At 41.2% G+C, this 70,705-nt stretch overlaps 5 protein-coding genes and 1 long non-coding RNA gene across 10 annotated transcripts; 3 read left to right on the top strand and 3 right to left on the bottom strand.

Annotated features, from left to right (window-relative positions):
- The first annotated feature begins 27,327 nt into the window (after positions 1–27,327).
- Positions 27,328–30,779, top strand: LOC141604953 (uncharacterized). Of its 2 annotated transcripts, XR_012526249.1 has the most exons (3): positions 27,420–27,672; positions 28,289–28,947; positions 30,470–30,779. It is a non-coding gene; the product is annotated as an uncharacterized LOC141604953 (long non-coding RNA). The 2 variants fall into 2 exon arrangements; XR_012526248.1 differs by having other exon boundaries at positions 27,328–28,947.
- Positions 30,780–32,430: 1,651 nt separating this feature from the next.
- Positions 32,431–32,992, top strand: LOC141604952 (calcium-binding protein KIC-like). The gene has a single exon (XM_074423547.1). It carries the CDS (start codon positions 32,508–32,510, stop codon positions 32,874–32,876), a length of 369 nt encoding a protein of 122 aa, XP_074279648.1. The 5' UTR covers positions 32,431–32,507; the 3' UTR covers positions 32,877–32,992.
- Positions 32,993–33,662: 670 nt separating this feature from the next.
- On the bottom strand, positions 33,663–39,115 carry LOC141604950 (serine/arginine-rich splicing factor RS31). Of its 2 annotated transcripts, none has more exons than XM_074423546.1 (6): positions 39,017–39,115; positions 38,429–38,552; positions 35,804–35,916; positions 34,686–34,912; positions 34,267–34,578; positions 33,663–33,982 (listed from the first exon to the last, which is right to left on the bottom strand). In XM_074423546.1, the coding sequence occupies exons 2-6, from the start codon at positions 38,532–38,534 to the stop codon at positions 33,961–33,963; spliced, it is 780 nt and encodes a 259-aa protein (XP_074279647.1). In that variant the 5' UTR covers positions 38,535–38,552; positions 39,017–39,115; the 3' UTR covers positions 33,663–33,960. The 2 variants fall into 2 exon arrangements, with proteins under 2 accessions (XP_074279647.1, XP_074279646.1); XM_074423545.1 differs by having other exon boundaries at positions 38,429–38,544; positions 39,017–39,089.
- Positions 39,116–53,050: 13,935 nt separating this feature from the next.
- Positions 53,051–59,903, top strand: LOC141604948 (calcium-transporting ATPase, endoplasmic reticulum-type). 2 transcript variants are annotated; one of them, XM_074423542.1, is made up of 9 exons: positions 53,051–53,421; positions 53,582–53,627; positions 54,306–55,854; positions 55,949–56,070; positions 56,622–56,900; positions 57,104–57,487; positions 57,926–58,035; positions 58,129–58,357; positions 59,082–59,903. In XM_074423542.1, the coding sequence occupies exons 3-9, from the start codon at positions 54,366–54,368 to the stop codon at positions 59,643–59,645; spliced, it is 3,177 nt and encodes a 1,058-aa protein (XP_074279643.1). In that variant the 5' UTR covers positions 53,051–53,421; positions 53,582–53,627; positions 54,306–54,365; the 3' UTR covers positions 59,646–59,903. The 2 variants fall into 2 exon arrangements, with proteins under 2 accessions (XP_074279643.1, XP_074279644.1); XM_074423543.1 differs by having other exon boundaries at positions 53,078–53,096; positions 59,082–59,901.
- Positions 59,904–60,170: 267 nt separating this feature from the next.
- On the bottom strand, positions 60,171–62,233 carry LOC141604949 (ras-related protein RABA3-like). Of its 2 annotated transcripts, XR_012526247.1 has the most exons (3): positions 61,836–62,233; positions 60,479–61,049; positions 60,171–60,284 (listed from the first exon to the last, which is right to left on the bottom strand). XR_012526247.1 is itself a non-coding variant. In XM_074423544.1 (2 exons), exons 1-2 carry the CDS (start codon positions 62,081–62,083, stop codon positions 60,590–60,592), a joined length of 708 nt encoding a protein of 235 aa, XP_074279645.1. In that variant the 5' UTR covers positions 62,084–62,233; the 3' UTR covers positions 60,377–60,589. The 2 variants fall into 2 exon arrangements, 1 of the variants encoding a protein (XP_074279645.1); XM_074423544.1 differs by lacking the exon at positions 60,171–60,284 and having other exon boundaries at positions 60,377–61,049.
- Positions 62,234–67,976: 5,743 nt separating this feature from the next.
- LOC141604947 (AAA-ATPase At2g46620-like) lies at positions 67,977–70,620 on the bottom strand. Its single transcript, XM_074423541.1, has 2 exons — positions 69,371–70,620; positions 67,977–68,873 (listed from the first exon to the last, which is right to left on the bottom strand). The coding sequence occupies exons 1-2, from the start codon at positions 70,392–70,394 to the stop codon at positions 68,440–68,442; spliced, it is 1,458 nt and encodes a 485-aa protein (XP_074279642.1). The 5' UTR covers positions 70,395–70,620; the 3' UTR covers positions 67,977–68,439.
- Between the last annotated feature and the right edge of the window lie 85 nt (positions 70,621–70,705).

Here is a 70,705-nt window from a genome sequence, read left to right as displayed (position 1 = left end):
GTCTTCCGTTGGTGCTCAAACTTTGCGTGGCCGCTTTATCTGACACGATGAACTTTCTATATGATTTCCGGAGAATTTTGTTCCGGGACCCCGAAATCCTGAAAAACCGTGTATTATACACTTCAATTTCAGCCGTTCGGAAGGTCGTACCGGACCCTGTTTCTTTTTCTCCCTGTTTTTCAATCACGCGTCCAAGCTCATTTCAGGAGTCAACCTATTCGATTTAAGGAATCAAGCTGTTCGATTTCAGCCTCAAATAACGAGCTTTATCACATTTTTCACGATAATCCGAGTTTCGGGGAATGCTGGTTTGTGGCACACCGGCACCCCCAAATGTCTTCCGTTGGTGCTCAAACTTTGCGTGGCCGCTTTTTCTGACCCAATGAACTTTCTATGTGATTTCCGGAGAATTTTGTTCCGGAATCCCGAATAACCGTGTATTATACACTTAAATTTCAGCCGTTCTGAAGGTCGTACCGGACCCTGTTTCTTTTTCTCCCTGTTTCTCAATCACGCATCCGAGCTCATTTCAGGAGTCAACCTATTCGATTTCAGGAATCAACCTGTTCGATTTCAGCCTCAAATAACGAGCTTTAACACATTTTTCACGATAATTCGAGTTTCGTGAATCTTTGGTTTCAGGCACACCAAGCACCTCCAAATGTCTTCCGTTGGTGCTCAAACTTTGCGTGGCCGCTTTATCTCACCCGATGAACTTTCTATGTGATTTCCGGAGAATTTTATTCGGGACCCCGGAATCCCGAAAAACCGTGTATTATACACTTCAATTTCACTGTTCGGAAGGTAAACGGACCCTGTTTCTTTTTCTCCCTGTTTTTCAATCACGCGTCCGAGCTCATTTTAGGAATCAACCTCTTCAATTTCAGGAATCAAATTGTTCGATTTCAGCCTCAAATAACGAGCTTTAACACATTTTTCACGATAATCCGAGTTTCGGCGAATGCTGGTTTGTGGCACACCGGCACCCCCAAATGTCTTCCGTCGGTGCTCAAAATTTGTGTGGCCGCTTTATCGGACCCGATGAACTTTCTATGAAATTTCCGGAGAATTTTGTTCCGGGACCCCGGAATCCCGAAAAACCGTGTATTATACACTTCAATTTCAGCCGTTCGGAAGGTCGTACCGGACCCTGTTTCTTTTTCTCCTTGTTTTTCAATCACGCGTCCGAGCTCATTTCAGGAGTCAGCCTATTCGATTTCAGGAATCAACCTGTTCTATTTCAGACTCAAATAATGAGGTTTAACACATTTTTCACGATAATCTGAGTTTCGGCGAATGCTGGTTTGTGGCACACCGGCACCCCAAAATGTCTTCCGTTTGTGCTCAAACTTTCCGTGGCCGCTTTATCTGACCCGAGGAAGATACTATGTGATTTCCGGAGAATTTTGTTCCGGGATCCCGGAATCCCGAAAAACCGTGTATTATACACTTCAATTTCAGCCGTTCGGAAGGTCGTACAGGACCCTGTTTCTTTTTCTCCCTGTTTTTCAATCACGCGTCCGAGCTCAATTCAGGAATCAACCTGTTCGATTTCAGGATTCAACTTGTTCGATTTCAGCCTCAAATAACGAGCTTTAACACATTTTTCACGATAATCCGAGTTTGGCGAATCTTTGGTTTTGTGGCACACCGGCACCCCCAAATGTCTTCCGTTGGTGCTCAAACTTTGCATGGCCGCTTTATCTGACCCGATGAACTTTCTATGTCATTTCCGGAGAATTTTATTCCGGGACCCCGGAATCCCCAAAAACCGTGTATTATACACTTCAATTTCAAACTGTTCGGAAGGTAAACAGGACCTGTTTCTTTTTCTCCCTGTTTTTCAATCACGCGTCCGATCTCATTTTAGGAATCAACCTGTTCGATTTCAGGAATCAACTTGTTCGATTTCAGCCTCAAATAACGAGCTTTAACACATTTTTCACGATAATCCGAGTTTCGGCGAATGCTGGTTTGTGGCACACCGGCACCCCCAAATGTTTTCTGTTGGTGCTCAAGCTTTGCGTGGCCGCTTTATCTGACCCAATGAACTTTCTATGTGATTTCCATAGAATTTTGTTCCGGGACCCCGGAATCCCGAAAAACCGTGTATTATACACTTCAATTTCAGCCGTTCGAAAGGTCGTACCGGACCCTGTTTCTTTTTCTCCCTGTTTTTCAATCACGCGTCCGAGCTCATTTCAGGAATCAACCTGTTCGATTTCAGGAATCAACCAGTTCGATTTCAGTCTCAAATAACGAGCTTTAACACATTTTTCACGATAATCCGAGTTTCGGCGAATGCTGGTTTGTGGCACACCGGCAACCCCAAATGTCTTCCGTTGGTGCTCAAACTTTGCGTGGCCGCTTTATCTGACACGATGAACTTTCTATTCGATTTCCGGAGAATTTTGTTAGGGACCCGAAATCTGAAAAACCGTGTATTATACACTTCAATTTCGGTAGTTCGGAAGGTAAATCAGGACCCTGTTTCTTTTTCTCCCTGTTTTTCAATCACGCGTCCGAGCTCATTTCAGGAGTCAACCTATTCGATTTAAGGAATCAAGCTGTTCGATTTCAGCCTCAAATAACGAGCTTTATCACATTTTTCACGATAATCCGAGTTTGGCCAATCTTTGGTTTGTGGCACACCGGCACCCCAAATGTCTTCCGTTTTGTTGCTCAAACTTTGCGTGGCCGCTTTTTTCCGACCCAATGAACTTTCTATGTGATTTCCGGAGAATTTTGTTCCGGAATCCCGAATAACCGTGTATTATACACTTCAATTTCAGCCGTTCTGAAGGTCGTACCGGACCCTGTTTCTTTTTCTCCCTGTTTCTCAATCACGCATCCGAGCTCATTTCAGGAGTCAACCTATTCGATTTCAGGAATCAACCTGTTCGATTTCAGCCTCAAATAACGAGCTTTAACACATTTTTCACGATAATTCGAGTTTCGTGAATGAATCTTTGGTTTGTCAGGCACACCGGCACCTCCAAATGTCTTCCGTTGGTGCTCAAACTTTGCGTGGCCGCTTTATCTGACCCGATGAACTTTCTATGTGATTTCCGGAGAATTTTATTCCGGGACCCTGGAATCCCCAAAAACCGTGTATTATACACTTCAATTTCAGCCGTTCGGAAGGTCGTACCGGACCCTGTTTCTTTTTCTCCCTGTTTTTCAATCACGCGTCCGAGCTCATTTTAGGAATCAACCTCTTCAATTTCAGGAATCAAATTGTTCGATTTCAGCCTCAAATAACGAGCTTTAACACATTTTTCACGATAATCCGAGTTTCGGCGAATGCTGGTTTGTGGCACACCGGCACCCCCAAATGTCTTCCGTCGGTGCTCAAAATTTGTGTGGCCGCTTTATCGGACCCGATGAACTTTCTATGAAATTTCCGGAGAATTTTGTTCCGGGACCCCGGAATCCCGAAAAACCGTGTATTATACACTTCAATTTCAGCCGTTCGGAAGGTAAATCAGGACCTGTTTCTTTTTCTCCTTGTTTTTCAATCACGCGTCCAAGCTCATTTCAGAGTCACCTATTCGATTTCAGGAATCAACCTGTTCTATTTCGGACTCAAATAATGAGGTTTAACACATTTTTCACGATAAACGAGTTTCGGCGAATCTTTGGTTTGTGGCACACCGGCACCCCAAAATGTCTTCCGTTTGTGCTCAAACTTTGCGTGGCATTTATCCGACCCGAGGAAGATACTATGTCATTTCCGGAGAATTTTGTTCCGGGATCCGGAATCCCGAAAAACCGTGTATTATACACTTCAATTTCAAACGTTCGGAAGGTCGTACAGACCTGTTTCTTTTTCTCCTGTTTTTCAATCACGCGTCCGAGCTCATTTCAGGAATCAACCTGTTCGATTTCGTGGATTCAACTTGTTCGATTTCACCTCAAATAACGAGCTTTAACACATTTTTCACGATAATCCGAGTTTCGGCGAATCTTTGGTTTTGGCACACCGGCACCCCCAAATGTCTTCCGTTGGTGCTCAAACTTTGCATGGCCGCTTTATCTGACTCGATGAACTTTCTATGTCATTTCCGGAGAATTTTATTCCGGGACCCCGGAATCCCCAAAAACCGTGTATTATACACTTCAATTTCAAATTGTTCGGAAGGTAAATCAGGACCTGTTTCTTTTTCTCCCTGTTTTTCAATCACGTGTCCGGTCTCATTTTAGGAATCAACCTGTTCGATTTCAGGAATCAACTTGTTCGATTTCAGCCTCAAATAACGAGCTTTAACACATTTTTCACGATAATCCGAGTTCCGGCGAATGTTGGTTTGTGGCACACCGGCACCCCCAAATGTCTTCCGTTGGTTCTCAAACTTCGCGTGGCCGCTTTATCTGACCCGATGAACTTTCTATATGATTTCTGGAGAATTTTGTTCCGGGACCCCGGAATCCCGAAAAACCGTGTATTATACACTTTAATTTCAGCCGTTCGGAAGGTCGTACCGGACCCTGTTTCTTTTTCTCCCTGTTTTTCAATCACGCATCCGAGCTCATTTCAGGAATCAACTTGTTCGATTTCAGGAATCAACTTGTTCGATTTCAATCTCAAATAACGAGCTTTAACACATTTTTCACGATAATCCGAGTTTTGGCGAATGCTGGTTTGTGGCACACCGGCACTCCCAAATGTCTTCCGTTGGTGCTCAAACTTTGCGTGGCCGCTTTTTCTGACCCGATGAACTTTCTATGTGATTTCCGGAGAATTTTGTTCCGGAATACCGAATAACCGTGTATTATACACTTCAATTTCAGCCATTCGGAAGGTCGTACCGGACCCTGTTTCTTTTTCTCCCTGTTTTTCAATCACGCATCCGAGCTCATTTCAGGAGTCAACCTATTCGATTTCAGGAATCAACCTGTTCGATTTCAGCCTCAAATAACGAGCTTTAACACATTTTTCACGATAATTCGAGTTTGTGCGAATGTTGGTTTGTGGCACACCGGCACCCCCAAATGTCTTCCGTTGGTTCTCAAACTTCGCGTGGCCGCTTTATCTGACCCGATGAACTTTCTATATGATTTCTGGAGAATTTTATTCCGGGACCCTGGAATCCCCAAAAACCGTGTATTATACACTTCAATTTCAGCCGTTCGGAAGGTCGTACTGGACCCTGTTTCTTTTTCTCCCTGTTTTTCAATCACGCGTCCGAGCTCATTTTATGAATCAACCTCTTCAATTTCAGGAATCAAATTGTTCAATTTCAGCCTCAAATAACGAGCTTTAACACATTTTTCACGATAATCCGAGTTTCGTCGAATGCTGGTTTGTGGCACACCGGCACCCCCAAATGTCTTCCGTCGGTGCTCAAAAATTGTGTGGCCGCTTTATCGGACCCGATGAACTTTCTATGAAATTTCCGGAGAATTTTGTTCCGGGACCCCGGAATCCCGAAAAACCGTGTATCTCAATTTCAGCCGTTCGGAAGGTCGTAACGGACCCTGTTTGTTTTTCTCCTTGTTTTTCAATCACGCTTCCGAGCTCATTTCAGGAGTCAGCCTATTCGATTTCAGGAATCAACCTGTTCGATTTCAACCTCAAACAATGAGGTTTAACACATTTTTCAAGATAATCTCAGTTTCGGCGAATGCTGGTTTGTGGCACACCGGCACCCCAAAATGTCTTCCGTTTGTGCTCAAACTTTGCGTGGCCGCTTTATCTGACCCGAGGAAATTTCTATGTGATTTCCGGAGAATTTTGTTCCGGGATCCCGGAATCCCGAAAAACCGTGTATTATACACTTCAATTTCAGCCGTTCGGAAGGTCGTACAGACCTGTTTTTTCTCCCTGTTTTTCAATCACGCGTCCGAGCTCATTTCAGGAATCAACCTGTACGATTTCAGGATTCAACTTGTTCGATTTCAGCCTCAAATAACGGGCTTTAACACATTTTTCACGATAATCCGAGTTTCGGCGAATGCTGGTTTGTGGCACACCGGCACCCCCAAATGTCTTCCGTTGGTGCTCAAACTTTGCGTGGCCGCTTTATCTGACCCGATGAACTTTCTATGTCATTTCCGGAGAATTTTATTCCGGGACCCCGGAATCCCAAAAACCGTGTATTATACACTTCAATTTCAGCCGTTCGGAAGGTCGTACCGGACCCTGTTTCTTTTTCTCCCTGTTTTTCAATCACGCGTCCGATCTCATTTTAGGAATCAACCTGTTCGATTTCAGGAATCAACTTGTTCGATTTCAGCCTCAAATAACGAGCTTTAACACATTTTTCACGATAATCCGAGTTCCGGCGAATGCTGGTTTGTGGCACACCGGCACCCCCAAATGTCTTCCGTTGGTTCTCAAACTTCGCGTGGCCGCTTTATCTGACCTGATGAACTTTCTATGTGATTTCTGGAGAATTTTGTTCCGGAACCCCGGAATCCCGAAAAACCGTGTATTATACACTTCAATTTCAGCCGTTCGGAAGGTCGTACCGGACCCTGTTTCTTTTTCGCCCTGTTTTTTAATCACGCATCCGAGCTCATTTCAGGAATCAACTTGTTCGATTTCAGGAATCAACTTGTTCGATTTCAATCTCAAATAACGAGCTTTAACACATTTTTCACGATAATCCGTGTTTTGGCGAATGCTGGTTTGTGGCACACCGGCACCCCCAAATGTCTTCAGTTGGTGCTCAAACTTTGCATGGCCGCTTTATCTAACCCGATGAACTTTCTATGTGATTTCCGGAGAATTTTGTTCCAGGACCCCGGAATCCCGAAAAACCGTGTATTTTACAATTCAATTTCAGCCGTTCGGAAGGTCGTACCGGACCCTGTTTCTTTTTCTCATTTCAGGATTCAACCTATTCGATTTCTGGAATCAACCTGTTCGATTTCAGCCTCAAATAACGAGGTTTAACACATTTTTCACAATAATCCGATTTCGGCGAATGCTGGTTTGTGACACACCGGCACCTCTAAATGTCTTCCGTTGGTGCTCAAACTTTGCGTGGCCGCTTTATCGGACCCGATGAACTTTCTATGAAATTTCCGGAGAATTTTGTTCCGGGACCCCGGAATTCCGAAAAATCGTGTATTATACACTTCAATTTCAGCCGTTCGGAAGGTCGTACCGGACCCTGTTTCTTTTTCTCCTTGTTTTTCAATCACGCGCCCGAGCTCATTTCAGGAGTCAGCCTATTCGATTTCAGGAATCAACCTGTTCGATTTCAGCCTCAAATAATGAGGTTTAACACATTTTTCACGATAAGCCGAGTTTCGGCAAATGCTGGTTTGTGGCACACCGGCACCTCCAAATGTCTTCCGTTGGTGCTCAAACTTTGCGTGGCCGCTTTATCTGACCCGAGGAACTTTCTATGTGATTTCCGAAGAATTTTGTTCCGGGATCCCGGAATCCCGAAAAACCGTGTATTATACACTTCAATTTCAGCCGTTCGGAAGGTCGTACAGGACCCTGTTTCTTTTTCTCCCTGTTTTTCAATCACGCGTCCGAGATCATTTCAGGAATCCACCTGTTCGATTTCAGGATTCAACTTGTTCGATTTCAGCCTCAAATAACGAGCTTTAACACATTTTTCACGATAATCCGAGTTTCGGCGAATGCTGGTTTGTGGCGCACTGGCACCCCCAAATGTCTTCTGTTGGTGCTCAAACTTTGTGTGGCCGCTTTATATGATCCGAGGAACTTTCTATGTGATTTCCGGACAATTTTGTTCCAGGACCCCGGAATCCCGAAAATTCGTGTATTATACACTTCAATTTCAGCCGTTCGGAAGGTCGTACCGGACCCTGTTTCTTTTTCTCCCTGTTTTTCAATCACGCGTCCGAGCTCTTTTCTGGAATAAACCTGTTCAATTTCAGAAATCAACCTGTTCGATTTCAGCCTCAAATAACGAGCTTAAACACATTTTTCACGATAATCCGAGTTTCGGCGAATGCTTGTTTGTGGCACACCGGCACTCCCAAATGTCTTCCGTTGGTGCTCAAACTTTGCGTGGCGGCTTTATCTGACCCGAGGAACTTTCTATGTGATTTTCGGAGAATTTTGTTCCGGGACCCCGAAATCCCGAAAAACCGTGTATTATACACATCAATTTCAGCCGTTCGGAAGGACGTACAGGACCCTGTTTCTTTTTCTCCCTGTTTTTCAATCACGCGTCCGAGCTCATTTCAGGAATCAACCTGTTCGATTTCAGGACTCAACTTGTTCGATTTCAATCTCAAATAACGAGCTTTAACACATATTTCACGATAATCCGAGCTTCGGCGAATGCTGGTTTGTGGCACACCGGCACCCCCAAATGTCTTCCGTTGGTGCTCAAACTTTGCATGGCCGCTTTATCTGACCCGATGAACTTTCTATGTCATTTCCGGAGAATTTTATTCCGGGACCCCGGAATCCCCAAAAACCGTGCATTATACACTTCAATTTCAGTCGTTCGGAAGGTCGTACCGGACCGTGTTTCTTTTTCTCCCTATTTTTCAATCACGCGTCCGATCTCATTTTAGGAATCAACCTGTTCGATTTCAGAAATCAACTTGTTCGATTTCTGCCTCAAATAACGAGCTTTAACACATTTTTCACGATAATCCGAGTTCCGGCGAATGCTGGTTTGTGGCACACCGGCACCTCCAAATGTCTTCCGTTGGTTCTCAAACTTTGCGTGGCCGCTTTATCTGACCCGATGAACTTTCTATGTGATTTAAGGAGAATTTTGTTCTGGGACCCCGGAATCCCGAAAAACCGTGTATTATACACTTCAATTTCAGCCGTTCGGAAGGTCGTACCGGACCCTGTTTCTTTTTCTCCCTGTTTTTCAATCACGCATCCGAGCTCATTTCAGGAATCAACCTGTTCGATTTCAGGAATCAACTTGTTCGATTTCAATCTCAAATAACGAGCTTTAACACATTTTTCACGATAATCCGAGTTTCGGCGAATGCTGGTTTGTGGCACACCCGCACCCCCAAATGTCTTCCGTTGGTGCTCAAACTTTGCATGGCCGCTTTATCTAACCCGATGAACTTTCTATGTGATTTCCGGAGAATTTTGTTCCGGGACCCCGGAATCCCGAAAAACCGTGTATTATACACTTCAATTTCAGCCGTTCGGAAGGTCGTACCGGATCCTGTTTCTTTTTCTCATTTCAGGAGTCAACCTATTCGATTTCAGGAATCAACCTGTTCGATTTCAGCCTCAAATAACGAGGTTTAACACATTTTTCACAATAATCCGATTTCGGCGAATGCTGGTTTGTGACACACCGGCACCTCCAAATGTCTTCCGTTGGTGCTCAAACTTTGCGTGGCCGCTTTATCTGACCTGAGGAAATTTCTATGTGATTTCCGGAGAATTTTGTTCCGGGATCCCGGAATCCCGAAAAACCGTGTATTATACACTTCAATTTCAGCCGTTCGGAAGGTTGTACCGGACCCTGTTTCTTTTTCTCTTTGTTTTTCAATCACGCGTCCGAGCTCATTTCAGGAGTCAACCTATTCGATTTCAGGAATCAACCTGTTCGATTTCATCCTCAAATAAGGAGCTTTATCACATTTTTCACGATAATCCGAGTTTCGGCGAATGACGGTTTGTGGCACACCGGCACCCCCAAATGACTTCCGTTGTTGCTCAAACTTTGCTTGGCCGCTTTATCTGACCCGATGAACTTTCTATGTGATTTCCGGAGAATTTTGTTCCGGAATCCCGAATTACTATGTATTATACACTTCAATTTCAGCCGTTCAGAAGGTCGTACAGGACCCTGTTTCTTTTTCTCCCTGTTTTTCAATCACGCGTCCGACCTCATTTCAGTAGTCAACCAGTTCGATTTCAGGATTCAACTTGTTCGATTTCAGCCTCAAATAACGAGCTTTAACACATTTTTCACGATAATCCGAGTTTCGGCGAATGCTGGGTTGTGGCACACCGACACCCAAAAATGTCTTCCGTTGGTGCTCAAACTTTGCGTGGCCGCTTTATCTGACCGATGAACTTTCTATGTGATTTCCAAAGAATTTTGTTCCGGAATCCCGAATAACCGTGTATTATACACTTCCATTTCAGCCGTTCGGAAGGTCGTACCGGACCCTGTTTTTTTTTCTCCCTGTTTTTCAATCACGCGTCCGAGCTCATTTCAGGAATCAACCTGTTCGATTTCAGGATTCAACGTGTTCGATTTCAGCCTCAAATAACGAGCTTTAACACATTTTTCACGATAATCCGAGTTTCGGCGAATACTTGTTTGTGGCACACCGGCACCCCCAAATGTCTTCCGTTTGTGCTCAAACTTTGCGTGGCCGCTTTATCTGACCCGAGGAAATTTCTATGTGATTTCCGGAGAATTTTGTTCCGGGATCCCGGAATCCCGAAAAACCGAGTATTATACACTTCAATTTCAGTCGTTCAAAAGGTCGTACAGGACCCTGTTTCTTTTTCTCCCTGTTTTTCAATCACGCGTCCGAGCTCATTTCAGGAATCAACCTGTTCGATTTCAGGATTCAACTTGTTCGATTTCAGCCTCAAATAACGAACTTTAAAACATTTTTCACGATAATCCGAGTTTCGGCGAATGCTGGGTTGTTGTGACACCCTTAAATCTAGCCTTAAATAATTACGTAAATTCTACAGAAAAACTGGTAGGATATGTTTGTAAAAGCTGATAAACTAATTTACATACATAACTAAAGACGCGGAAATATAAGGATACAAACCAACATAGAAAAGGGAGACATATGTCCCTTCAAATTATATACAAAACCAAAGTAGAAAAGGTTTACTAAAAGAATAGCTAAACTAGGTCCAAGGTTCCTTGCTCACTAGCTCGTCTGTGACCCCAACTAAGCATCAACAACTTGTCAATCGCATTTTATACAAACACGAAAGCCACAATTCAGTGGGGAGTAACTTCGAGTACTCCCAGCCACGAATCGTCAAAATTAATGTAACATGTAGTAAAACATCTAAACAATATGATAAACCATGTAATTATCATGTAATCTAACCTATGACCCCTAAACTGACCAAACTAAACTATCATGTGAATCATATAATTCAAATAGTAATCCAAACTTTATCAATCAGAACGGCTTACATCTCACCTATTACAGTTCATAAAGTCACCATACAAGAAAGGGCAATATATCAAAGACAGGCATAAGTTCTTAGTACGGTCAATAGTCACTTTGTAACTCGAGTCTATACCACGAGGTAGGGAAGGTAATCGAACCGGTATCTTGGCTCAGCGGTTAATATTAATAAAACATGGCCAAGAGACAACACAACCCTAGCCTAAAATCTGCGCAGACCTAGACATGCGGATACACACCACCGCACCCAAGACCCACAACTTTTTTTAAAATAAAGTGAAGTGAGTACCCTAAGGAGTCCACCAAAGGGTTGGCTAGTACTTAAGCTGACCACTTACTATCAAAATAAGTAACTGAGGTCATGCCCCAACTTGGATAAACATCCACTAGTCAGGAACACAAAGGCTATCAAGCAGTGAACATATACTCGTCAAAGACTATAAAGACCTATCTATGATGAAGGCCGAAGTACTCACCTAGGACCTAGTCCCAGCTAGTCCCAGCTTGAATACTTTAGCCCAAACCACACAAGACTCACCACACAGGTCAAGTAAGACACCCACTTAACCATAAGAGGGCAAAAAGTCCTACTTACTAACATAAATTCTAACATTCTATCATGTGAAAGGCTATATAAATGTCTATTCAGCAAACAATCCAACAGTGTCCTCAATAAGTATTCAAAACTAAATCCCAAATGTCTTCCGTTGGTGCTCAAACTTTGCGAGTCCGCTTTATCTGACCCGAGGAACTTTCTATGTGATTTCCGGAGAATTTTGTTCCGGGACCCCGGAATCCTGAAAAACCGTGTATTATACACTTTAATTTCAGCCGTTCAGAAGGTCGTATCGGACCCTGTTTCTTTTTCTCCCTGTTTTTCAATCACACGTGTGAGCTCATATCAAGAATCAACCTGTTCGATTTCGGGAATCAACCTGTTCGATTTCAGCCTCAAATAACGAGCTTTAACACATTTTTCACGATAATTCGAGTTTCGGCGAATGCTGGTTTGTGGCACACGGGCACCCCCAAATGTCTTCCGTTGGTGCTCAAACTTTGCGTGGCTGCTTTATCTGACCCGAGGAACTTTCTATGTGATTTCCGGAGAATTTTTTTCTGGGATCCCGGAATCCCGAAAAACCGTGTATTATACACTTCAATTTCAGCCGTTCGGAATGTCGTACCGGACCCTGTTTCTTTTTCACCCTGTTTTTCAATCACGCGTCCGAGCTCATTTCAGGAATCAACCTGTTCGATTTCAGCCTCAAATAACGAGCTTTAACATATTTTTCACGATAATCCGAGTTTCAGCGAATGCTGGTTTGTGGCACACCGGCACCCCCAAATGTCTTCCGTTGGTGCTCAAACTTTGCGTGGCCGCTTTATCTGACCTGAGGAATTTTTTATGTGATTACAGGAGAATTTTGTTCTGGGACCACGGAATCCCGAAAAACCGTGTATTATACACTTCAATTTCAGCCGTTCGGATGGTCGTACCGGACCCTGTTTCTTTTTCTCCCTGTTTTTCAATCACGCATTCGAGCTTATTTCAGGAATAAAACTGTTCGATTTCAACCTCAAATAACGAGTTTTATCACATTTTTCACGATAATCCGAGTTTCGGCGAATGCTGGTTTGTGGCACACCGGCACCCCCAAATGTCTTCCGTTGGTGCTCAAACTTTGCGTGGCCGCTTTATTTGATCCGAGAAACTTTTTATGTGATTTCCGGAGAATTTTGTTCCGGGAGCCCGGAATCCCGAAAAACCGTGTATTATACACTTTAATTTCAGCCGTTCGGAAGGTCGTATCGGACCCTGTTTCTTTTTCTCCCTGTTTTTCAATCACACGTCTGAGCTCATTTCAGGAATCAACCTGTTCGATTTCAGGAATCAACCTCTTCGATTTCAGCCTCAAGTAACGAGCTTTAACACATTTTTCACGATAATCCGAGTTTCGGCAAATGCTGGTTTGTGGCACACCGGCACCCCCATATGTCTTCCGTTGGTGCTCAGACTTTGCGTGGCTGCTTTATCTGACCCTAGGACTTTCTATGTGATTTCCGGAAAAAAAATTTCCTGGATTCCGGAATCCCGAAAAACCGTGTATTATACACTTCAATTTCAGCCGTTCGGAATGTCGTACCGGACCCTGTTTCTTTTTCACCCTATTTTTGAATCACGCGTCCGAGCTCATTTCAGGAATCAACCTGTTCGATTTCAGCCTCAAATAACGAGCTTTAACATATTTTTCACTATAATCCGAGTTTCAGCGAATGCTAGTTTGTGGCACACCGGCACCCCCTAATGTCTTCCGTTGGTGCTCAAACTTTGCGTGGCCGTTTTATCTGACCCGAGGAACTTTCTATGTGATTTCCGGAGAATTTTGTTCCGGGACCCCGGAATCCCGAAAAACCGTGTATTTATACACTTCAATTTCAGCCGTTCGGATGGTCGTACCGGACCATGTTTCTTTTTCTCCCTGTTTTTCAATCATGCGTCCGAGCTTATTTTAGGAATCAACCTGTTCAATTTCAACCTCAAATAACGAGTTTTATCACATTTTTCACGATAATCCGAGTTTCGGCGAATGCTGATTTGTGGCACACCGGCACCCCCAAATGTCTTCCGTTGGTGCTCAAACTTTGCGTGGCCGCTTTATTTGACCCGAGGAACTTTCTATGTTATTTCCGGAGAATTTTGTTCCGGGACCACTGAATCCCGAAAAACCGTGTATTATACATTTCAATTTCAGCCATTCGGAAGGTCGTGCCGGACCCTTTTTCTTTTTCTCCCTATTTTTCAATCACACGTCTTAGCTCATTCAGGAATCAACGTGTTCGATTTCAGAAATCAACCTGTTCGATTTCAGAAATCAACCTGTTCGATTTCAGAAATCAACCTGTTCGATTTGAGCCTCAAATAACGAGCTTTAACACATTTTTCACGATAATCCGAGTTTCGGCGAATGCTGGTTTGTGGCACACCGGCACCCCCAAATGTTTTCCGTTGGTGCTCAAACTTTGCGAGGCCGCTTTATCTGACCCGAGGAACTTTCTATGTGATTTCCGGAGAATTTTTTTCTGGGACCCCGGAATCCCGAAAAACCGTGTATTATACACTTCAATTTCAGCCGTTCGGAATGTCGTACCGGACCCTGTTTCTTTTTCACCCTGTTTTTCAATCACGCGTCCGAGCTCATTTCAGGAATCAACCTATTCAATTTCAGCTTCAAATAACGAGCTTTAACACATTTTTCACGATAATACGAGTTTCGGCGAATGCTAGTTTGTGGCACATCGGCACCCCCAAATGTCTTCCGTTGGTGCTCAAACTTTGCGTGGCTGCTTTATCTGACCCGAGGAAATTTCTATGTAAATTCCGGAGAATTTTGTTCCGGGACCCCGGAATCCCGAAAAACCGTATATTATACACTTCAATTTTAGCCGTTCGGAAGGACGTACTGGACCCTGTTTCTTTTTTTCCCTGTTTTTCAATCACGCGTCCGAGTTCATTTCAGAAATCAACCTGTTCGATTTCAGCCTCAAATAACGAGCTTTAACACATTTTTCACGATAGTCCGAGTTTCGGCGAATGCTGGTTTGTGGCAAACCGACACCCCCAAATGTCTTCCATTGGTGCTCAAACTTTGCGAGGCCGCTTTATCTGACCCGAGGAATTTTTTATGTGATTTCCGGAAAATTTTGTTCTGGGACCCCGGAATCCCGAAAAACCGTGTATTATACACTTCAATTTCAGCCGTTCGGAAGGTCGTACCGGACCCGGTTTCTTTATCAGCCTGTTTTTCAATCACGCGTCCGAGCTCATTTCAGGAATCACCCTGTTCGATTTCAGCCTCAAATAACGAGCTTTAACACATTTTTCACGATAATCCGAGTTTCGGAGAATGTTGGTTTGTGGCACACCGGCACCCCCAAATGTCTTCCGTTGGTGCTCAAACTTTGCGTGGCCGCTTTATCTGACCCGAGGAACTTTCTATGTGATTTCCGGAGAATTTTGTTCCAGAACCCCGGAATCCCGAAAAATCGTGTATTATACACTTTAATTTCAGCCGTTCGGAAGGTCGTATCGGACCCGGTTTCTTTTTGTCCCTGTTTTTCAATCACACGTCTGAGCTCATTTCAGAAATCAACCTGTTCGATTTGAGGAATCAACCTGTTCGATTTCAGCCTCAAGTAACGAGCTTTAACATATTTTTAACGATAATCCGAGTTTCGGCGAATGCTGGTTTGTGGCACACCGGCACCACCAAATGTCATCCTTTAGTGCTCAAACTTTGCGTGGCCGCTTTATCTGATCCGAGGAACTATCTATGTGATTTTGGGAGAATTTTGTTTCGGGACCCCGGAATCCCGAAAAACCGTGTATACACTTCAATTTCAGCCGTTCGGAAGGACGTACCAGACCCTGTTTCTTTTTCTCCCTATTTTTCAATCACGTGTCCGAGCTCATTTCAGGAATCAACGTGTTCGATTTCAGGAATCAACCTGCTCGATTTCAGCCTCAAATAACGAGCTTTAACACATTTTTCACGATAATCCGAGTTTCGGAAAATGCTGGTTTGTGGCACACCGGCACCCCCAAATATCTTCCGTTAGTGTTCAAACTTTGCGTGGCCGCTTTATCTGACCCGAGGAACTTTCTATGTGATTTCCGGAGCATTTTATTCCGAGACCCCGGAATCCCGAATAACCGTGTATTATAAACTTTAATTTCAACAGTTCGGAAGGTCGTATCGGAACCTGTTTATTTTTCTCCCTGTTTTTCAATCACACGCCTGAGCTCTTTTCAGGAATCAACCTGTTCGATTTCAGGAATCAACCTTTTCGATTTCAGCCTCAAGTAACGAGCTTTAACATATTTTTCACGATAATCCGAGTTTCGCCGAATGCTGGTTTGTGGCACACCGGCACCCCAAATGTCTTCTTTTAGTGCTCAAACTTTGCGTGGCCGCTTTATCTGACCCGAGGAACTATCTATGTGATTTCGGGAGAATTTTGTTCTGGGACCCCGGAATCCCGAAAAACCGTGTATACACTTCAATTTCAGCCGTTCGCAAGGTCGTATCGGACCCTGTTTCTTTTTCTCCCTATTTTTCAATCACACGTCTGAGCTCATTTCAGGAATCAACTTGTTCGATTTCAGCCTCAAATAACGAGCTTTAACATATTTTTCACGATAATCCGAGTTTCAGTGAATGCTGGTTTGTGGCACACCGGCACCCCCAAATGTCTTCCGTTGGCGCACAAACTTTGCGTGGCCGCTTTATCTGACCCGAGTAACTTTCTATGTGATTTCCGGAGAATTTTGTTCCGGGACCCCGGATTCCCGAAAAACCGTGTATTTATACACTTCAATTTCAGCCGTTCGGATGGTCGTACCGGACCCTATTTCTTTTTCTCTCTGTTTTTCAATCACGCGTCCGAGCTTATCTCAGGAATCAACCTGTTCGATTTCAACGTCAAATAACGAGTTTTATCACATTTTTCACGATAATCCGAGTTTCGGCGAGTGCTGGTTTGTGGCACACCGGCACCCCCAAATGTCTTCCGTTGGTGCTCAAACATTGCGTGGCCGCTTTATTTGACCCGAGGAACTTTCTATGTGATTTCCGGAGAATTTTGTTCTGGGACCCCTGAATCCCGAAAAACCGTGTATTATACACTTCAATTTCAGCCGTTCGGAAGGTCGTACCGGACCCTGTTTCTTTTTCTCCCTGTTTTTCAATCACGCGTCTTAGCTCATTTCAGGAATCAACCTATTCGATTTTAGCCTCAAATAACGAGCTTTAACACATTTTTCACGATAATCCAAGTTTCGGCGAATGCTGGTTTGTGGCAAACCGGCACCCCAAAATGTCTTCCGTTGGTGCTCAAACTTTGCGAGGTCGCTTTATCTGACCTGAGGAACTTTCTATGTGATTTCCGGAGAATTTTTTTCCGGGACCCCGGAATCCCGAAAAACCGTGTATTATACACTTCAATTTGGCCGTTCGGAAGGTCGACTAGGACCTGTTTCTTTATCACCCTATTTTTCAATCACGCGTCCGAGCTCATTTCAGGAATCACCCTGTTCGATTTCAGCCTCAAATAACGAGGTTTAACATATTTTTCACGATAATTCGAGTTTGGCGAATCTTTGGTTCAGGTACACCGGCACCCCCAAATGTCTTCCGTTAGTGCTTAAACTTTGCGTGGCGCTTTATCGACTCCGAGGAACTATCTATGTGACGATTTTACGGAGAATTTTGTTCGGGACCCGGAATCCTCAAAAACCGTGTATACACTTCAATTTCAGCCGTTCGGAAGGACGTACCGGATCCTGTTTCTTTTTCTCCCTGTTTTTCAATCACGTGTCTAAGCTCATTTCAGGAATCAACCTGTTCGATTTCAGGAATCAACCTGTTCGATTTCAGCCTCAAATAACGAGCTTTAACACATTTTTCACGATAATCCGAGTTTCGGAGTATCTGGTTTGTGGTACACGCGGCACCCCCAAATGTCTTCCGTTGGTGCTCAAACTTTGTGTGGCCGCTTTATCGGACCCAAAGAACTTTCTATGTGATTTCCGGAGAATTTTGTTCCGGGACCCCGATATCCCGAAAAAACGTGTATCTTCAATTTCAGCATTTCGGAAGGTCGTACCGGACCCTATTTCTTTTTATCCCTGTTTATCAATGACGCGTCCGAGCTCATTTCAGGAATCAACCTGTTCGATTTCAGGAATCAACCTGTTCGATTTCAGCCTCAAATAACGAGCTTTAACAAATTTTTCACGATAATCCGAGTTTCGGAGAATCTGGTTTGTGGCACACCGGCACCCCCAAATGTCTTCCGTTGGTGCTCAAACTTTGCGTGGCCGCTTTATCTGACCCGAAGAACTATCTATGTGATTTCGGGAGAATTTTGTTCTGGGACCCCGGAATCCCGAAAACCCGTGTATACACTTCAATTTCAGCCGTTCGGAAGGTCGTATCGGACCCTGTTTCTTTTTCTCCCTGTTTTTCAATCACACGCCTGAGCTCATTTCAGGAATCAACTTGTTCGATTTCAGAAATCAACCTGTTCGATTTCAGCCTCAAGTAACGAGCTTTAACACATTTTTCACGATAATCCGAGTTTGGGCGAATGCTGGTTTGTGGCACACGGGCACCCCCAAATATCTTCCGCTGGTGCTCAAACTTTGCGTGGCTGCTTTATCTGACCCGAGGAACTTTCTATGTGATTTCCGGAGAATTTTTTTCGTGGATCCCGGAATCTTGAAAAACCGTGTATTATATACACTTCAATTTCAGCCGTTCAGAATGTCGTACTGGACCCTGTTTCTTTTTCACCCTGTTTTTCAATCACGCCTCCGAGCTCATTTCAGGAATCAACCTGTTTGATTTCAGCCTCAAATAACGAGCTTTTACATATTTTTCACGATAATCCGAGTTTCAGCGAATGCTGGTTTGTGGCACACCGGCACCCCCAAATGTCTTCCGTTGGCGCACAAACTTTGCATGGCCGCTTTATCTGGCCCGAGTAACTTTCTATGTGATTTCCGGAGAATTTTGTTCCGGGACCCCGGATTCCCGAAAAACCGTGTATTTATACACTTCAATTTGAGCCGTTCGGATGGTCGTACCGGACCCTGTTTCTTTTTCTCCCTGTTTTTCAATCACGCGTCCGAGCTTATCTCAGGAATCAACCTGTTCGATTTCAACGTCAAATAACGAGTTTTATCACATTTTTCACGATAATCCGAGTTTCGGCGAGTGCTGGTTTGTGGCACACCGGCACCTCCAAATGTTTTCCGTTGGTGCTCAAACATTGCGTGGCCGCTTTATTTGACCCGAGGAACTTTCTATGTGATTTCCGGAGAATTTTGTTCCGGGACCCCTAAATCCCGAAAAACCGTGCACTTCAATTTCAGCCGTTCGGAAGGTCGTACCGGACCCTGTTTCTTTTTCTCCCTGTTTTTCAATCACGCGTCTTAGCTCATTTCAGAAATCAACCTGTTCGATTTCAGCCTCAAATAACGAGCTTTAACATATGTTTCACGATAATCCGAGTTTCGGCGAATGCTGGTTTGTGGCACACCGGCATCCCCAAATGTCTTCCGTTGGTGCTCAAACTTCGCGTGGCCGCTTTATTTGACCCGAGGAACTTTCTATGTGATTTCCGGAGAATTTTGTTCCGGGACCCCTCAATCCCGAAAAACCGTGTATATAACACTTCAATTTCAGCCGTTCGGAAGGTCGTACCGGACCCTGTTTCTTTTTCTCCCTGTTTTTCAATCATGCATCTTAGCTCATTTCAGGAATCAACATGTTCGATTTCAGGAATCAACCTATTCGATTTTAGCCTCAAATAACGAGCTTTAACACATTTTTCACGATAATCCAAGTTTCGGCGAATGCTGGTTTGTGGCAAACCGGCACCCCCAAATGTCTTCCGTTGGTGCTCAAACTTTGCGAGGTCGCTTTATCTGACCCGAGGAACTTTCTATGTGATTTCCGGAGAATTTTTTTCCGGGACCCCGGAATCCCGAAAAACCGTGTATTATACACTTCAATTTCAGCCGTTCGGAAGGTCGTACCGGACCCTGTTTCTTTATCACCCTGTTTTTCAATCACGCGTCCGAGCTCATTTCAGGAATCACCCTGTTCGATTTCAGCCTCAAATAACGAGGTTTAACATATTTTTCACGATAATTCGAGTTTCGGCGAATGCTGGTTTGTGGCACACCGGCACCCCCAAATGTCTTCCGTTAGTGCTCAAACTTTGCGTGGCGCTTTATCTGACCTGAGGAACTATCTATGTGATTTCGGAGAATTTTGTTAGGGACCCGGAATCCTCAAAACCGTGTATACACTTCAATTTTTGTAGTTCGGAAGGACGTACCGGATCCTATTTCTTTTTCTCCCTGTTTTTCAATCACGTGTCTAAGCTCATTTCAGGAATCAACCTGTTCGATTTCAGGAATCAACCTGTTCGATTTCAGCCTCAAATAACGAGCTTTAACACATTTTTCACGATAATCCGAGTTTCGGAGAATCTGGTTTGTGGCACACCGGCACCCTCAAATGTCTTCCGTTGGTGCTCAAACATTGCGTGGCCGCTTTATCTGACCCGAGGAACTTTCTATGTGATTTCCGGAGAATTTTATTCCGGGACCCCGATATCCCGAAAAAACGTGTATCATCAATTTCAGCATTTCGGAAGGTCGTACCGGACCCTGTTTCTTTTTATCCCTGTTTATCAATGACGCGTCCGAGCTCATTTCAGGAATCAACCTGTTCGATTTCAGGAATCAACCTGTTCGATTTCAGCCTCAAATAACGAGCTTTAACACATTTTTCACGATAATCCGAGTTTCGGAGAATCTGGTTTGTGGCACACCGGCACCCCCAAATGTCTTCCGTTGGTGCTCAAACTTTGCGTGGCCGCTTTATCTGACCCGAGGAACTTTCTATGTGATTTCTGGAGAATTTTGTTCCGGGACCCCGATGTCTCGAAAAACCGTGTATCTTCAATTTCAGCATTTCGAAAGGTCGTACCGGAGCCTGTTTCTTTTTATCCCTGTTTATCAATGACGCATCCGAGCTCATTTCAGGAATCAACCTGTTCGATTTCAGGAATCAACCTGTTCGATTTCAGCCTCAAATAACGAGCTTTAACACATTTTTCACGATAATCCGAGTTTCGGCGAATGCTGGTTTGTGGCACAACGGCACCCCCAAATTTCTTCCGTTGGTGCTCAAACTTTGCGTGGCCGCTTTATCTGACCCGAGGAACTTTCCATTTGATTTCCGGAGAATTTTGTTCCGGGACCCCGGAATCCCGAAAAACCGTGTATTATACACTTCAATTTCAGCCGTTCGGAAGGTCGTACCGAAACCTGTTTCTTTTTCACCCTGTTTTTCAATCACGCGTCCGAGCTCATTTCAGGAATCAACCTGTTCGATTTCAGCCTCAAATAACGAGTTTTAACACATTTTTCACGATAATCCGAGTTTCGGTGAATGCTTGCGTGGCCGCTTTATCTGACCCGAGGAACTTTCTATGTAAATTCCGAAGAATTTTGTTCCGGGACCCCGGAATCCCGAAAATCCGTATATATACACTTCAATTTCAGCCGTTCGGAAGGTCGTACCGGACCCTGTTTCTTTTTCTCCCTGTTTTTTAATCACGCGTCCGAGCTCATTTCAGGAATCAACTTGTTCGATTCCAGCCTCAAATAACGAGCTTTAACACATTTTTCACGATAATCCGAGTTTCGGCGAATGCTGGTTTGTGACAAACCGACACCCCCCAAATGTCTTCCATTGGTGCTCAAACTTTGCGAGGCCGCTTTATCTGACCCGAGGAACTTTCTATGTGATTTCCGGAGAATTTTGATACGGGACCCCTGAATCCCGAAAAACCGTATATATACACTTCAATTTCAGCCGTTCGGAAGGTCGAACCGGACCCTGTTTCTTTATCACCCTGTTTTTCAATCACGCGTCCGAGCTCATTTCAGGAATCACCCTGTTCGATTTCAGCCTCAAATAACGAGGTTTAACATATTTTTCACGATAATTCGAGTTTCGGCGAGTGCTGGTTTGTGGCACACCGGCACCCCCAAATGTCTTCCGTTAGTGCTCAAACTTTGAATGGCGATTTATCTAATCTGAGGAACTATCTATGTGATTTCTGGAGAATTTTGTTCCGGGACCCCGGAATCCTCAAAAACCGTGTATACACTTCAATTTCAGCCGTTCGGAAGGACGTACCGGATCCTGTTTCTTTTTCTCCCTATTTTTCAATCACGTGTCTAAGCTCATTTCAGGAATCAACCTGTTCGATTTCAGGAATCAACCTGTTCGATTTCAGCCTCAAATAACGAGCTTTAACACATTTTTCACGATAATCCGAGTTTCGGAGAATCTGGTTTGTGGCACACCGGCACCCCCAAATGTCTTCCGTTGGTGCTCAAACTTTGCGTGGCCGCTTTATCTGACCCGAGGAACTTTCTATCTGATTTCCGGAGAATTTTGTTCCGGGACCCCGATATCCCGAAAAAACGTGTATCTTCAATTTCAGCATTTCGGAAGGTCGTACCGGACCCTGTTTCTTTTTATCCCTGTTTATCAATGACGCGTCCGAGCTCATTTCAGGAATCAACCTGCTCGATTTCAGGAATCAACCTGTTCGATTTCAGCCTCAAATAACGAGCTTTAACACATTTTTCACGATAATCCGAGTTTCGGAGAATCTGGTTTGTGGCACACCGGCACCCCCAAATGTCTTCCGTTGGTGCTCAAACTTTGCGTGGCCGCTTTATCTGACCCGAGGAACTCTCTATGTGATTTCCGGAGAATTTTGTTCCGGGACCCCGATATCCCGAAAAACCGTGTATCTTCAATTTCAGCATTTCGGAAGGTCGTACCGGACCCTGTTTCTTTTTATACCTGTTTATCAATGACGAGTCCGAGCTCATTTCAGGAATCAACCTGTTCGATTTATGGAATCAACCTGTTCGATTTCAGCTTCAAATAACGAGCTTTAACACATTTTTCACGATAATCCGAGTTTCGGCGAATGCTGGTTTGTGGCACAACGGCACCCCCAAATTTCTTCCGTTGGTGCTCAAACTTTCTGTGGCCGCTTTATCTGACCCGAGTAACTTTCCATGTGATTTCCGGAGAATTTTGTTCCGGGACCCCGGAATCCCGAAAAACCGTGTATTATACATTTCAAGTTCAGCCGTTCGAAAGGTCGTACCGAACCCTGTTTCTTTTTCACCCTGTTTTTCAATCACGCGTCCGACCTCATTTCAGGAATCAACCTGTTCGATTTCAGCCTCAAATAACGACTTTTAACACATTTTTCACGATAATCCGAATTTCGGCGAATGCTTGTTTGTGGCACACTGGCACCCCCAAATGTCTTCCGTTGGTGCTCAAACTTTGCGAGGCCGCTTTATCTGACCTGAGGAACTTTCTATGTGATTTCCGGAGAATTTTGATACGGGACCCCGGAATCCCGAAAAACCGTGTATTACACTTCAATTTCAGCCGTTCGGATGGTCGTACATTCGTACCGGACCCTGTTTCTTTTTCTCCCTGTTTTTCAATCACGCGTCCGAACTTATTTCAGGAATCAACCTGTTCTATTTCAACCTCAAATAACGAGCTTTATCACATTTTTCACGATAATCCGAGTTTCGGCGAATCCTGGTTAGTGGCAAACCGGCACCCCAAATGTCTTCCGTTGGTGCTCAAACTTTCCGAGGCCGCTTTATCTGACCCGAGGAACTTTCTATGTGATTTCCGGAGAATTTTGTTCCGGGACTCCGGAATCCCGAAAACCGTGTATTATACACTTCAATTTCAGCCGTTCAGAAGGTCGTACCGGACCCTGTTTCTTTTTCTTCCTGTTTCTCAATCACGCGTTTGAGCTCATTTCAGGAATCAACCTGTTCGATTTCAGTAATCAACCTGTTCGATTTCAGCCTCAAATAACAAGCTTTAACACACTTTTCACGATAATCCGAGTTTCGGCGAATGCTGGTTTGTGGCATACCGTCACCCCCAAATGTCTTCCGTTGGTGCTCAAACTTTGCGTGGCCGCTTTATCTGACCCGAGGAACTTTCTATGTGATTTCCAGAGAATTTTTTTTCGGGACCCCGGAATCCCGAAAAACCGTGTATTTATACACTTCAATTTCAGCCGTTCGGAAGGTCGTACCGGACCCAGTTTCTTTATCACCCTGTTTTTCAATCACGCGTCCGAGCTCATTTCAGAAATCACCCTGTTCGAATTCAGCCGCAAATAACGAGCTTTAACATACTTTTCACGATAATCTTAGTTTCGGCGAATGCTGGTTTGTGGCACACCGGCACCCCCAAATGTCTTCCGTTGATGCTCAAAATTTGCAAGGCCGCTCTATCTGACCCGAGGAACTTTGTATGTGATTTCCGGAGAATTTTTTTCCGGGACCCCGGAATCCCGAAAAACCGTGTATTATACACTTCAATTTCAGCCGTTCGGAAGGTCGTACCGGACCCTGTTTCTTTATCACCCTGTTTTTCAATCACGCGTCCGAGCTCATTTCAGGAATCACCTTGTTCGATTTCAGCCTCAAATAACGAGGTTTAACATATTTTTCACGATAATCCGAGTTTCGGCGAATGCTGGTTTGTGGCACACCGGCACCCCCAAATGTCTTCCGTTAGTGCTCAAACTTTGCGTGGCGCTTTATCTGACCTGAGAAACTATCTATGTGATTTCTGGAGAATTTTGTTCCGGGACCCCGGAATCCTGAAAAACCGTGTATACACTTCAATTTCAACTATTCGGAAGGACGTACCGGATCCTGTTTCTTTTTCTCCCTGTTTTTTAATCACGTGTCTAAGCTCATTTCAGGAATCAACCTGTTCGATTTCAAGAATCAACCTGTTCGATTTCAGCCTCAAATAACGAGCTTTAACACATTTTTCACGATAATCCGAGTTTCGGAGAATCTGGTTTGTGGCACACCGGCACCCCCAAATGTCTTCCGTTGGTGCTCAAACTTTGCGTGGTCGCTTTATCTGATCCGAGGAACTTTCTATGTGATTTCCGGAGAATTTTGTTCCGGGACCCCGATATCCCGAAAAACCGTGTATCTTCAATTTCAGCCGTTCGGAAGGTCGTACCGGACCCTGTTTCTTTTTCTCCCTGTTTTTCAATCACGCGTCTTAGCTCATTTCAGGAATCAACATGTTCGATTTCAGGAATCAACCTATTCGATTTTAGCCTCAAATAACGAGCTTTAACACATTTTTCACGATAATCCAAGTTTCGGCGAATGCTGGTTTGTGGCAAACCGGCACCCCCAAATGTCTTCCGTTGGTGCTCAAACTTTGCGAGGTCGCTTTATCTGACCCGAGGAACTTTCTATGTGATTTCCGGAGAATTTTTTTCCGGGACCCTGGAATCCCGAAAAACCGTGTATTATACACTTCAATTTCAGCCGTTCGGAAGGTCGTACCGGACCATGTTTCTTTATCACCCTGTTTTTCAATCACGCGTCCGAGCTCATTTCAGGAATCACCCTGTTCGATTTCAGCCTCAAATAACGAGGTTTAACATATTTTTCACGATAATTCGAGTTTCGGCGAATGCTGGTTTGTGGCACACCGGCACCCCCAAATGTCTTCCGTTAGTGCTCAAACTTTGTGTGGCGCTTTATCTGACCTGAGGAACTATCTATGTGATTTCTGGAGAATTTTGTTCCGGGACCCCGGAATCCTCAAAAACCGTGTATACACTTCAATTTCAGCCGTTCGGAAGGACGTACCGGATCCTGTTTCTTTTTCTCCCTGTTTTTCAATCACGTGTCTAAGCTCATTTCAGGAATCAACCTGTTCGATTTCAGGAATCAACCTGTTCGATTTCAGCCTCAAATAACGAGCTTTTACACATTTTTCACGATAATCCGAGTTTCGGAGAATCTGGTTTGTGGCACACCGGCACCCCCAAATGTCTTCCGTTGGTGCTCAAACTTTGCGTGGCCGCTTTATCTGACCCGAGTAACTTTCTATGTGATTCCGGAGAATTTTGTTAGGGACCCCTATATCCCGAAAAAACGTGTATCTTAAATTTCAAAGATTTCGGAAGGTAAATCTAGGACCCTGTTTCTTTTTATCTCTGTTTATCAATGACGCGTCCGAGCTCATTTCAGGAATCAACCTGTTCGATTTCAGGAATCAACCTGTTCGATTTCAGCCTCAAATAACGAGGTTTAACACATTTTTCACGATAATCCGAGTTTCGGAGAATCTGGTTTGTGGCACACCGACACCCCCAAATGTCTTCCGTTGGTGCTCAAACTTTGCGTGGCCGCTTTATCTGACCCGAGGAACATTCTATGTGATTTCCGGAGAATTTTGTTCCGGGACCCCGATATCCCGAAAAACCGTGTATCTTCAATTTCAGCATTTCGGAAGGTCGTACCGGACCCTGTTTCTTTTTATCCCTGTTTATCAATGACGCGTCCGAGCTCATTTCAGGAATCAACCTGTTCGATTTCAGGAATCAACCTGTTCGATTTCAGCCTCAAATAACGGCTGATATTGAAGTGTATAATACACGGTTTTTCGAGATTAGAGGGTCCCGGAACAACACTCTCCGGAAATCACACAGAAAGTTCCTCAGGTCAGATAAAGCGGCCACGCAAAATATGAGTAGCAACGGAAGACATTTGGGGGTGCCGGTATGCCATAAACCAGCATTCGCGAAACTCGGATAATTGTGAAAAATGTATTAATACTCGTTATCCGAGGCTTAAATCGAATAGGTTAACTCCTGAAATGACCTCGGACGTGTGATAGAAAAACCGGGAGAAAAAAAAACAGGGTCCGGTACGACCTCCCGAACGGCTGAAATTGATGTGTATAAGACACGGTTTTTCGGTATTCCAGGGTTCCGGAAGAAAATTCTCCGGTAATCACACTGAGAGTTCCTCGGGTAAGATTAGACCTGGCAAAACGGGTCAATGGGTCGGGTTCGGGTCGGGTCAATTCGGGTTTCTCGTTGAGTTCGGGTTAGTTCGGGTCGAGACGTGTCTTTTCTGGTTTCAGGTCTGTTTCGGGTTTAATTTCGGGTCTGTTTTGGGTCAATCGGGTCGGGTTATTTCGGATCGGGTCATTTTCGGGTCAATGAATAATAGAGAAACAGCCATTTCAAGTCTTTTCGGTTCAATAAGAGTTATATTTTGCCGGGTCATTTTCGGGTTTGGTGGTTTTGAATCGGGTCATTTTCGGGTCGGGCCAGTATGGGTCAAGAAAGCTCGGGTCATGTTCGGGTCGGGTCGGGTCAATTCGGGTTTTCGGTTCACATTCGAGTGATTTGGTTCGGGTCTCGGGTCAGCTTTTTCGGGTCGGATCAATCGGGTCGAGTTGCTTTTGTCAGGTGTAGCTGAACTGAACTGAATGAAGCTTGAGTAAATTGGAGTAAGAGATAAATTTGTAAAGAGGGCCTAAGAGCATCCGCAAAGGTGAGGCTCCCCGTATTTTCTCTTTCTTTTTCTTATTCGTCCACTTCATTCTACTAACTTTTACATTTACCCTCCACATTTCATAATTACATCTATGCAATAATGGGGTTCCCCAATTCACACACAAAAATTTGGGAATCTCCCCAAAAGTAACACAAATTGCTTACTTTTTTTTTTAGACCTTCCCTAAAAAGAGTGGAGCCTCAAATGTTGGGGAGCTTGGTGCAACAATGAGGAGCCCCATATGAGGAAAGAGAATGTATATGGAAAGCTTGATTTCCACCTTTGCGGATGCTCTAAAGTCCCATTCCAAAACAAACAAAAAACTTCCGTATCTTGATTCGAGAGAGTCTTGAGTAAAACCGTTTGACTGTGTAACAAAAAAATTACCATCGACATGTTTATTTAGGTCGTGGCTTGTGTGTCCTTTGCGCACACAACCATACATAACCCAAAACCTTGTATTTACGGTTTTACCCAATCATACCAATTTCTTGCTGCAGTTAATTCTCCAACTCGTTCAGTTCTTAGGTAAATTCTCCAACTCGTTCAGTTCTTAGGTAAATGCACATTCTCTCTTTCAAATTTCAATGTTTTCATTCACCTTGTAATTTGCATGTAATTGATGCTTAAAATGTCAAATTATCCATTAAAATCACTAGTTTATTTCCTGCAAATTAGGTCAATAACAACAAAAACATTAAAACCAGTATCAACAACAACTGAACTACTATCAAAACCAAAAACCCAGAAAAAAAAGGAAGAAATTTCTGCAGAAAAGAAGGAATCTGTGATTACCCTTTTGAAAAAACATCATTTTACTGATACCCAGATAGCTATTCTTGAAAAAAAGTGTCCTAGGATTCTTAGATGTAATGTAGAATCAAATCTTGAGCCTAAATTGAAGTTCCTTAATGAAAATGTGTTTCTGGGTAGTCTTTTACCTGATATGATTATTAAGAATACATTTATTTTACGGCGTAGTTTGGTTGATCATTTGATTCCAAATTACGAGTATTTGAGAGAATTGATGAAACTTGATCAAGCCGCGAGTGTGGTTGTTGTTAGGAGGGCTAATTGGCTATTGACTTCAGATGTTAGGAAGACTTTACAGCCTAATATAGATGTTAGGAATGCCAATGAGTAGTAATTTTTTTTTTTTTTGGTCAATCGAAGCGCGCACTTAGTCGCATTACAACAGAAGGGAAGGGAGATTCGAACCTGGGACCTATTGTTCACAATACCTCCGTCTTAACCACTAGACCAAGTCATCTTTGGTATTTTGAGTAGTATTTTGAAACTGTTAACTTCGCACCCTAGGTCATTGCTTCATCCTGTTGATAGGATTCGGTATAGGGTTTCGACTGTAAGAGAATCTGGGGTTGAGCCGAGTGATAATATGTTTATTCATGCTTTTCGGGTGATTATGTCAATGAGTGAGTCGAATTGGAAGAAGAAAGTAGGAACTTTGAAGAGTTTAGGGTGGTCTGATAAAGATATCGCGTCTACCATGGGACACCAACCACTTTGTTTGTCTCAGTCGGAGGAGAAATTGAAGAGGGTCTTTGAGTTTTTTGTTAAAACTATGGATGTTAAACCGGAGGATGTGATTAATCATCCCGTGATATGTATGTATTCGTTGGATAAAAGGACTATTCCTAGGTGTAAAGTGGTTATGGCATTGAAAGAGAAGAATTTGCTGAACGGCTTGCATTTACCTACATTACTCAGTATGAACGAAGACAGATTCACTAGAAAGTTCATACTGAAACATCCAACCCATTCTTCGAGTCTTTGGAATCTCTACCGGGGTGCTGTTCTTGTCTAATTATGGAGTAAGTCCATCTATAGTTGAATTATATTCAAGTTTTAAGTATATGTTCTACGCATTAATAGTTCAATTAATCTTTTTGAATTTACGCTCCACCTTTAACTAATTACGCAGCATATTGTTCTCAATTATTTGTTTATGGAGTTATCCACCATAACTTTAGATCTTGAACCAGGCAGCAAATATACTTGTCAGAAAAAAAAAAAAGAAAAAACGTTAGTGAATGTAGAAAAGTTTTCGGATCTTCTAGTGAATAATGTCGTGCAATTATACATATACATGAATTTTTTTGTGAATTTGTCGGTAATGAATGGTTAGGGCTCTTGAAGGCTTAGATAAGTGAGGACTTTTATTTGTGGAGTCGTGGAGGATTGAGCAATGTATCTTGGATTCTTGGGTGGCCGTTAGCGTTGGAGAGTGTGGTTGTAGAGAAGAGGGTGGCCTTTAATAGGCCCCAAGCTCTTGGATCTACTTTTCATCTCTGAGGTTGTTTGTGGTTTGTTAGTTGTTTCCGGGAAGCCAACCAAGTAGGTTATTCAACAGAACAAGGACATTTCAGAGCTACTCCATAATTATATATCGTCAGTAACAATTTCAGTTTTGAGTACTGTTAGTGTTGGTGGTTCTAACTTGTCTGAGTTGTGTTGTAGTTTCTTCACCAGTGACCGGCAATTGATTTTGCTGTGTCAATCATACAGCTTTTTGTGAATCGTAATATTCTCAAATACTTAAACGAGAGTCTCTTATAGTTCTTTTGGCGTTCTTCACGCAGTACTAATTAGTATGAGTTCAATTAATGGGTAAATGAGTCTGCCTCACACTTGTAATGTGTGAGACGAACTTCTAAGCCACTAACTTCTCCGTTCTTAGGCAACTACTATTGTTGATTGGAGTGTTTCTTAAGTATAAAGTGTCGAAGGTTAAGGAAAGCTTATCGGTCCAAATTTGGTGTTGTTTCCTGGTTAATTAACTATATTCTTTTTGTCTTCGATTTTTCTAACACATGCCCTTAGGGCAATAACACCCACGCCACCACTATCGGAGCCTTAATTTAAAAATGATTTGGGGTAGCTGACATGAATCATCCCTTAGAATCTGTCGCACACCAGTACTTGCGCACCTAAAATGTCCTTCGTAAATGAGAAAAAAGTAAGGAAGAAAAGGGAGCGAAAAAACATGAATAGGGCACACCGCACATGTAAGAAAATTCGTTTTGCTATTTGGTACTCTGTGCTTGCTAAAACACTTGAGGTTGTACTGCATAGATGATGATAATAGCTTTTAAGAAATTTAAGCCGGCGTGGTTCTAGGTGATCACGGTTCGAGACTTCCTTCTAATCAAATCTTCCTTTTGATTTTGATATAAAAAATAGATGCATGTTGTGTTATTTCACCCCTCCGGTTATGATCTTGGCTTCAATCCTAGTTGTATATGACCAAACCACATTAGAAGAAATTTACCATGTCAATATATCGGAAGAACCATCTACGCTTTCCTACACCTAACTACCATTTTCCTGTTACAGATCGACGAACTATTAGAAGGACTTGCTGGAAAAACTTGGAAGCTTTGGCGTCTTGGCCGCGTGATATAGCGTTGATTCATGGAGGATGGTAGATAGAACAAAGGATAGATAAATGGACCATGTTTCATTCATATCCTCGTAGTTGAGTTAATCGTTATAGTATTTTTAAGGAACCTCCGACACCCCCGAGGCACTGGGGTAAAGTTGTTGTATACTTGTGACTTGTGGGTCTTGAATACATGCTTTCAATTTGGTGGCAACATTCTTGAGGCTGCAATTTTTCCAATAGCTTAGTGTGGCTTCCGAGTTCCGACTATGGCATTTGTCCTTTTTAGACGATGTTTGATGGTAGTGTGGTGTTATGAGACAATGTCTATTGGTAAACTATTTAGAACTAAATGTTTTAGTCATCCAATTAATTTTTTTGTTTACTTTCATCCTTATGTTTACTCCTAACTTATTTGTTAGACTTAAAACAGACCATCTTAAAAGAGAGCAACAATTCTTAAACTCGGCAAGTCTCCCTTGTGACGGGCATATCCGACTATCCGTCACAAGTTTGTAACGGGTCAAGTACTACTCATGTGGGTAGATAAAATAAACATAAATTCTCATAGATGACGGGCACTATATGTCACAAGTTGAAGACGGATAGTGTCTCTCTCACAATATGCAAGTAACACTATCCATAGGGTGTTCCATTTCCCTCCCACTTGCTTAATTGCCTTATGGTGAGAGGGACACTATCCGTCTTCAACTTGTGACAGATAGTGTCCGTCACAAGCAAGACTTATTGTAAAACAAAACAGATTGTTACTTCCTAGACACCTTGCTTTTGTCTTATCTACTCTACATAGGTAGTATTTAACCCGTCGCTAGCTTGCGGCGGATATACTCGTCATAAATGAGAATTTGTGAAACTACTAAAGGGTCTTTATGATTTTGAACTTTTTCCTTAGATACCTACTTGCCAATTTTGTTGGTTTCTTGTTGAAAGAGATTGATACTTGTGAATTTGACAAAAACGATCAAGTAACAACTTCCAAAGTTGCAAGTACATGATTTCATTAATAGTGTATGACCAAAAGGAAGCTTCATCGAAACCTCTTGGCCGATAAAATCACGCCATTCCCATTCCATCAATACATAAGAATATGATGCTTACATACTTACATCTAATCCACTCAAAATCAAAATAATCAAAGTTATTCCCCACTCAAAACTTCCAAGTGTACTTCTTTGAACCTTCCTAGAAACTCTTTAAAACCTTTTTTTTTTCCACATTTTCCCACTAATTAATGGTTCTTATATCTTAACAGTCGACTTTATTTGTCGCATTGTTTTCCTTTTCCACATCAAAACGTTAAAAGCTTTATTGCGTTTAGGATCAAACCCTACTAGTGACGTACGAGTAGTTGTTTTTTGAACAACGGTGTTTAACAGTTGAGACGGCATAGATTTTGGACAATTGACGTTTTATATTTATAAAATATGTCAAATTTGAGATATTTAAAGCCTGTAATAACATAAATGACGACTAAATTAGATTTAACCTCAAGGTAATTCTAACTCTGTCGCTCCATCACGAATTCATATGAACCCGACTGGCGACTAGTAGTGTGAAAACATGATTTTGTTAACAAAGCGTATTGCTTGAGCTTGTGACGGATAGTATCCCTCTCACAATAAGACAAGTGGAAGGGTAAGTGGGGAGAAATGGAGCATCCCATAAATAGTGTCACTTGCATATTGTGAGAGGGACACTATCCATTTTCAGCTTGTGACCGATAGTGTCCGTTTTCAATGAGGATTTGTGTTCTGCTAATACTATCATCCAAGTGACATGATCTCCACAACACTAACTCTACCGCTAGGATCAGAACACGTGTCGCCGTATAATTGGTTTCAAGACTAATAAATAACGCAAATTCTACAACCCAAGCTATAAATACACACACTTCTTCCATTAAAACTAGTTATCCAAACAACTATACATTTCAACAACCTAAAACAAAATTATTTCATACTCCGTAATAAAATGGAAAATCAAAAGAAAAACTTCAAAGTCACAACAGAATATAAAGATTTATTACCAGTAATGGCAGAAAAACTTGATGTAGAAACATTCATGTCAGAATTATGTAAAGGGTTCAAATTATTAATTGATCCAAGCAATGGTTTGATCACAACTGAAAGTTTAATGAAAAACTCAGCCTTACTTGGGATGGACAACATGAGTAAGGATGAAGCTGAAGAAATGGTTCGAGAAGGCGATATCGATAAGGATGGTGCACTTAATGAGACTGAATTTTGTATCTTGATGATTAGGTTGAGTCCTGAGATTATGGAAGATGCTGAGTTTTGGCTTGAGAAAGCTCTTCAAGTTGAACTTAGATCTGCCTCTTAATATAAATTATAGTGTAGGCTACTCGCGTAGCCAGGCGAGGGTTAGTAGGGGCGCTCGCCACAGCTAAACTGTGAAAAATTTGAAGATTTTAATTGAAATGTTCGATTTTTTTTCTAGTTTACTCTATTACATTAGCAGTTTTTTCCAGTTGGAATTTCTCGCTCCCTCTAACAAGTAATTCTGGCTCCGTCACTACTCACTAGTGTAAGCAATAAACCGAATAAATTTGCTTGCAAACAGCTGTAATACGAATTGGCATAAACTGTTACAGTAACGCGAAACAGTCTCTTAAATTTACTGTTTTGATCTTTAATCATCGGTTTCACCCTTTTGAAAGTTGTAGTGATAACTCAAGAGAATTACACCTTCATACGGGCATTCGCCTGTATAAGCTTGAACCAAATGGTTAAAGTGAAAGGATCGTCTGTTACATCAAACCTAAACTCCGATCATGTTTGTAACACAGAGAGATCAATTTGTGCTCATTGGTTTTAAGATCAAGTTTCAAACCGAGATTAATGCCAAACCAAAACCACGACATCCAGAATGAACGCCTTCAGGAATGCCAGAATAAATTAGGTAGTAGTAAACTAGTAACCATATTTTTAGAGAAGGCATAATAATAACACTAAAATTACTAATGCCACTCATTTTTGTGAGCCATTGCATAGTAACATGCCCTTAAACATACCTTATAATGTTGTAGCATTAACAAAAAGAGCGGTGACATTATCAATCCCCTATTTTTAAGATGATGTTCCTTGTGTAAACATACACCAACCCATGTAAGTTTAATACGGAGTATCATTATGATCCATTATGATCGTCGTCAGAGTGCTACAAGACTTCCCATAAATTCGTAATATTTGCACGAAAGGATCCTTATTACAGAATAGAGGCAGCCAAGTTTAGTAGATAAATGTAACAATTTTCGCCGAGACTAAAATCATTTCCAGAGACACTAACTAGAACCTCCATTAAATCCTACACTAAGCACCGAACCCAATAACACAGTTACACAGTTGTGATAAGCCACCCGTCTTCTGTAACTCCGGCTTCTCATCTGTAACTCCAGGTTCTTATCTTATCTCCTGACAGGCGATCGACTGTAACATACCAAATAAAAGAAGTTAGGACCGTCTCATACTAATATGGCAATATAGCACGAGACCAACCCATTTAACGACAAAATCCACCATAAGCCCTTTTAATCTACCAACTTAAAATTAACCACCTTATTTTAATTCTAATATATAAGACGACTTCATCTCGTGATGATAATAGGCAAGACCGTCTCATATAAGAATTTGTGAAAGAAACACCAAACCCACCAGAAAAATCAGATCGAAAGATAATTGTTTACAGAAGGAATATATGGTAGGAAACGAACCTTCTGATTCGGTCATAAACCGGACTACGCCGCCGATCATAAACCGGACTGTGCTGTCGGTCATATGCTGGTGCTGGACCATCATATCGATCATAGACAGGGCTACGAGGGCGTCCATAGTCAGGGCTTGGCCTGCCACGAGATCCACGACCATAGTCAGGACTTGGTCTGCTATGACGATAAAGTGGACTTGGCGAACGCCTGTAAGGACTCCTGCCATAACCACCTCTTCCAAGACTACCATCTCTATCGTCTCTATCATCATCATCACGCAGAGCATATTCAACTGAGATTACCCTATCTAGCAGCTTGCTGCAAGTTTGACAACCCAGCAATGAGATAGAAGCCAAATAGAGAAAGGAGAAGATCAAAATTGCATTACAAAATTGTAGATAGAAATGCATCACTGAGTCACTGACCTCATATTGGTACACTCAAGAGCTTTAGTTGCATCTTCCACGGTCTCAAACTGTACAAATGCAAAGTTCCTTCTAACTCGGACATTGAGAACTTTTCCATAAGGGTCGAAGTGTCTCTCAATATCACGCACACGGGTTCTAATCGGATCAAAGTTTATCACAAACAAGGATTTAGTAGGTCTTTGACTTGCTCCCTTTGGTGCATCACGAGCCTTGCCCCTTTCACCCTGCACCGGAAATACAATTCTTTAGTAAGACAGCCATACAATTACCCCATTTGCATGTTTCAGCGACACATAAACACAGACAAGAGAGATGGCTCGACCAAGCTCATAGACACCGACATAATCGTGAGAAACGTACACAAATAAGTTTGACCTCCAAAACAATTATTACATTAGACTAAACCAGTTTAGTAATGGACAATTTATTTTCAATTGATGAAAGCTAACCCATTGAAGAGCAGGAGTCTTCGGAAGAGGATGACCTAGTTGCAGTGATTTGTCGTGTATGCAGACTGGGAATTTACGAGCTGTATACAACTACTATCCTTCTCAAAACGATTGGAAATTGTGGTGTATACAAATAAAAGTCACAGCCTGACAACATTACAGTGGTGACTGGTGACACCTCCTCTCCTAAACCTTCGACCGTTCGAGTCTGTTTAAATGTTCATCCTGATGAATACTTCTTTCAAATATGATAGGTATACTCGGGTTGATTTTCGACGAATCAGGCATGTGTCACGTATCATATCAGCAGGTGTCACAATAACACACGATTCACAGGCAATCCAATGTGTCGGAGCAACATAGCAATCACCCTCGGGTAGTGGGAGAGGATAATTATGCGAGGACAGAAATAAGGTAACCAAAAAACAACACAAGCAAACACCCAAGGTTCACTATGCAATCATGTCTCAAATAAGTTGAAATCAGAGATCATAAGACAAGGCTTTTAAATTTAAATGCTCCCAAAAATCTCAACTGAGCATCAAGTTACCCCAGAAAATGCCAAGTTTACGCTGAATAAATGGAAGCCATAAGCACAGAAGGCTATCTACTCCTTAAACGATGAACTGTAGATCTTCAAACAACGGAAACAAATGTAGTACATACCCTGGCCCACTCCACGGACAGCTTGCGCCGGTCATAACCAAATGGATATTTGTCAAGACAACGAACAGCATCCTCAGCATCACGCTCATCTTCGAAGTACACAAAAGCATAGCCTGCACAAAAGATAGATTTATCTTGTTGATGACACTTAAAGAGTAATTAGCACAGCATCAGCATAGGAGTTCTATTGGCCAAATGACTACATTTTCCTCGCAACAACATGAAAAAGACGGAACACCTGAACAAAAGTGAAAGGCTGATGCACTTAAGGATGTAGAACAGGCTTGACAGGAAGTCTAAATCAAGGTTGACGCACAAAATTCTAAACCCAAATTTTCAGAATTCAGATCTGTCATTGCAAAGCATGCTTCCGCCATTTATATAGCACAGTTTCAGGACAAGGGAGGGATGGCATGGCATAAATGACTGAGCCAGTAATGATGGAAGGTAGAGTACAAGGCAAGGTCAATTGATAGATCCAAGGATAACCATTCTGGTAAAAAGGACAACTCAAGCAGTGTAGAATGAAAGATGGATGATCGACTGAACATGGTGCAGTGCTTTTTCATCTGATGTATGGAAAGCAGATAAACAGGGAGGCTTCTTTCCACTTAAGATTTCAGTTGTGGAAGCCATATGAAATATCAGGTTCCTGCGTCAAAAGAAACACTTAATGTGGAGAATTCTCCGAACAAACTGCAAATTCATGGTTGCCACTGCCAGTGGCCATTGGTGATATCGTCACCAGTTTTATATTCTGTTATAGCCATAGCAATATAGCATGGCCAACATGAGAAGGAATCACAATAACATAAATGACACCATTTCTACCAACGGGGAAGTTGTTAAAGACAATTGACATGCAAAAATAAGGTTGACTTCCCAAACAGCTCTTCCCTATGATGAATGATCACAATGATGGGACACAGTAAAAAACAAAAAGAAGTAAGAAATCAGCTGAAGTAACTTCAGCAACGATAATTCCATCAACAACTTCTAAAAAGTAAAAACGATGGCAAAGCTTAGATAGGCATATTACAGAGGTAACATATACTGAAGTCAGTAACTGCATCCAACAGACTGAATACGATTTACGCCCCCGTGTTATATGGCACCAAAACTTTCAGAGTTTGAACAGTACCAGCATATAAGTTGCTTAAAAAATACTCCCTCCATTCAAGACCAAATACAACATTCCTTTTTTTACACTATTCATGAATGAATAAAATCTTTACGATTCTTTGCACTATGTAAGACAAAATATGATCTTGTGGGATCTTATTTAATTCACCTATAAAAGTACAATAAGAATATCAAATTTTAAAAAAAATTTACAATGTAAAATAAAAGATATTTACGTTGTAATTTGTGTCTCGGCAAGTGTGTAAAGGAAAATTTTGTATTTGGTCTTGAATGGAGGGAGTATATGTTAGTGGTACATATTGTACACTCACAGGCACTTTGAAACTGCTCAAAGTGAATAGGTTAGTGGTAACTTTTGCACATTCACATGCATTTCAATGTTCATCTAACATTCTAGGACACAGCATACATTATGATATAGGTCAAAACAGATACGCATGGTACCTATAAATGTATATGTTTTTTGTAAAGCAGAAGAGATCTTCTATTTTCTTACGCAAATCCCTTGAAAAAGGCACGGATCCTCAATAGCCTAAAGACTAGAGTACAGAATTATCCCTGTCCAGACTTCGATAATACTTTCCTCTCTTCATCAATAAGTCCTATACTCGTACTTGCCTCTTTCATTGAGAAGCATTTTTAACAATGATGCTAAGATAAAAGTCCGGGAACACTCCATAGATCCAACATAAATACACAATGAGCATTCAAGAAGAGTTGTACAACGTAGCTTAGTAAGAGATTGATAGACAACTCTACTCCACTTCAAGGGTGACTCTTTATGGAATGGATCATCAAGGGAAGCATGAAATATTTAATTTTAGTTTCACACAGAGATTGATGGCTCGAAGAATGCAGCTAACACTGTCCTAATGGTATTAACTATTGGTTTCGGTCACAATAGTTGTATCAACTGTGGCAGCTTAATCTCGCTAGACACGGTCAATAATGCCTCTACTGCAGTCCGTGGTGATCTTTAAAATCTTTACAAATCACATGCAGTTAAGTGTTGCGGACTCAATATAAAACCATAATTGTCCTTGCAATAGACGACAGATACCTCACTTAGCTACCGTACTCCCATTCTGATCCCCACGGTCATCACACAATACATAGTACAAACTAAGATGGTGCACAAGGCTAAAAGATGACGATAAGCTCAAAATCACGCAGACAATGCTAAGTCTGCTACTCCTTTTATAACTGATAAGCAATCGAAAGAGCTGATGAATTACAAGAACCTGAATGTCTGCTTCTTTTAAACAACATTTTCAAGAATGCAACAAATAAATGCACCTAGTCCTTAAACACATACTAACAAGGTAGCCAGACACGTGAAGCAGTCGTTCAAAGACCTATAACTCAACAAATACATGATCATGATTAAAATACTTGGATTCTTGCCCTAATTCATCAATCAACGAATTTTTGAACGAAATAAAAAAAAAATTAATCGTCAAGGCTTGAAAAACAAAAGAATACCAGTTTTGATGTCGACGCGGTCAACAGTGCCGTATTTGGAGAAGAGTCGTTCAAGCTCCCCTTGACGAGCGTCATGCCCGATATTTCCGACGAACACCGGCCTCATTACTTTGCTCCTAAATAACTACCATTGCATTTCATAAAACCTAAATTAGATGATAATCTACGCAAAAACATAACCAAATATGATCAAACTACACAAGAACATAAACACATCCAATTTTTCCAACGAACACAAGCCTAAACACTTCGCTCGTAAATTATTAACTTAATTACCTTTGTATTTCATAATAATCAAGGCAAGAACATGAACAAATCCGATTTTCCGGCGAACAGCAGTATAGTTAGTTATTAACTTAATTATGTAATAAGATGAAAATCAAAGCAGAAACCTAAACACATTGAATTAAACAAAAACATTAACAAATCCGATTTTCCGACGAACAACGGTTTCATCAATTCGCTCCTAAATTACTTACTTAAACTACAATTATTTTCATAAAATCGTGATTAAGATGATAATTAAGACAAAAACATAAACATAAATTATTGAATTAAGCGTAAAGTGAGAGGGAGAGTTCAGCTTACTTGGCGAAAAGTTCGATGAGAGAGATAGACAAAGAGTGATGAAGATTCGAGAAACCCTAGAAATTGATTTTTGAGGAGTATATTTGGGGGAATTTGTTGAATTTATACGGCCCAATCTAAAACATAGCCACAAGGCTTGTATAGCCCAATCTCTGATTGCAGATAAATGGGCTCGCCTAAAGCCCTTTTTAAGGCGTTACCGGGTCATTCCGAAACTCGGCACCACCTTCTCACAAGTCCTTGCGTACGTTCTATCAATTTAATGTAATTTATATTATCTATCATCAGGTGGCATCATCTCATTTTTCTTTTGAAGATAAATGGAAAAAAAAAAAACTTTGTTTTAAAATTTTCGGTGTAAAGGGAGATATAATGGCGATTTTGATGCTGATAAACGTAATAGGGTTCAAACTCGGGTTATAACTTATAAGTACCATTTCTTATGAATTTACCAACTAAACTACTTGACATCTGCAAAATCAATAATTTTGTCACAATTTTTGTGTATGACTTATCAAATTACTTTAGTTAATGGCATTGCGATAAACCGATTTACATTTTCGAAGGCTGTAATAATTAGATAGTCGTGTCTATATGAAATCGCCACTGTTGGGTTTTATTAAAACTGATAAAGCTGAACTTAATAAAGTTGAACTGGAGTGAAGTGAGCTGAGATGGAATGAAACAAGTTGAAATAAGCTGAAGTGAGATGAGCTAAAATGAAACGAGTTGAAATAAGCTGGAGTAAGTTGAATGAGAGGTAAAATTAAGCTAAAAATAACAGAGCTTAAGTGAGGTGATCATATTACAAAGAGGGCTAGTTATAGCATCTTCAATGGTTTGGGTTTGGGAACTTACTTGTAATTTCATAAAATTGCAAGCAAGTAGCTTAACCACTGGAGTTGACCATGTATATTAGCTTTGCTCAAATAATTTTGAGCTAGTGGCTCCATGGAGCTACTTGCTTAAATGAACCTACAAGAGGAATTAACCAATACGAAAAATAGTGCTCCATTTTTAAAGTTTATATTTTATGTTAGAATTCTGGACATTAAATAAATAAATAGAGGAATGTGTTAAATTTGTCCAATTAAACTAGTACTAAATTAACTAAACCATTTGAGTAAAGTATAGTTTGAAATTGTTGTAGCTCAATAAAATGATGTGACAATGCCACAACAGTTAGCTAATAATATCAGCTAGTTTACCATTGGAGATGCTCTAGTAAGATCATTTTTGTCTATCGATGATATTTGTTTCTTTTACTCTTAGTTATTCTTATACTTGTCTTCAACCTATGATTATTGTTTACCCTTAGTAGTAAATTTTAATTCATTGTACCTACTTAATTTCTACCATAAATGATTAGTTCTTAACCCAAAATAAATAAATTATTAGTTATACCAAAATATAATGCAATTGGACAGTGATTGCTTCTAACAAATCAAATCAAAATACTCACTACTTAACATTTTTATTTAATGTATTATCATTATTAATCTATAATGATAGGAGGCATGTAATGACAGAAAGGTCGGATATTCTCATCAATTATAATACACACCAATTACTCCAATATTAGTGGGTTGTTGTGACTCATTACTTGTAAAGAACTAAGTTCATGGACACATTCATTATTTACATTATAATTATATACAACTACTCCCTCCGTTCCAGTCATATGTTTACACTTCCTTTATTTCCCCCTCACAAAATAAAGGAAGTGTAAACATCTCACTGAAACGGAGGGAGTACCATTTTATATTACACAACTTTTAGCTAACCAATACGGAGTACATACGATTAATAAGAATCAGTTTTTCTTAAAACGTATATATTCATCTTAATATTAAAACGAACCATATATCATTCTACTTACATAGATAAGATAAGTTTTTTTGCTAATTTCTAGACATTCTGATTTTGTCGTATTTATACTATTTGACCCGTTTAAAGTTTAAAACAGTTATACCCTTATTAAAGAATAACTTGTTAAACAATAATTTGTGTTAAACAAGATTATGTTTTTAATTGAACTTTTCAAACAACTTTAAGCTTCAATATAATAATATAATAAATTTATGTTTGAGGTGACTTTGACTAAGGAAGTTTCGAAGAAGTGAACATACAATGATACAAATGGTAAACAATTCTCCGTACAACTGTACAAAAGATGAAGTTTCTCAAGGATTTTTTACATTGTTATAATAATACAAGTGGCAGTGACTTTATTTTGGTCTTTAGTTTAAAGTATGCCAAAATTCTCCAAGGGACAACGACAATGTTTATATTTTGTGAGACAACCCTATTTAATTTCAAAGCGTTTTTTTTACCTAATTAAAAAAAAAAAAAAAAAAAAAAACATTTTGCTTGTGACGGGCTAATCCCGTCACAAGATTGTGACCTCTCACAAAAAGGGAGAGGGGACAAGGTGGGGCACCCCCCATGTGCTTCCCACTCACCTCTCAATGGGCATTTTATGAGAGGAAACGGTATCCGTCACAAGCTTTTGACGGATATCGCCCGTCTTCAATGAGATTTTGTGATTTAATTTAGTGTGCATTTATCACTTTAATTAATATTGTCAATACCGGATTTACAAATTTTATTTTTTGGGTTCTGATAAAAATGTAAAGCTTATTTCCACATAAAAAGTACAAATTTTATTTATTTTGGCATAAAATTTGAACAAATACACGAAAAAAATTGTTTTCCGGTGCCTTGAGATCTCGGTTGGATACACATGGATTCGCGAGAGTGCCACTGAGGCCCTGTTCTTTTGGACTTCAAGTCACTTAATTTAAGTTCACTTCAGATCCTATAAGTTGATTCGATTCGATTCGATCTTATAAGTTCGATTCGAGATCCAATAAGTTGATTCGATTCGAGATCCTATAAGTTCGATTCGATTCGATCTTATAAGTTCGATTCGAGATCCTATAAGTTCGATTCGATTCGATTCGAGATCCTATAAGTTCGATTCGAGATCCTATACCTCACTTAATTTAAGTTAACTTCGAGATCTTATAAGTTAAGTTAAGTTCGATTCAGATCCTATAAGTTGATTCGAGATCCTATAAGTTCGATTCGATTCGAGATCCTATAAGTTCGATTCGATTCGAGATCCAATAAGTTCGATTCGAGATCCTATAAGTTTGATTGATTCGATTCGAGATCCTATAAGTTTGATTCGATTGAGATCGAGATAAGTTTGGTCCAAAAGAACAGGGCCTGAATAGTTACATCTTACTTTATCTAATGCCTGGAACGGAGGAGTATTTATTTATAACAATAAGTTGACAATAAGTTGTACCGCTTGTACGAGTTGTGACATACGGTATGTGGAGTATAAATTTTCTCATTTCATAGAGTATGCATCTTATGTTCTTAGACACTGTAGACTTTTACCAAGGATGTCTTAGTCTAGCGGTTAAGACGGAGGTATTGTGGACAATAGGTCCCAGGTTCGAATCCCCCTCCCCCTTATTGTAATGTGACTATGTACGCGCTTCGTGAGACCCAAAAAAAAAAAAAATAAATAAATAAAATAAAGACACTGTAGACTTTTGAATTTGAATTCATGTACTTTATTTTCGGACAAAAATGTACTTTGTGTAAGTGACAAAATGAGAGATATTAGCAAGAATATATTACCAAATAATAGAAAAATATTTAAGAAAATCGTTTATTTTATTACCGTAACACTAATTGACCTTAAACATATCAAAAGGTCATGTCTAAAACAATTTTACGAGATATAATTGTGAAAATGACTTTTATTCACAGAAATAAGCACACAAAAAGAAATTAATAACTAATTTTACAAGAGTAATATTGTAAAATAAGAGAGGATTTTATTATAATGTTAATGTAAAAGTGTAAAACTACTTTAATTTATACATGTTCCGGGTGTAATTCCAGAGCAAGTATTGTTACCACCCGTGGCTTGTAGAATGATGTCTTGAGTTGGATTCCTCACGTCTCTATCGTTCCTCTCGGCCTCTCCTGCAACAATGAACGAACTGAGGGCTTGGCTTTGTGCCAAGCGTACTCACTCCGACGCTCAAGTCAGTAAACTTAGAGGGATAAGTTGTTGTTACTTGGCTAAAGATGTATTGTAGAGAGATAAGGAAGATATTACCAGGTGAATAGTGATTCTTAGGTTAATTTATGGATTCTTTCCTCAATGAGGGTTGAGGAGTATTTATAGGCTTTCACCTTTTGTCGCGTAGTGGCCAAGTGGCCAAGTGGCTAGCAGGTGGAAAGACCGTTCTACCCTCGGCCGATGGACCCATGTCAGGCCGGCCGAGGGTCTTGGATATGAGTACGCGGATATGTGTCCCGCCGATCGTTGCCGGCCGAGACCCAGGTGACAGCCGATGGGTTGCATCGGCTAAGGCTATCTAAGTCGTTGACTTATTGTGGATATCTTTGACCTTGCTCAATATGTTGACTTGGTCGGTGGTGCGAATATGCCCCATCAATTTGCCCCCAGCGTAGTCTATGCCGTGGTATGGGCTCCGATGTATGCTGAGCGTATATTCTGCGAAAGTGATTTCTGAAATTTTTCTGTATCGGCTTCTTCTATCTCGGCCTGGTTCTTATTAGGCCGTGTTGATTGACGTTTAACTGTTGCGACGATTGACATTCCGTGGTTGCATGTCCGACACGTGTCTGCTCGCTGATTGGCTGACGCTTCATGGGCTGTTCCCTGATTGGTCCTTTATTATGGGCTTTTTCCTATAAATAGGGCAGTTGTTCCGCGAAATTGGCCACCAATTTCATTCTCCCAAAATTTTCTTCTCTAAACTTTCAAGGGTTTCTTTTTCTAATTTCCAGAGTTGTTACTCCGGCGATCGTTTTTCTTCAAGGGAAACAAACAAAATTCCTTTCTTATTTTGTTAAATAATCATTGCTATTATGTCTTCTCGCGATCTTCGGGACTAGCACTTCGCGCCGGGGGGATCCCCGCCGCGTCTTGATGAGGAGGAGAAACCAGGCGCCATCCCGATAAGGTCCTGGGGGCCCTAGGTCTCCTTCTCCGAAGTTGATCCCCAAATTTTGGAGGAATGGGAGGACGACGATGATGTCGATGATGACGCAGACGACTTTGGTGATCTTCTTTGAAAGGGCTCGTCCTAAGGGGAGGAGTACGTTATGGATCACGGCGACGCTGTAAGGTCCGCCTTGACCGTGCTTGGACCCATAAGCTCGCTTTTGTTCGGCGAGAGATTTTTCGAGGGTCATTTTTCTTTGGCGGGGATACAAAATTGTTATCCCCGAGGAGGGGCCAGCCGTCTGTTGCCCTCCACGGGCCACACCGGCGTATACATGCGGCACTTGGAGTACGGGCTCGGCCATTGAATGAGTACGTTATGGCCATCATTAGGGCCATGAACGTTGCTGTTGCCCAACTGCACCCGTTGGCTGTGAGGACCATAGTCGGCTTTGTCTGGCTTTGTCTCTTCAAGGGAGAGGCCCCAACGGTGAATTTATTCCGCCGGCTTCATCATCTCCGCCATCAATCTCTCGGCGCGTCGGATGGTACAGTGTGCAAATGGAGCCGGGTTATGTCTCTGTTGACAAACTTTCTTCCGCAAAGGCCGGCAAGGTCGGTGGGTGTATGTTAAGGTACTTGGGATGACTACCCGCCGCCCCGCTCCTTTCAAAGCATCAAGTTAATTTGCGGTGTGAAACTAAGGCGGAGCACGACGGATGGGTCACCGGAAGAAACTCAAGATGGATGCGTGCAAGGTCCTTCTTAAGGAAGATGAGAAGTCGGCGATGAGGCTCTTTGAGGCGGACAAGAGTGGGGTGCCGAAAAGATGGATTCCCCTAACGCAGATCATCCTCCAGGATGAGCCGCTCTGTCATGTCGGCCTCATACGGCCCTAGCGGGGGTGAGTGGGGTCGGTGCGAGGCCCATCGCCGCTCTCAATGTTCCTGTTTCCCGAGCTTCGATTTATTTCTTTCACCTAACTCCCGCTTTGTTTCCTTCGCAGATCACTTTGGACCGGACCTGTCTGAGGATATCCTCCGAAGAATGGGGCTGCACAAAGATAAAACCGTTGCTAACTTGCACCCCAAGGCTCTAGCCCATGACCGCAGGACGTCGCCGAATGATCTCATGGATCGGTGAAGAGCTTGAATGTGGTGGAGGCCGGGCGAAGGTTGTTAGTCACATGCCGCGTCATACGCGAAAAACAAGGTCTTCGGCGGCGATGGCGTCGACATCAGTTCCACCTCCCATTCCCCCTGTTCGGAAGGCAACGGTGCAGATCGTCGATATCACCAATGGGGAGGACTCTGATGAGGAGGGGTCTCCCCTTGTCCGTAAGAGAAAAGGCACAGCCTCTACCGCTGTCGCTGCTCCTGCTACTGGCGAGGAAGCGCGTCCTTCGGCCAAGAAGGCCAAGCATGGTACTGATCTATTCTGTGGCTCAGATTCGGTCGGTTCATTAGGCGCTGCTGATGACGGGTTTTCTGGTGTGTCTGCATGTTGATACTGATACTTTCGTTAAATTTTGCAGATCAGCCGCTGTCGGTCGTCGCTCTTAATGAACAGCAAGTGGGGGAGAGACCCGCACATGCCGGTGATCATAACGTCACCATTAACTCTTCATCCCAGAAGGCTTCCCCCTCCCGACTGCAGGCTGGTGATCGAAACGTCACCACTGACCCTTCATCCCAGAAGGTTTCCTCCACCCGGCTTGTAGCGGAAAGCGCGAGGTTGATCGAGGAGCTGGCGAGATGGAACGAGCGACCGGTGCTCGTATTATAGAGCAGGAGAAGGCCGTGGCTCGGTCCGCTTTTGAGCTTGATGCCACTAGGAAGGTGGCCACGAAGGCGAAGCTGGATCTCCTCAATGAGCAGAGGCTTAGGGTAGATGCTGAGAAAGCGCTCTTGGCTGAGAGGAAGCTCAGGGAGGACGCTGAAAAGGAGGTCCTTGCTGAGAGAGCCAAGGCCGAGGCTGCTGCGGCCGAAGTTGCAAAGTTGCTGGATAAGTGCGACCTTGTTCAGAGGCATGCCGACCTTTATCTCCAGCAGAGGAATGAATTCAGGGGCAGATTTCAGATCCAGGGGAAGGTGATTCCGAGCAAGGAGACCATTATTAGACAAAAGGAGGACGACATCGAGATGCTCCAAACCGAAATGCTCCCTAACATGTGCACCGAGTTCCGGATCCGCCGAAGAAGCCGCCGGGGAAGTGATTGAGGAGCTCTTCCCTCTTCCCGGTTCCTTTCCGTGGGGCAAATTTGTGATTTGTTTGACGATAAGCTCGAAGCCAAGGAGAAGGCCGTGGAGGAGAAGGCCAAGGAGGCGGTGAGGGTGAAGATAGAAAAAGAGGCGGCCGCGGAGATAGCATCCCTTGCTGAGAAGACTAAGGCGGCCAAGGAGGAAGCCGTGAGGGCAAGGGCAGCTGATGCTGCCGAGGCTCAGGCTGAGGCTGCTGAAGCTGAGGCTGCTAAGAACGTCGCTTGGCTGCCCATCGAAGAAGATCTTTGCTCTGCTGCGATGGCGAGCAAAGAACAGGCATAGGGAGACGGGCGGTCGTCACCGGCTCACCGGCGTCTCGGACGCCTTCACTGCTCGGGAGCCAATTATTAAGCCTTCCCTCCCAGCCACTTTTGGCGCTTCATATGATACCTGTAATCTTTTGTTTTTCTTTTCCTTGTATTTTGTACAACTTTGGTAGGTTGTGTTTTGGCTTGTCCTTATGGAGACGGCCGTCGTCTGTATTCTCCTCACTTGTAACTTATCATTTTTAATAAGAGTTCGTTTCCCTTTTTTTTTTCTTCGACTTGGCCGAGGTCTTTACTTCACTTTGAGTCTCCTTGCGCTAATAGTTGAGCGTATCAACTGTACTTAGCGTCTTCACTTTGTCTCTGGCTTGGCCGAGGCAGTCTAGAGTGCGCATCCCAACTGTGTTTAAACGCTTTTAAGGCGTTTTGATCGTTTCTGCGAGTACCAACCGCGCCGGGTCGTAATGCCTTGCGGCGCACGCTACGAGGGTGATTGCCGCTCTTGTCGGTGTGACGGTGTGAGCCAGCGTCTGCTTATTGGTAATGACGGCCGCTCTTGTCGGTGTGACAGTGTGAGCCAGCGTCTGCTTATTGGTAATGACGGCCGCTCTTGTCGGTGTGACAGTATGAGCTGGCGTCTTATCTCTTGATGACGGCCGTGGCGTCTACCACTTGGAGTGACTGCGACGGCGTCTACCTCTTGGGGTGACTGCCGTGGCGTCTACTACTTGGGGTGACTGCGACGGCGCCGCTTCTTCATGGAGCTGCCGCTCTTGTCGGTGTGACAAAGTGTGGTGGCGTCTTATCTCTTGATGGCGGCCGTGGCGTCTACCACTTGGAGTGGCTGCGCGACGGCGTCTACCTCTTGGGGTCGCTAGTGGCGTCTACTACTTGGGGTGACCGTGACGGCGCCGCTTCTTCATGGAGACTGCCGCTCTTGTCGGTGTGACAGTGTGAGCTGGCGTCTTATCTCTTGATGACGGCCGTGGCGTCTACCACTTGGAGTGACTGCGACGGCGTCTACCTCTTGGGGTGACTGCCGTGGCGTCTACTACTTGGGGTGACTGCGACGGCGCCTGCTTCTTCATGGAGACTGCCGCTCTTGTCGGTGTGACAGTGTGAGCTGGCGTCTTCTTCCTCTTAATAACTGATGGGAAAAAATGGACACTTTGATGGAAGACTTGGACGATTTTTCATTAGGTATAAACATGCGTTGGGGTGCCCACAGTTATTTTGGACACCTCCGCCGCTACATAAATTTTTCCCGAGATTACCAACGTCCTAATAGCTCATCACAGGCACACCTTCCCAGTCAGCCGCTAGTTGCATCCATGAGGTCGCCTTCCTGTTGTAAGGACGAACTTTTTCCTTTCTCTGACTTCTTTGCCACTTTGAGGGATTGCATGTTGCATCCTCTGGCAGCTATCTGGACGTTGACCACCTCGTCCTTCTCGTCCTTGGAGACGAGCTTATGCGCTTCCCCCCGGTCCGAGACATACATCAGTGTCAGGGCCCGGATTGACATTATCGCGTCAGCCTCGCTCAGAGTGACGCGGCCTATGAGAACGTTGTAGGCGGACGAGCCGTCAATGACCACGAACTCGGCTAGGACATTCTTGGCCGCATTCCCTTCGCCGAACATCATAGGCAGTCTGACTGACCCCAGTGGTACCAGGCCGGCCCCGGAAAAGCTGTATAGTGGATTGGTGCAGGGGCTTAAATCCTTGACTTTCAGACCGAGGCTGAGGAAGCACTCCCTCAACATGATGTTCGTGTAGGCGCCTGTGTCAATCAGACACCTCTTGACCAGGTGGTTGGATATGTCCAAATTGACTACGAGTGGGTCGCTGTGAGGAGCGATGACTCCTTCGTAGTCCTTCCTTCCGATAGTCATATCGGGGATGTTGGAAGCGGGGATCGCTGCGTTGGGCACAAAGTTGATGGCCTGATATAGCTCGTTCAGGTGCCGTTTGTGCCCATGAGCGGACCCTCCGTTCTCGTTGCCCCCGATGACAACGTGAATCACTCCTATCCGTTCGAGGACGGATTTCTTATCTGAACTGCCGGCCTCAGCCTTTTGGCTTTTGGCAACGTACTTGCCGAGGCTCCCCTTCCGGATCAGCTCTTCAATGGCATTCTTCGATCGGCGGTTGTCGATAAGGTGACCGGTGTGGCCGTGGTACTCACAAAGATCTTGGCTCGTGTCACCTTCTCCCTTCGGCTTGGGGGCCTTTCCCACTTCGGCCCTCGCTTTTGCTCGGGGTGAAGACCTCGGCGGCCGATACGACGAGGGGGTCTTATCACTATACCGCCTGCGGCGGTGCGATCCCGAACTCCATCCGGCGCCCGTCGAGTTCATTTCTGGCAGATTTATCGACCGTGACCTATTATTGTCACGGCTTCTTTCACTGCACCGTGACCGATCATTGTCACGGCGTCCTTCATCCGGGTTGTCCTCCCGGCTCCTCTTTTCGAGGGTTTGGCCTCGCTAGGGCCTACCCAGGTTTTATGATAGTCCTCCACTTTAATGGCTTGATCACCAACCGTCCGGCGGCGTCGAAGGTCGGCCGCCGCATTTGATAAGCTCGTTTTTAGGTCCCCCTTGGGAGGCCTTTCATTAGCGCGAAGGTCGCCGATTCATTGTTCGGCTCACGAATTTTGCCGAACCTTGGCGTCGAACCTCTTCACATAACTTCGGAGAGACTCGCCTCCCTCCCTGTCGATAGTCGGGAGGTCCGATGTCTCCACGGCCCTCCTCTTGTTGCGGGAATATCGGGCTAGGAATTCGTCCTTTAGGTCGGCGTAACAAGATATACCGACCCGTCGGCGACCCCTTGTACCAACTCGTGCCATCCCATGCGGTGTTGTTGGGAAGATTCGGCACCAAACCTCATCAGTTGCTCCCATACCGACATGTGAGACTCGTAAGCCTCGACGTGGTCGGTCGGGTCACCTTCCCCTTTGTATGCTATAGGTGGTAACTTCACTTAGTCGATGCCGGGGTATCTAGGACGAGGCGGCGAGGGGTTGCCGACCACATGTCGGGCGACACGCGGCGATCGGCTCCTCGTATTCCTAGTCCGGCTTCTCTCCTCGTAGCGAGAAGGACTTCTCCTCCGACTCTGGCGAGTCGGGCTTCTTCTCCAACTCTGACGAGTTGGGCTTCTCTCGCTCCTCCGGGGCGTGCCTCGTTCGTGCCGCGGCGACGCAGTCTTCTCACGAGTGCGAGAAGGACTTAGGTCTACCACGACCACTTTGGGCTCCCCCGGTGTCTTGACGTGGTCGGCTTCTCCTAATGCTCCGTTTAAGTTTCGGGGGTCACATTTTGGGCCCCGGTCTCCGGACGGTTTCCGCCGCTCTTGTCGGCGTGACAGGAGTGTGAGGCGTACTCCCATTAGGTCCAGGAGCATCTTTAGTTTTGCTACGTCAACCACATGTCCCATGATGGTGACCTGGTCGGCAGGACGGAGTGTCCGGTATTATTGGCATCCCGTACTCCGGTTGAATCACTTGACCGGCGGAGGGTTGCACAACTCCAGATTTGTGGACGGTATCATCTTGGTAGAATTCGGTTTCGTCGGTCACGAATGCCTCTTGTTCTTTCGACATCTTCTTGGCTTTGGGGGTGGGTTTTTCGTGTATTTTTTTTGTTTGGGAATGAATGTGACTAGCTTCTAGTGTCTATCCCCACAGACGGCGCCAATTGTTCCGGGTGTAATTTCAGAGCAAGTATTGTTACCACCCGTGGCTTGTAGAATGATGTCTTGAGTTGGATTCCTCACGTCTCTATCGTTCCTCTCGGCCTCTCCTGCAACAATGAACGAACTGAGGGCTTGGCTTTGTGCCAAGCGTACTCACTCCGACGCTCAAGTCAGTAAACTTAGAGGGATAAGTTGTTGTTACTTGGCTAAGGATGTATTGTAGAGAGATAAGGAAGTTATTACCAGGTGAATAGTGATTCTTAGGTTAATTTATGGATCCTTTCCTCAATGAGGGTTGAGGAGTATTTATAGGCTTTCACCTTTTGTCGCGTAGTGGCCAAGTGGCCAAGTGGCTAGCAGGTGGAAAGACCGTTCTACCCTCGGCCGATGGACCCATGTCAGGCCGGCCGAGGGTCTTGGATATGAGTACGCGGATATGTGTCCCTACCGATCGATTTGCAAAGCCGAGACCAGTGTGACAGCCGATGGGTTGCATCGGCTAAGCTGTCTAAGTCGTTGACTTATTGTGGATATCTTTGACCTTGCTCAATATGTTGACTTGGTCAGCGGTGCAGAATATGCCCCATCAATACAAATAATCTATTTGTAAGAACCTTAGAGCAACTCCAATGGCAAGCCACGAGACTTTGTAGCTTGCCTTTTTCCATCATTTTTTTAAGCAACAAAGCTTTGAAGCTACAAGACACTCCAATGGTAAACTCAACAAATCTAGCTTACAAGGTCCCACATTACAAATAAATATTGCAATATAATTTTTTTATATATTTTTAATTAATTTTTTATTCTTTTTAATGGTCAAGCTACGTAGCTTGACAAAACTACACCTGCTTGAAAGCGATAACATATTTTCGTACTTCAATGGTGAGTATGTAGCTTGATAATTTAGAACAATTGTAAACAGGTCCCTCAATTCAACCATTGGAGTTACTCTTATAATCCTTTAATAAACAAATTATGTGGCGAATTGTTTTAAAAAGCTAACGTATAACATGGAAAACGATTGACGATAAGGTGCCTGACTCCTTTCCATTTTCCAAAAATGTAGGACTACCAAGTACCAACTACGCATTTAAATTTTGGCACAAAATCTCATTGAAGACGGCGATATCCGTCACAAGTTTGTGACGGATACCATTTCCTCTCACAAAATACTCATGAGAGGTGAATGGGGAAGCACATGGGGGTGCCCCACCTTATCCCCTCTCCCTTTTTGTGAGAGGTTTTCAGCTTGTGACGGGATTAGCTCGTCACAAGCAAGACGCTTTGAAATTTTGGATAGTGAAACAAAACCAAGTTGCAAAACTTTTTAACTCACATTATAATAGTTAGGCCCTATTTGGCTATTTGTAAGGTTGAACGGAGCTTAACTAAAATGAATTGAGTTGAAATAAGTTGAAGTGAGCTGAATTAAATTGAAATTCGCCGAGAGCTGAGACAAATATAACTGAAATAAGTTAAGCTGAGCTGAATTGAGTTGGGCTGAATTGCACCGAAGTGAGCTGAAATTAAGGCGAAAAGAGTATAGCCTTAGTGTCTTAGTCTCACTTTTTAAATCTCGTTAATATTAAAATTGTGACCAAGGTCGTCGATCAATGTATATAGGAGATTTTGTTTCAAATGTCAACATTGAGTCCCGATGGCCGCGATATATGATCACGAAACAAAATAATTCAATTATAAGATTACTTTAAAATTTAGCTATAACTATTACGTGGAGGTGGTGGCTTGTGGTCGATAAACGTATAATTCATTTTAAGTTGAGGTTTGCGTGAAAATAACGGTTTTAGGAAAACTTGTTTATGTGAGAATAAGAAATTTAGCTCAATTGGTAAGAGTTCTCTTACTCTAATCATAAAATTGAAGGTTGGGTTCTTACAACATAAGTGCCTGATTGTTCTATTTGCACAAAAGAAAAAGAATTGACCACCAACACCAAGGTCGTATACTATGTTAGTTTAACCAAGTTAAATATCCCCATAAGGCCGTAAATATACTAATGCTAAAGCATTGGATTAACAATTAAATTTAAAATCTATAATCCTCGTTGTTAGTATCGATGATGCTAAATTAGTGAGCATATCCTACATCTCATTTACGTGTTCAATTATCTTGTTCTCACAATGTCTTATTTAGACACATTACTCATAATCAAATTTGACAAAGCTGATCCGATCCGACATCCGAACTGAGGACCTGAGTATAACCTGTAACGTGAATTCACTCGAAACAACACAAGCCGACCCAAATGTTTATTGTTATGTTGCAAATTGACCATCATTCATAAATAACCTGAACTCGAAAGGACTCGACCCGAATTCTTACATCCCAAAATATACCGCGCCCAAATTAACAAGACCTGAATCCGACGCGGCTAACCCATTTGCCAACTTTTATACAGATAGTGAAACGCTAGAAGAGACACGAGAATGGATTAATTGATATCTGTTAATCTAGAGTCCTTACTCTTTATTCTTTAGTAGACACAATAAAACTGACCCGACTCAAATAATCCCAAATAACCCGACCCGACACCAAAGTTGACCCGGAACTTGATTTAACTCGATGAAATATGAGCCGACCCGAGTGTTTAACGTTGCATAGTCCTTCGTCCCTAAATTAACTTGAAAATAGCTGCCCTGAAAATGACCCTACCTGACCTTACCCGTTTTTTTAAAATAACCCATCTAATCCGGTCCTAACCCATTGACCCATTACCAGGTCTATGCTCCTTAGACACATCACCCCAAAAACTACTCCTTGATTTTTCTTTTTTTTGAACAAATTGGCGTGCAAGGTGGTTATTGAGTATTGACCCTAATAATGACCTGTTATCCTGTGAGATACTACTCCTTTAACACCATCCCAAATAAGATTTACTCACTTTTCACCAGATTTTAATTTAAACCAATCAAACATTTACATTTAACATAACAACTACATACACCAAAGTTGAAGAAACGAACCATCTATATTCTATATATTCCCTCTAAATTTTTCTATCATTTCTTCTTCTCATTGCAAAAAGAATGCTTTGTGTATAAGCCAACTTACCATCTTCACAATTCAGTTGAAAATTTGAAATAATAATATGGTAATTTGCACGGGTTTAATACTAGTAATATAATACGAGTAATATGATTTTATAAAATCCTCATACTTTGTAAGTTTGTAACTACCCACTTGTCTTTGTCTCAATTTTTTGTTGAATTTATTATGCATTTTCATTTCTATATAGTGGGTTATTTTCATCACTAATTCTAACTGCTAAAGAAAGCAACTTTTTTTTGTTACCTGTTTAAATTTGTTTCTAATTATTGCAGGGTCTCCCATTTCATGCAGTCAATGCAATTTTTCTCTGATTTCCTGGTAAGTTTTACAAGCACAAGAGTTTGTGTTAAACGGGTTTTTAGCCGCGAATTTTTCAGTTTTGGTATTATGGTTATAAGTTTATGGTTGTGGATCCGTTTTACATAACATTAGTGTAAAACCGTCTTACATGAGACTAACTTTGTCTAATTAGAGTACTTTTTAGTCAAATTTGATAATTCTGTAGTTATACTTTTTAGTCAATTTTGAAGGGTAGATTTGTATATCTGTTGATTTGATTTGTTTTGTGGGTATTTTTTTGTAATATTTGGGAAATAAGACAAAAAATTCAAATATTTGATGGGTTGATTTTAAATTTTTAATCATTTTTTTTGTACTTGATGTTGAATGAAATGTTTTGCTGTTACTATTTCAATGTATTGAATTAGACTTGGGTTTGATTGAGACATATAACAGTTTTTTTGTATGATAACTATTTGGTCAGCATGTTTTTGACAAATTCTATAATTCTTTTGTTTACTGGTAGTTGTGTTTGACATTTTGATCTTTGCTCCAATGTCCCTTATACTCTGAAAATGTTCGACAAAATTAAATAAAGGCGGAATTTTTTGAATATTTTGTAGCAATTTTTTATATGAATTTCTTCTCATTTATGTATATTTAGGTAGGGTACTGAATTTTAAGGATTGTTGGTTATTTGGAATTGTTCTCATGCAGGAAATTTAGATGTTTGTTAGAGTTTTGACTTAATTGGGAAATCGGGTTTTTGAAATTGCGATGGTAGCAATAACATCATCAATGGAAGACACATCATTTTCTGCTTGGTCTTCGTCTGTTGAGCAATGCTTGAAGGAGTACAATGTCAAACTAGACAAGGGTCTTGGTAGTTATGAGGTTGAGAAACAAAGATCGCGGTATGGTTGGAATGAACTTGACAAAGAGAAAGGGAAGCCTCTTTGGCACCTTGTCTTGGAACAGTTTGATGATATGCTTGTAAAAATACTTATTGTTGCGGCTTTTATTTCTTTCATACTAGCTTATTTCCATGGGCAAGAGTCGGGAGAGTCCGGCTTGGAGGCCTATGTTGAGCCCTTTGTCATTGTCTTGATTTTGGTTCTTAATGCCATTGTTGGTGTGTGGCAAGAAAGTAATGCTGAAAAAGCTCTTGAAGCGCTTAAAGATCTTCAGGGTGAGTCAGCGAAGGTTTTAAGAGACGGGTATTTGGTTCCTGACTTGCCTGCAAGAGAGTTAGTCCCGGGAGATATAGTTGAATTGCGCGTAGGAGATAAGGTTCCTGCTGATATGAGAGTCGCGTTTCTGAAAACCTCGACTTTAAGAGTCGAACAAAGTTCTTTGACAGGCGAATCCATGCCTGTTTTGAAGTCTACCGCACCTGTTCTCATAGACGACTGTGAGTTGCAAGCTAAGGAAAACATGCTTTTTGCAGGAACAACTGTTGTGAATGGAAGTTGTGTTTGTATTGTAGTGGATACAGGAATGAGGACCGAGATTGGGAAGATTCAAACTCAAATCCACGAGGCTTCTTTAGAAGAGAGTGATACTCCATTGAAGAAAAAGCTAGATGAGTTTGGTCGTAGACTTACGACTGCAATTGGGATTGTCTGCCTTCTTGTGTGGATCATAAACTACAAGTATTTTCTAAGTTGGGATGTTGTTGATGGATGGCCCACAAATATACAATTTTCATTTGAGAAATGTACTTACTATTTTAAGATCGCTGTTGCCCTTGCAGTAGCTGCGATTCCTGAAGGGCTGCCAGCTGTCATCACGACTTGTCTAGCTTTGGGAACGAGGAAGATGGCACAGAAAAACGCAATTGTTAGAAAGCTCCCTAGTGTAGAGACGTTAGGGTGTACCACGGTGATTTGCTCTGACAAGACCGGCACTTTGACAACTAACCAAATGGCTGTGACCGAGTTCTTCACTTTGGGTGGTAAAACGACTTGTTCTCGAGTTTTTCATGTTGATGGAACAACATATGATCCTAAGGATGGGGGTATTGTTGATTGGAGTTGCTACAATATGGATGCCAATCTTCAAGCCATGGCAGAAATATCAGCTCTCTGTAATGATGCCGGGATTTTCTGCAATGGCCGTGCTTTTCAGGCCACTGGTTTGCCCACTGAGGCCGCTCTTAAGGTTTTGGTTGAGAAGATGGGAGTTCCTGATGCAAAGGCCAGGAACAAAATTCGGGATATACAATTAGCTGCAAATTATATGATTGACCGGAGCTCAATCAAACTAGGTGAGAACTTAATTTTGTTTACATTCCTTAGATTTGTTTATAAAAACTATGGTACCTGTGGATCTTAATCAGTTATATATATATGTGTGTGCAGCTTCTTGTGAGTGGTGGACAAAGAGGTCTAAGAAATTGGCAACTCTGGAATTTGATCGGTTTCGTAAATCCATGAGTGTCATTGTCCGTGAGCCAACTGGACATAACCGTCTCCTTGTCAAGGTGAGTATTATATACTCCACTGAATGATTAATATGTACTCTACACTGAATTTTGTGTGCCGTGTTGAAATTTCGCAACTAGCTTACCATCTACCACATAAGTCTTCGCCTAGAAGTCATTGTTTCAGATGAGGACTCTTACATCTTAGGTTATTGACTCATGTGTCTCATGGGCTCCTGCAATTAACAAGTTTAAGGGGGAGGCTGTTTCCGGATGACCCATATGAAAATTGTGTCGAGACTCGAGAGTTGCATTGAATGACCGCTAATCCATTATAAAAAGAATGATCACCAGTTTAGTGAGCCATTTTGTTTTATGATGTGCACCTCACTTTGGACTAAATAACACAAGGTTACCATCTCATTTGTGTATTACTTCTTGATGAATCTGTTTGCCTGTTGTTTAGTAGGACGGAAAAGTACCGCTTCTATTGCTTCCTGCCTCTTTCCTTGCTTTTGTCCTTATTGTCTTGCAATTATTTCTGAATGAGCTTCATAATATTCCTATTCTGTGATTGTGTCATTTTTCTGAACTGCTTAAGGAATCTGCAGGGTGCTGTGGAAAGTTTACTGGACCGCACTGCACACGTTCAACTGGCTGATGGATCGATTCTTCCAATCGATGATTCCTGCAAGCAACTGTTGCTATCTAGACTCATGGAAATGAGCTCAAAGGGTCTAAGATGTCTTGGACTGGCATACAAGGATGACTTAGAAGACTTTTCAGATTACTCCGGTGAAAGTCATCCAGCCCATAAGAAGCTCCTTGATCCCGCTTGCTACCCAGAGATAGAGAGCAACCTTATTTTTGTGGGAGTCGTTGGTATAAGGGTGAGCATGCGACTTTCTTATCTGTATTTGTATATTGACTAATATCGTGTGATCCTGATTTTTTCTTATCGTGCGACTTTCTTCTGAACTAACCCAAATATTTGAGTGTTGCTCCTTTAATTATAGGTCATGTTTCATATGTCGGTCTCAATGTAAGACGATCTCATATATGTTTGTGTAACTTGTGATACTTCAACTGACAGGACCCACCTCGGGAGGAAGTTTACAAAGCGATGGGTGATTGCAGAGATGCAGGGATCCGAGTGATAGTTATTACTGGTGATAACAAGTCTACAGCCGAGGCCATTTGCCAAGAAATCCAACTGTTTGATGATGATCAAGAACTGAAGGGAAGAAGCTTTACTGGAAAAGAATTTATGGGTTTTTCCAGTTCACAGCAAGCGGAAATATTAAGCAGGCCTGGAGGAAAGGTTTTCTCTCGCGCTGAGCCAAGACACAAGCAAGAAATCGTCAGGATGCTAAAGGAGATGGGAGAAATTGTTGCTATGACAGGAGATGGGGTCAATGACGCTCCTGCTTTAAAACTCGCTGACATTGGCATTGCCATGGGCATCGCTGGAACTGAGGTGACATACTTGTCATGATAATATCCTTGATCTTGTATTCTTTTTGTGCAAATTCTTGTAGGAGATAGATATCACTTATCACCTATCCGAACTTTAGAAGTATACCGAAGTCTTTATTTTATGTAGTGTAGTTAGGGGTGATAACGAGCCGACCCGAGCTGAGCATGAGCTTGGCCTTACTCGGCTTGTGCTCGTGAAGCAACACTCGAGCTAAAAAAAGTTTGAGCTTTACCTGAGCTCGAGCTCAATTCGAGCCTATATATAATATATAGTCGTTACTTTTTTTTTTTTTTTTCTTTTCCGATATTTTCATCAACAAGATTTGAAGGTTATATATAAAAATATTGGGGATCTAATTGCCATGTTTGCCATGTGTAATTCATACAATGAGGCAGTCTCATGCAAGAATTAATGCTCTTTTAATGTCAAATGATTCAGGTTGCAAAAGAAGCTTCAGATATGGTTCTGGCTGATGATAACTTCAGTACAATTGTTTCAGCTGTAGCCGAAGGTCGCTCCATTTATAATAACATGAAGGCTTTCATTAGGTACAATGATCTGATCCTGTAGCAACCCGACAGCAAAATTATTTCTTTCTTTTGTCATAATGTACTAAATCTCACTTTTCTGTTTATATGCAGGTACATGATCTCTTCCAATGTGGGAGAGGTTATATCCATTTTCTTAACTGCTGCACTTGGCATTCCAGAATGTCTGATACCGGTGCAACTTTTGTGGGTGAATCTGGTAACCGATGGCCCACCTGCAACTGCCCTAGGTTTCAATCCTGCTGATGTAGATATCATGCAGAAACCCCCTCGAAAAAGTGATGATCCTCTTATCAATGGCTGGGTTCTCTTTCGTTACCTGGTAAATACTTACAATGTGTTTCATTTCCATAGTTTTTCTACTCCATCTATCACCATGAATAGTTTACGTATTCCTTTTTTGTTCGCTCAACCAATAATTTCCTTTTTGGGGAAATTTTGTGTGGTAGAGAATGAGCGAAGCTTCCTTATCGCACTAGCATGTGTTCACATAAAAAGACCGATTCAAAGCAACTGTAAACTACTGGTGGAGACAGAGCGACTGAGCGAGTATACCCTTCTTTTCTTGCAAAAAAACTTTGACCGTCAATAACTCTTGGCTACAAGTTCAGAATACGATAATTTTTCTTTTTAAATTGACCGTCTTTAAGAGGTATTCAGTTTGAAAAAGAATTCACCGACGTCTCAACTCGTAGTCGGGAATTATGGTCGGTCAAAGTTTATTCGTTAAAAAAGCTTTGACCAACCATAACTACCAGCTATGAGTTCAAAAAGCGGTGAATTGTTTTTTCAAATTCTAAGGCCTTAACGAGATAATTGATTTGAAAAAAAAAATTACCGTTTCTGATCTCGTAACAGAGAATTATCGTCGGTCAAAGTTGTTTTTGTGAAAAACAAGGGGTACACCTTAGAAAACGAAAAAATTCAGGGGTACACGAGAGAATATCCCAAAATAGTTTAATCTTTTCTACACAGTTTTTTTGGTTGCTCTGCTGTTAGACCAACTTACATGAGAGTTGTGAGACTGAATCTTTCTACTGATACAGGTGATTGGTTCCTACGTCGGGCTTGCAACCGTTGGTGTTTTCATTATATGGTACACCCAACCTTCCTTTTTGGGTATCAATCTAATAAATGACGGGCACACACTCGTTCCTCTACAGCAGCTAACGAACTGGGGAGAGTGCCCATCATGGTCAAATTTCTCGGCTTCTCCATTCACAGTAGCTGGAGGCCGTGTCATAAGCTTCACAAATCCATGTGACTATTTCTCCGCTGGCAAAGTCAAGGCAGCGACACTGTCACTATCCGTTCTTGTGGCGATAGAAATGTTAAATTCCCTAAACGCCCTCTCGGAAGACAACAGCCTGGTAACAATGCCACCATGGAGAAACCCTTGGCTTTTAGTTGCCATGTCACTCTCTATGGGCCTCCATTGTCTGATAATGTATGTTCCAGTACTAGCAAGTGTTTTCGGGATTGTTCCTCTCACTGTTAACGAGTGGTTACTCGTCATCATCGCTTCTTTGCCTGTCATCCTTATCGATGAGGTTCTCAAAGCAATTGGAAGGGGTCGAAGACGGTCTGCAATTAAGGTGAAGAAACTGTAAGCCCATTTGACACCCTGATTGTGGGTTACAAACCCGGAAACCCGTTTAACAAAATTCTGTTAACATACAACTCACTCAGTCTCGCTTCAGATGTACTATTGTATGTACTCTACATGTACATTACAGGTGTTGATCATTTATTATGTATTAACCAAGTTTTATTTATGACCTTACTTGAACAAGATCTGTTTTATAGGCTTGTAGTTGTACCTTTGTATCCTTGAGATCTATCAAATGTCGGAAATTTCTTTGCAAGCCGCCTTGGATCGGAGTTTATGTGTTTTATACATCCGACCACCCTTACCCAGCAGTTTGCGGGAGTCTTTGAGACACTGGGGTAATAATGTTGTATCAATGATAGTCGAGTTTCATATCTTACACGCGACCCTGAAAAATACCCGAGATGGACCTATTTTTTCTCTACCAACTTTCATGAATTTGATTTTTCTTGGCATTCTTGAATTGATTATTACTATTAGTAGCCTAGTTAGATTGAAAAGACAATTAAATTTGATTTGACAAGATAAAAAAAAACACTTGAATGTATCAAACATAACGTAAACATAAAACCATACATCATATATCATTATACATCTTGAATGATTAAAAAATCTCAACAAGTTCGAGCCCTGAGAATACCTCAGCGTTAAAACTCACGAGGAAGAACTTAACCGTCCCAGTGACTCTATTCGGCTTAAATTCAGACCAAACCGGATGGTATACGCCAAAAAAAAATCTCAACAAGAGCAATTAAATTTGAATTGACAAGATAAAAAAAAACACTTGAATTTATCAAACATAAAAATCTCAACAAGTTCGAGCCCTGAGAATACCTCAGCGTTAAAACTCATGAAGAAGAGCTTAACCGTCCCAGTGGTCCTACCCTGTTCAAATCCAGACTAAACCAGATGGTTTACACACGAAAAAAAAAAAAAAAAAAAATCTCAACAAGAGCAATTAGAAACCTTCTTAATTTCACTAATCTCAAGATCACACCCATAAATTACATCAATCTTTTCACCCTTAAGTGTCCCTAAATCATGCCCATTTAATTTACCATTATGATAATCACAATCTAATGTCTTCTTAGAGGCAACACTATATATTTCTTCAAGTACCTTAAGGAATGCACTTTCCACATTATCACCACTAAGTGCTGATGCTTCTGAGAAGAACAACCCTTGTTCTTCTGCAAATTCCACGGCATCCTCGGTTGAAACTGCCCGTTTATCGGCTAAGTCGGCTTTGTTTCCGATTAGCATGATCACGATTGAGTTATCGGCGTGTGACCGAAGCTCATCTACCCATCTTGATACATGATCATAGGTTGGCTGTTTTGTTATGTCATATACTACTATTGCACCTAGTGCTCCTCTGTAGTATGCACTTGTCACTGCTCTGTACCTTTAATGTATTTGTAATAAAATCGTTTATAGGTTAGCTAAGCGTGCTATTAAATTGTAGAACTCGTTAATCCAATTGTCAAAAAAAAAATGTAAAAAAAAAAGTTAGCCCTATTATTCCAATGTTAATAATATGGAAACAATGTTTCCTAATAACACATAATAATAACTGCATCGAAAACTGCATTGAATAATCGATCTTCTTATACACTACTATTCCAATGTTAATAATATGAAAACGTTGTTTCCTAATAACACGTAATAAAAACTGCATCGAAAATTGCATTTATTCCAATGTAAATAATACAAAACTATTATTTGCTAATAAGTGGATTATACATCTGAGGTAGTACATCAGATGATATAGTTTTTGCGCATTAACATAAAGTTTTTAAGTTTTAATTTAAAAAATTTGAGTTTTATTATAAAGTTTTTGAGTTTATTACTTAAGCATTAATCTCCAAAAATTACATAATTATAACTCAAAAAAATTACATATAAGCTCAGAAAAATTTGATTTTTGACGTCATAAAATTAAAATGTAATTTATAAACTCTATAGAACTCAAAAAAAAAAAATACACAAAAACTCATTGAGTGTGAGGAAGTATACAATCCTTTTTCTCTAAAAACTGCATTAAATAATTTACTATGAATATATCTTAAATTGCGGTTGCCACATGCTTGAAATGTCACGATAATCTTCTTACATTATTTTACGCGAAAATAAATATATAATAACTTACTTTTATAAAAAGTAAAAGAAAAAAACATATACTATCACGTACCTTTCTTGACCAGCAGTGTCCCAAATTTGAGCCTTGATGACTTTAGACTGAATGTTAAGGGTTCGAGTCTGGAACTCAACACCAATAGTAGACTTTGAATCGAAACTAAATTCATTTTTCGCAAATCGAGACAATAATTGAGATTTTCCGACGGCCGAGTCTCCTATAACAACCACCTTATACACATAATCTATTGTCAATTCTTTTACTACTTCCTCTCCTTCATTAACATTCATCTCCTTGTTCATATTTTTATTTCCTTAGTGATTATATAACCTAATGTAGTGTTTATTTATATAATAAAAATAATATATGTAATGAAATTGTGTAGTAGGGAAATAATGATATGGGTATTTGAAGGAAAACATGAGGGTGAAGAGAATATTATTCAATTATTCATGTGGAAAGTATGACTACCAAAAAAAGGAGGAAAGTGTAGGTTGAGTCATGTCCCATTGTCTTTATTGTTGTTTTTTTATTTTTTTATTTAAATTGCAGTGTCTATCGAGGACGACAGTGAGTAACTCGCTCAATTTTAATTGACAAGGTTCGACTCCTTAACGACATAATAACCTATAGAGAAATTCTTGCGTCCTCCGGGAGGACGACAGTGAGTAACTCGCTCAATTTAAATTGACAAGGTTCGACTCCTTAACGACATAATAACCTATAGAGAAATTCTTGCGTCCTCTCGGAGGACGTCCTCCGGGAAGACGCAAGAATTTTTCTAACTTATATGGTTAATTAAAGGATAAAGCAAATGAGCAACTACCACAACCAATTCACTCGGAGTCTCACTTGCGATGGGCATATCCGTCACAAGCTTGCGACGGGTCAAGTACTACCCATGTGGGTAAATAAGACAAAACAGTTTGCTACTCCCTAGGCACTCAACTTTTGTCTTATCTATCCCGAGAAATAGGAACATACATCGGATGTACTACCTCATACCTCATTAGTTTTTGAGCTTATCTGTATTTTTTCTGAGTTTTTTAAAATTTATAAGTTACATTTTATTTTTTGCTGTCAAAACTCAAATTTAACTGAGCTTATAAGTAATGTTTTTGAGTTATATTGTAATTTTTTGAGCTTAATGTGTAATTGAATAAATTCAGAAATTTTATAATAAAACTCAGAAACTTTAAAACAAAACTCTAAAACTTTATTGTAATGCTCAAAAACTAAGCAATTGGTGGTATTGCGACGGATATGCCTGTCACAAATGAGAATTTGTGTATTTTTTTTGTTATAATGAGCAGTACTAGTGATGGAGTCAAGTGACGGAGTCAGGATTTATAGTTGAGGGTGATGATAAATTTTGTCAAGTGTGAATAAGCAATATCATGCATAAGGCCAATTTAATTTTTGTTTTTGAACTTTTAACTTCAATTTTCGATTTTCGATTTTTTCATCATCCAGCAAAGACGAGTACCCTTCCAGCTAGCGCCCTCGAGCTACAATCGTCATGCACGTATGAATTAGCTACTTAACTTAATTAAGATTAAACAATATAGATTCACCAAAAAAAAGATTAAACAATTATAGTTCTACATTATATTCGTATGCGAAAACATTAATTAATTAAGGATTATCCAATGATTAAAGTTGATTATTAATTTGAGCATTGACCTGTCATTTGATGAGGAGTAATTAATTGGTCTGATTAGCTATTCTGGCAAAGGTCCCCCTTCTACAACCTACTTTAACACAAATTATGTGGCTAATGCATGTATGCAATTATTCAGGAAAAGTATATTGTAATCTCAAGATAATTACATAAAAATATGCATGCATTTAATTCTTCAAAATTCAGAATTATTACGTACTACATCATTAATTAAATAATTTCAAGACGTGCAGGCATACACATGCAAAATTTTCAACCGAATTTAAGATGAATATATACATTTTCATTTTATTGTTTGACCCCTATTAGCTTAACACGAATCAAATTAGCTACAATATCTATGCAAGTGATATATTATTTGACCTGTATTATCTTAAGATAAATATATCCATCTTTATTTTATTGTTTTAAGAGAGACTTATTGATTTTAGTCCGAGCCTCATAGTCATGAGTTAGTCACTTACAATTTAAGTGGCCGAGTCCGTGAATCAACTTACACCCGCATATTTCTTACTAGTATCAGAGCCATGTGAGTTGTGACCAAAAGGTTAACTACTTAGCTTAAGATTAAAACTTACACCCGCATATTTCTTATTAGTATCAGAGCCATGTGACCAAAAGGTTCGGGTTCACATCTCAGCGCACCAGGTATAGGAAGGGCTGTAGCTGCATCGTCCATACTTCAAACCCAATGGGAATTCGTGCGAGGGGGCGTGTTAGATTATATAATCGATCTTGGAACTCTACCATCAGCTTAAACTTTTGGTTGAGATGATTTCTTAACAAAAAAGACAATAGATAACTATTGACTGAACGGGGAGAATAAATATTTAGGTGTTTTTTACAACTAAACAGTAATTTTGTAATGCCCTTTTCCTGTAACGTGGGGTAAAAGATTGGGAGGCAGCCTTGCAGTGTGTTTTCACAGGTACGTGGTACCCTCATCTTAGTAGGCCTAATTTATTGTATGAATTATTGGACCCGTCCATTTAGCCCAAAAGTACAACCCACTAATCTTTACACCGACAGAACCTTAATCATGTCATTAACTGGTTGTACTATGGTAACTAGAGGTGGCAATTAGCTCTATTGGGTTGATCGGGTTCGGGTCATATCGGGTCGAGTTATTCTTTCAGGTTGTCGTTGGGTCCGAGCAATTTGTTGGAGTATAAATCCACTTGTGAGTCCCACATCGGTGAAAAAGAGAGAGATTGTTTATCTTATAAGGCCTAGGGGTGTTTCTCCCATTGCCAATTGGTTTTGGGAGATAAGAGCATTCTTGGGCTTGTGAGTTAGACTTCTCTCCTCCACCGCGGGTAAGGCCAGACCCATCTCGTGTTTATTACAATTCAAGTTAATTGATGTATTCGGGTAGTATTGGGTTATTATCGACCAAGTTATTTTATCACATTACTTTAATTTTGTTGCCATTAAGGCTTTGTTCTTTTGGACTTAGTTTCAGCTCATTTCAGTTCAGTTCAACTCTATTCAATTCAGTTCAGTTCAGCTTAATTCGGTTCAGTTTAGCTCCCTTAAGTTCAGTTCAGCTCCATTAAGTTCAGTTCAGTTTAATTCAGACAGTTTCCGTCTAAAAGAACAAGGCCTTAGTTTGGTTTTCGACTAATATTTGGTTTAGTTACATCGTTATCAAGTCAAACGTACTAAGATTTTAAATTGACGGGTCATTAATTTAATAAGGTTTTTCCGTATCGATTCGGGTTCGGGCCACAAATCATCGGGTTGTATCAAGAGTCGTGACGCAAACGGGTCTGTTTGGGTAGTTATTTTTCGGGTTTGTCGAGTTAAGTTTCCGGCAGATGGAGTCGGATTTGTCGGATCAAGTTTTCCAGCTCTAAATTATCGGCATGGCAACAACTTCATTTTTTCTGAAAAAAAGAAAAGATCATATCCATTTGTATGGCCCCTTTGGCATTGTCATTACTGAGGCCCATATGTAGTATGGGCGTAGTGCTATTGGCCTGTTATATTCAAACCAGGCCCATAAAATATTGGGTCATAGATCTGATAAAAGCCCAATTTTCCATTTCCATTTCGTTTCTATGATGCGAGGCCTCTAATATCCGTCTTAAATGAAAATATGTGTAAATTAAAAATGAGTATTAACAATGAATCCGTCGAATGCGAATGTCATTGACCTATGTTGCTATGAAGTTTACTGATGGATATCTGTATTAATTTTTTTTAAACTTAGTTTTTGTTTAATCGTTAGTTCAGTTTAGTTCAATTCAGTTAAATTGAATTTTAGTCATTTTAGTTCTTTCAATTGCTCAAAATTATGAGGGTTAATCACCAATTTCGCGCTCTTTCGAGTCATATAAATTAAGTTCAAAAAGTTTAAATTGAATTTTACTCAGTTGTAGATAGACCTTTATAGGTTAGTTCTTACAAGCAATTTGACTTGTACTTTAGGTACTGAATGCAAATTAATGAGTAAGTTCTTTTTCTATTTTCTTTTTTCGCAAAAGACGATTTTTGAACAAACACTTCGGAGATTTTGAGTCAAATCATTTTCACATATGCATCTATTAGGTCAGTTCGGTAGAGTCTCATTGTTAAATCGGATTATTTTTTAAGTTCGTGAGTCACCTTCAAGTCCCGATTTCAGGTCTAAATATAATTCGAGTTTAATCCCTTAAAATCCGATCTGATTTACCACTTCAAACTACACATACCAATTTTGGTAGAAAAAAGTATTATTGTCGTAAAACATCGAAAGTTTAGAAAGGCCACAAACCCAAATAAAATGCAAACAAAACAATCGAAATACGACAATTATTCAAAAATTTTCTCAAAATATTATTAAAAAAGTGAATCTCAAAATGATAATTTGAGAATACATCTAAAGAAGAATCAGAATTTTTCAGTGAAACATGTGACATAAATCACAAAATTGATGTCTATTTAGTGACTGTTGACTGTTGTGATTTGTAAATTTGTGAAATTTGGAAATTGAAGGACAAACTGAATTAAGGAGTTTGACATAAAGTGGAAGAAGTAACTAAATAAGGTACTTCTCGTTATGATGATGTCCTTAAACAAGTGGGCACTTACCTTTCAGATCGAGCCTACCTACAAGTATACAACATAGCCATGTGTACTACACACAGGACTGTACCATTTTGCAGCTGTATGCTGAATAATATGGAGTACTTCTCTCATTTTTCTAAGTTTGGGCAACCTAATTTTGATGGGTTTAATACTGATATATTTATTTTAAGATTAAAGGCTCCAGTTTCAAGAAGACATTTTAGACGATTTGGCCAAAGTAGATTTTATTTGACCAAAGTTTAGTGACCTTATTTTTTTTGTAAGCGTTTGGCAAGTAGCTTATTTAATCAAATAAGCTACCTGAAATGAAATGCTACCTAGAGTAGCATTTGAGATTTCAGGTACCTGATTTGGTTTGATTTTCCGTTTTTACCCTTTAAATCTATACTATCAAATAATTATCATTTTCTTTTACGTCATTTCATCAAAATCAGTTACCTTTTCAGTTAGTTTACCAAACATTTTTTTATATAATCATTTACCTTATCGATTCCTAATTTTTATTACCTTATCGATTACCTTTTCTTCATATTTGATTAGCTTTTCGGTTTTCAAATTACCTTTTCAGTTTCAAATTTACCTTTTTAGTAGTTTTACCAAACAGAGCCTAAGGCTCTGTTTGATAAGATATTTCAGGTACCTGATTTGATCAAAGTAGCTTATTTGACCAGAATTTCAGGTACCTTATTTTTTTGTACGCGTTTGGCAAGTAGCTTATTTAACCAAATAAGCTACCTGAAATGAAATGCTACCTAGAGTAGCATTTGAGATTTCGTGACTGCGATTTGTTTTGATTTTCCGTTTTTACCCCTTAAATTTATACTATTAAATAATTATCATATCCTTTTACGTCATTTCATCAAAATCAGTTACCTTTTCAGTTAGTTTGCCAAACACTTTTTTTATATAATCAGCTACCTTATCAGTTCCTAATTTCCAGCTAACTTATCAATTACCTTTTCAGGTTTCAGTTAGCTTTTCAGTTTTTAGCTACCTTTTCAGGTTTCATCTACCTTTTCAGTTAATTTTACCAAACAGAGACTAAAACAGGTTAAATATTAGTAAATTTGGATAGACCGAATGACATTTTGTAAATATGAATATGTATCAACTTTCAATTTATTTACTTTTTCAAGCAAGACGAGTTAGTAATTAGTGATATTTAACGTTAACCAAGTATTGGCGCATCCTCGGACTTGGTGGCTAAGTACAAGGCATTCCGCTAGCATGAAGATTCGTTAACCCAACTAGCTTCTCCGGTATGCAACCTTGTAACGTAACATTATCCTCATACGCAAACTATAAACATAGCGTCAAAATGTAGTTTTTTTATTTAACCTATCATTTCAGGAAAAAAATATACATAATTTTTCCGATCAGTCATATATATCAGGGACAAAAACAATAAGATTTCGAAGAAAAACACGAAATAATGACAAGAAATCTTCAAATGTAACAAGTTCTTCAAATCACTAAATTTGTCTAAGAAATTTGTTATATACAAATTGTCATATTACAATCTTTCATATACACAAATGGGTTCATGATCAATCAAAAACCTTCAAAATTAGAATCCTACACAAACATCTATAAAATGATATGCAACTTTCTTAGTTTAATTCCATTTCCCATATCATGTCACACATCTCTTTTCAACCTAAATTCTTAGTTAAGACCGTCTTAAGTTAAGACATTTTTCACAACCGATTTAAATAAAACAAAAATAAAAAGACAGTTGTAAGAAGTCTTAACTTAAGACTGTCTTAAACAAAACTACCCTTCACCCCTCCTTTCTTCCTCCACCAAGTTTTGACATTCCTAAGATCCTAAACCTTCCAAAAATAATCAACTGATTATTTTCGAAAAAAAAAAAAAAAAGACAAAGCTGAAAAACCCGGAGCGGTCCGATTACGTACCTAAATCGAACGATTGAGATTTACCAAGGATACTCTTTTTTCTTAACAACCCATACAACTTTTTAATCTCCTTAGCCCCATCCCTAAACCCTCCTCCATCAACCGACCCGTCTAACGAATTCCGACCTGACCTGAACCCATTTTTCGGCGTTGTCACCCTACAATTCTCATCCCCACCGCAAACTCCACCTATCGACGACTTCGTTTGTAATGCGGTAATGACCGATTTGAGCGCGCGACTCGGTGAATTCCGATTCCCCATCATCAACTCCCCGATTTCCGCTGGACTTAATGTGGCCCCACTAGAAAACATCTCTTCTACTTGTGGGAACAATTTGTGCTCTTTTAATCCTAAGTAATTGTTCGCCAAATTCTTGAAATTGTTGAAATCACACATGGGAAAATGTATGTGCACGTCTATCCTACCTGCATTAGCGGAACCAGAATTTATTGTTAAAAATTAAGGCACGACATATCTGAAGTGACAGACTCGTAAATACAATAAAGTAAACCAGAAAAATATTCGAATAAATTATTTTAGCTAATACTCACTTTTAACTAAAAAATAACTATTTTTTTTGTTTAATCGGCTCTATTTAGCAAATTAATTGGGAATTTAGGGCTTGTTTCAAACTATTTTGCCCAATGAGTTCACGACATCAATTTTTTTTCCAGTTTTGATGTGAAGCCTTAGCGGCTTGTATCACTTGGTATTACAAAACTCTTACGGACTTCACATAAAAATTGGAAAAATAAATAAAAGTGATGACGTGACCCATTTTGACAAAATAATTTGAAACGAATCTAAATATCCAATTATTTTGCTAAATAACGTCAATTAACCAAAAAATTCAAAAATAACGGTATTATAAATAATATTAATATTAAAGGTAAACAAATAACTCCGAGTAGGTGTTGCTTACCTGGTCGAAGAATTGCAGGGTCAATTTCGTCTTTTGTCATCATAGTAAACACCATCACCCTCTCATCGCAACAAGAGTTCACCACGCCGTCCATGAAGTTCATCACAGCGGAGATTCCACCCGCCGCAGCCGCGGCTGCGTTAGCCACGGCTGCGGCCACATATTTGTCGAAATCCTCGATTAAGATCACCGACCGCGGCGTCGTCCGTAATAAAAGCAGTTTCAAGTCGAATTCGTCCCCAACTTTGGCCAAATCGAGGTCGTAAACATCGTACGACAACGTTTTGGCCAATGCGGCGGCGAAGCTCGATTTTCCGGTCCCTGAAGGACCGTACAAAAGATAACTCCGCCGCCATACCCGTCCTATACGATGATAATACTGTTTCGACTTAAGAAACGTTTCTAAATCTAAATTGACTTTATTCTTGATATCGACATCCATGGCGACGGTCTCCATCGTCGCGGGATGCGTGAACGGTACACTTCGCCACCGTCCTCCGCATCCTACCGCGGTAAACAACCTCAACACGCGTTTCCGCTGATCAATCTCATCGGAAACCGCGTGTATGTGTTGTAGGTAGGATCGTAACACGCGACGTTTGTCGCGTGTCCGAATCCTCAACGTGACGTATCGCGTCTCACCACCACAAGAAGTTGGTGGTAAGACGCGATACGTCCACGATACTCGAGCACCTAAAAAGGTATCGAGTATCGTCTGATCAGAACTCAACGTTAGCACAATATCATTCGGGTTTAATCCCGAAAATAAATTAGTATTATCGGAATCTTCCAACGATTCGAGCGAATTGAGATAAAGCGTTACGCGACGGAAAAGATGATTCTCCTGAGAATTGTCATTGAATTCCGGAATTTGGAGAAGTTGATGATCATGGAATTTATCGGACAGTAATTCACACCATCGAATTAATTTTGTAATTCTAATTTTACGTTTAAGGAATAATCTTATGATTAATGAAATTAATCCGATTAGAATTAAGGCGGAGATTATCTGCCGGAATTCCATGATAATCGCGGAATTCCGTGTCGTCGTTGGGTGTTGTTTTTTTAATTTTATTTTTCTTATGGGGAAAAATGGGAATACGTTGTTATCGGGTCATTTTGGATTTGGGTCGGAAATGGGAGTGATTGAAATGTTATGGGAAGGTGGGGATTTAGGGAAGATTATTGATTATTGAGTGTGGGAAAAGTTTGAGAAATATAAAAGTATGGAGTTAAAAGTAGGTGGTGATTGAGTTATTTTGGGAAGGTAGATGAGTATATGTCTATATGGGTGTGATGAGTGATTGGGTGATGGCTGGCTGATTCCATAATTGT

Source organism: Silene latifolia, chromosome 10, assembly GCF_048544455.1.
Source record: "Silene latifolia isolate original U9 population chromosome 10, ASM4854445v1, whole genome shotgun sequence".
NCBI classification, from domain to species: Eukaryota; Viridiplantae; Streptophyta; class Magnoliopsida; order Caryophyllales; family Caryophyllaceae; genus Silene; species Silene latifolia.
This window is presented reverse-complemented; position numbering and strand designations above follow the sequence as displayed.

Excerpts from the sequence above, each read along its gene's own strand:
- LOC141604952 (XM_074423547.1), top strand. The coding sequence starts at position 32,508 with ATGGAAAATCAAAAGAAAAACTTCAAAGTCACAACAGAATATAAAGAT.
- LOC141604950 (XM_074423546.1), bottom strand. The coding sequence starts at position 38,534 with ATGAGGCCGGTGTTCGTCGGAAATATCGGGCATGACGCTCGTCAAGGG. Across the intron at positions 35,917-38,428 it reads CCGCGTCGACATCAAAACTG|GCTATGCTTTTGTGTACTTC; the intron begins GTATTCTTTTGT and ends TCTTTTGTGCAG. Across the intron at positions 34,913-35,803 it reads TGTCCGTGGAGTGGGCCAGG|GGTGAAAGGGGCAAGGCTCG; the intron begins GTATGTACTACA and ends TTTCCGGTGCAG.
- LOC141604948 (XM_074423542.1), top strand. The coding sequence starts at position 54,366 with ATGGTAGCAATAACATCATCAATGGAAGACACATCATTTTCTGCTTGG. Across the intron at positions 57,488-57,925 it reads TGGGCATCGCTGGAACTGAG|GTTGCAAAAGAAGCTTCAGA; the intron begins GTGACATACTTG and ends CAAATGATTCAG. Across the intron at positions 58,358-59,081 it reads GGGTTCTCTTTCGTTACCTG|GTGATTGGTTCCTACGTCGG; the intron begins GTAAATACTTAC and ends CTACTGATACAG.
- LOC141604949 (XM_074423544.1), bottom strand. The coding sequence starts at position 62,083 with ATGAACAAGGAGATGAATGTTAATGAAGGAGAGGAAGTAGTAAAAGAA. Across the intron at positions 61,050-61,835 it reads GACACTGCTGGTCAAGAAAG|GTACAGAGCAGTGACAAGTG; the intron begins GTACGTGATAGT and ends AATACATTAAAG.
- LOC141604947 (XM_074423541.1), bottom strand. The coding sequence starts at position 70,394 with ATGGAATTCCGGCAGATAATCTCCGCCTTAATTCTAATCGGATTAATT. Across the intron at positions 68,874-69,370 it reads CCCTGCAATTCTTCGACCAG|GTAGGATAGACGTGCACATA; the intron begins GTAAGCAACACC and ends CCGCTAATGCAG.